Here is a 72,089-nt window from a genome sequence, read left to right as displayed (position 1 = left end):
GGGAGTTCCTTCTCGCTCCGATCAAGAGTTAGATTCCTCAGTAGACTTTGGGCTTGGTTTCATTTTCGTTTGACAACCACACAGTTCATGAACTCTGTGTACAACTTCCTGTGGGTCAAAATTGGACCCATCAATCATTTGTTTCTCCTCCTCTGTAACGTTGCATCTGCTGGTAAGATCACATCCAACATATGGCGGCAGTTGCAGTTTCGCTTAACTTCTGTGCAGGTTGACAACTTCATAAGTGGTGATGATTTTTTTTTTCTTTATTTATTCGCATTTTGTCCATTTGCAAGTTGCTGTGCTTACAGAGTGTAGACCAGTTTTGTGGTACTTGTACTGTAGTTGAGTATCTCCACGTTACTTTATACTCTATACTTTTACTCCACTGCATTTATCATACTTGTTACTCAACAGATTAAATGGTTTCTTACAAATCATATGGTCGTCTTATAGCTATATGATGTATTGGATGTACTATTATAGATGAAACTGTCGAGCACCAAGTTGCAAGTTAATGTGTCAATAATAATAATGATATGCTGTAATAATTGTTAATATTATATAGGATGTTGTGGTTCACAGTGTGTCTTTACTTATGTTACCACTAGAGAGCGACATAACCCTGAGATTCATCATCTGTGAGCGAAGTCACCACAGACAAACGAAGTTCCAGAGCATTCTCACCCCTCCAGTTTTTTCTGGGGGCTTCTTTGCTTTAAATTTTCCGTTGCTAAAGCAAGATTGCTTTCAAAGCCTATTTTCCGGCAGATCGGACTAATACGCCGAGTTTAAAAGTAAAACAACGCTTGCACCAAATGTTTAAAAAAAAAAAAAAAAACTTCACCAATTTTTATTTTAAGGCATTTATTTTATCTCCCAGAGTAAAAACAGCCTCAGTGACTCAGAATTATATTAATGGTATGGCACATAGCTATTTGATGTTAAATGAAGATGGGAGATCCTTCATAACACACAATGTGTTATGCAAATAAAATTCGCCAATGGGTTTAGGCAAATATTACTCAGAGGGGAAAAAGTACATGAAGTAAATCTGAATGCTGAACGTTTCCACCGCAGAAAACAGCTAAACTACCTGATACGAAACTGGGGATTGTCTCAGCCGGTTGTAGCTGGTTGAGGTTGTAGCTCCTACACGCTTTTCTGCTGAATCTGTGGTTTGTTTTAAAAGGCTGCTGAAAACTCATTTTTCTATAGGTTAGCCTTTATGTGAATACTCTATGTTTGCCCTTAGTTATGGTTTATTTTGGTCCTGTGCTTTAATTAATGTGTGTGTGTGTATGGGTGTATGTGTGTGTGTAGGTATGTATGGGTATGTGTGTATGCTTGTATTTGGAATGTGTGCATTTTATCCTATATGTGAAGCACTTTATAGCTGTTTGCTTTCAAACGTGCCACATAAATAAATTATTATTATTATCGTTATTATTATTATTAATAACCGGACAACCTACTTTACAGGAGGAGCAGAGGTGTCAAGACAAAAACTACAGCCCCCAAAATTACCTCAAAAATAGCGCACAAACTAATTCAGCCCCTTTTTAAAAGTCATTTCCATGTGTCTTTCAAAATTTCAAATAAAACTTAAGATTTCTGTATTTTCCATTTGCACTCTGCTTTTCTGGAGTCTTCATTCCAGCTCTAAGGTTCCCAGCATCTTAATCTGAGTTGGCTGCTCTCTGAAAAAGCCTGTGTTTGTGTAACCTCTGTCTGCTCGAAGGTCAAGCTGTCTCTGGAGCCTCAGTTCCTGACGTGGCTGCTCAAGGAACTGATTCAGGAGCAAGAAAAGTTAGGAAATCCCGCTGGATGTACACTGCTGCAAAACTGGAAATCCTCTCTACCCTCTCTATACCAGACTGGATACAATTCCCAAAACATACCGCAAACCTTTCCATGACCCTGGTGAGCCGACTGTAGCTGATTGTTCCAACTACTGTTCAACCCACTATGGCTTTCATTTGTTGTGAAATGGATGATAGGACATTGTTTAACATGTTAATGCCTGAAGGTTAAACTGAATACAAAAAACTGAGGACTCTGTATTTGAAGACCAAATTTTAAAGCTTGGCCCTGTCCTGGCTTTGAGGAACAGTTTTTCATAGTGTTTTTAATGTCTGTGGTGGCATGAAAGACTTAAATCCGAAACTATTACACTTTTGGTGAGGAATTATTTTGCATAATGGTACGTCAGTCAGGACGGTAACGGTGGCGGCGTGTGGCCGCTCGTTTAGGTTTTTTGAGCAAAACACTGAACCTGTTCCATCACTCGAGTAAAGTCCGAACGCTAAAAAACAATAAATGTTTTTTCCATTTCATACTTTGAGAAACAAGGTCTTCACGGGAAAAACAGATGCCAGACGCACTCCCAGACAGACAGACAGAAATTTGAATCAATCAATATCCTTGTCACTGAGTAGAGTCTACTTCAAGTTCACACGTTCTCTGGGGCGTCTGCAGCCGGCTGCTCATTTTGTCCAGGGGAACTCCACTGACCCCTGAGCCACTGCCAGGGATTGTCCTGATGCAAATCAGGGGGGGGGGGCAATTCATCGTCGTACAATTCGATTAGACATCTGCATATTGAGCATCTGCACCCCAAGAAAATCTGCCAATACCTACCCTCCCTCCCCCCTTGCTGCCCCCACATTCTCTGGCCCCCCACGGGGGTAGCGCCCCACGACCCCAGGGGCGGCCTCTGTCCCTGCTCTCCACCCGCCTCTCCCTGTCTCCCCCTCTTGTCCCCTCCTGACCCTGTCAGGCCCAGCCACAATACGTGACCCCGCCCCCGAGACGGGACGATTGGAGTTCAAGGTAAATGTCCCTTTCTCTGTGTCCGTCTGCAGGCTGCCCTGCCTGGCCCCCGCCCGGCCCTTGTCCGATAATCACATGCACCGCTCTTTTTTTTTAAATACTTTCTCACACACACAGACAAACACATACTTTTTTTTCTTTTTAGAAGACATGACTTTGCCTCGAAAATGAAGGCTTCCCTTTCTCTGGAGCTTTTCCATTCTAATCAATTCTGACCACTCAGACGTCTCTTCCACTCAGACGATTTCCCTCCTTTTTTATCGCCCTTATTGATTCATCAGGATCTCTTTCAGCGTTGGGAAGAGAGAGCGAGCATGTCAAGAAGTTTAAAGCAACATGTGTCGAGCCTTACCACACACAACGCAGAGCTGAGGAATCTACCAGACCTTCGCCGCTTATACAGCTCAAGTTTATTTTGTGGTAAAACAGCATGTCGCTAAGTGTGAAATTCACCATTTGAGAAAACTTCTGTCTTGGAGGTAAAACAAATAAAAACAGTGACATTTGGTGGCCGTTTTCTTATAATATTCATCTAAATGAATATTTGAAGACACCTCTCATGCATCGGTATAATAGGGAGACATATTTGAAATATGTCTAACATCTGAAAGAAACCTCAAAATGAATGCGATCCAAAATACAGCGTTTTTTAAAATCTGCTTTTTGTATCATTTTAACCCCTAAAACTCCTCCGAATGCCTTTGAAAGATCATCAGTCAACTAAAGAAAAAAAAAAAATCCACTGATCAACTTTTCGCACAGAAAACGATAGTTCCACCTCGCAGCTCTCAGGTGTGAGGAATGAGAGTGACGGCACGATGGGACACTGCATGCCGGGGGCTGCTCCGCCAACAACATTTGCCAGGTAAATGATGGGCTTGCAAATGTATAATCATTCGAAATCAGCTCTGCGAAAGAGCAAGGACTAAATCAAAGCATGCTGAAGTCTTGTGATTGGACTGCTGGTCCGAAGAGGAACCCATAGAAGTGTGCAGTCGGCAAGCCTGTCCAGTGCTGGGGAGAAAAGGTGTGGGTGCAGTGGTTTTTATGCCAAGACTCTAAAGTGTTTTAATACTTTGGTAAAAACGGTATATCTTGCTGAATGATGTCTGTGGTCTGTGATGTGTGCCCCTACAAGTAAGTGAAATGTGACTATTGTAGTGACAGTTCTTCTTCAGATCTTCAGATCAGAATTTCCGATCCTGAAACAAATACGGTGTTTTCTGACCGGTCCCAACAGCAAAGAGCTGTTGCCGCTGCCGATCTGGATAAGTGACACAGGACTGAAACCCACTGTATGCAGCCAACATGTGCCTCTGAATGCTTAGGATGGAATTTGCCAGCGACATGACACCCAGTAAATCTTACGTAATCTACCCGAGACAATCAAGGTTTTGCGGGTGTTTCATGAATCTCCCGGCAACCACGGCAGTCTCCGTCGGCTTAAGAGAGAACTTGTTCTCTGGCTGAATATAACAACCAGGCTCAACGGAAAGAGACATCAGAGGGGGTTCATCACAGCGCAAAGTGTGGGTCAGAGCACCAAGTTTGAGATAAAGATGCACCGAGGTATTTATGTTTCTGTAACTAAGTTTCCGTGACAGCTGCTGTCACGACAAAACAGCAGTTCCTCATTTTGAGACGTACGCCTGCTTATGTCCTACCAAAAACGAGATTTGACTTTTTTTTGTCAGTTCCCTCTCGGTGTGTTTAATACAGCCTTACACTCAGGTGGCGGTTTATTAGGCCAAGCTAAAACTAACGCAGTCCAATACAACAGCCCTGCAATAAACTGTATCTTCATGAAGGATATGGTTTTCAGTTTTTTGCCTACAGCTTGTTTTAGAGGTGTTGATTCAACTTTATCATCACTCCGGAGGCTGTAGTTTGTGATGCTGCTGAGCTGCATTGTGTTACACGGAGAGGTGTTTCTGTCATTTAGCCAGATGTAAATGGGGTGGACAAAAAAAACCCAGAAAGACCCATTCATCAGTTAGTCCTCATTCTTGAAGGCTTCTCTCGTAAACATAAATTATTTTGTTCAAAAATGCATCCAATGAAGCATAAACCTTCCTCTGTTATTCAGCCTACACTTGTACACTCCTTAAAATAATAAAAAACAAACACAAAAGAAACACCTGTCACTAAAATAGAATACAGTTCAACAGCACCACAATCGACATCCTCCGAAATGACCTTAAAGTCGAATAAACACCTCTCTGCAACTGTTTCCACAAACACTGGGAGTTATAAGCTTCATGAGGGAGGATTTAATGCAGGACTGTTGTATTAGACTGCATTAGTTTTAATGCTAAGTGTTCCTAAGTGTGAGCCTAGGTCAGCAGAAAGACTGGAGGCAGAGGGAGGCTGCCTCCGGTCTTCATCATCATACTTTAACCGAGCACAGCATTTTCCAGGCAGAGCAATGAAGTCACACTTGCATTAGGTGATTGGCATCAGCTGCTTCATTTGTGTTTCACAGTCGGTGGCTCACAAACACACAGCTGTTTGGCAACCAGTCGACTGGTGAGGGCCAATCATATTCATGCAGGTGCACGGCGTGGCCATAACCTGACACCTGCTACTCTTAAGGTACAGTAACATTAAATTTCCATCCGACGGAATTGCCCTTCGCTCGTCCTTGAAAAAAGGACATGATGTCAGGTTCCTGATACGGGCTATAAATAACTACTCATCAGGGAGATTACAAATTGCAAACAGTGTGCGAGAGCGACGCCGCAGTTCGTAGTCTTTAGTAGTGTGCTAATGCGCTAAATAAGGCGATGAAACGCACCAGATTGGTAACTTCTCCATTTGCAACCGGGCATATCTGCTCGAAACACGTTGAACAATGGAAACGCACACTTGAATTCCTCCGTCATCAAGGCTTCGATAGAAGTGAGTTGGAAATATTCCTATAGATATTCCTCCAGGTATTAATAGGAAGTGCAGTGTGACCATGCTTTTGCTTTGCCGAAACATTCATGACAATGTTGTCTGCCGCCGCAGCAACTGCCTTTGTCATGTGCTAACCTTTGGTGTCGCTGATTCAACCAAGATTTAACGTGTTCGCGTTTGTCAGAGCGGGATTAGTTCTCCGGGCAGAATCCTCGCTGCTGCTCAGACTGCTGGAGAGTCTCCTGAAGGAGCAGAGCCCTCTCCACCAAATCTAACTGTATAACCATTTGCTATAAACGGTTAAATGCCTTAATGCAAGTGTTTGAATTTAAAAGCATTTGAGGAAACCGATATATCAAAAAAAAAAAAGGAACCAAGACAATGTGTGGTTTCGGGGGCATTAATTAAGCTTCTTTGACACAGAGCAGCTGGCGCGAGTGACTTCATGCAGCCACTCAAATATCCTGTTTTGCGTTCTATTGTAACTGATAGGCTTGCAGCTTTCCTATTGTCTTTATGCTACGTGAGGCCTTCACACATCCGCAGACCGTGTTTGCACTCGATGCACAGATACTGAACTATCTTCTCGCCTGTGTCCGGGTTTGACAGCAAACAAATGAATTTCCTTAAGCATCACTTTGTCCCTCTTAAAGGAAAACTCACTCGCTTCGCCGTAGGTCTTAATGCTCCTCACAAGTCATTTTGTGATCAGGTGCGGTAATCGCCCCCTCCGCTGTGTTTCCCAGGATGCCTCTGGACGGCACCAAAAGAACAGGCACGGACTCGATGCATCCACCTGTTGGCTGCACTTCAGTGAAATGTCTCCAAACAACCATCATCTGAATTGTGCGAGATCAGGGGTTGTAGAAAAGAGGACAATGTTCAGCAGTTCATGTTTGAGCATGAAACCTGACGACGTTAACACATCCAAAACTACATCTTAAAAAAACGCGTGCCAGGGTGTTTTTTTGTGTGTCTATGTGTTTGTGTGTTTTCCCCATTGCACGTGTGTCGGTACGTGTGCGACTGATCACTTTGAAGCCGGTCTCTCTGATTCTTGGCAGGAAGCGAGTGTCAGAAGCTCTCGGTCATAAAACTGCTTTTGGTCACTCTCCCAGAGTGCACTGGGAGGGGGGAGAGGACAGAGAAATCTCTGTGTCATCGCCCCATGGCACGGGATGTGAGGAGATCGCCGGGAATGTCAATAATCGCTTGAACCGGGGGCGAGCTGCCGCCTGCTCCCAGTGCTACAGAACCACCTGAATATCCATTCAAGAGAAAATAAAATACAAATCATGGCTTTTTCGTTTTTCAAAATAAAGCAATGACACCTACTTTATAAAGACTATGGCCTTTTGTCTCTCTAACATGAGTAATAAAGGGCTTCATTCCAAAATGGTTCCAATTGAACTTTATACGACCGTAAAATGGTTATAAAACAAGGCATATGTGAGAAAACTGCCAAAATGAAAAACACATGAGAGTAAACTAATAGGTAAAATGAGGATAAAACCACTGTCACCTATGGAGTAATTACCTGTTTTATGACTACATTCAATTTTGAAAATTCTGAATTCAAAGGTGTGTTTCGTTTTGTTTTTTCCGCACAGGTGTCCACCATGTGAAAACCAGGGCTGGATTGGTACCTCACACAAGAAGTGGGACCACCGTAGGTCTAGATTTATCATTAAGTGTTGGATTTCCCCTGTCGATAGCACCACTGTAACAACAGACGGATGGTCTGGCCCTGTCGCGCTGTAATTACACACGCTTGACAACGTAGATTGACAACGAGCTGGTTACAAGGTTACGTGCTGGTCATTTCTATTTCTCCTTGTCTTGTTACTGACACTAAACACTCTGCTTATGTTGTTTTACTTTTACCTTTCTCAAGCTTCGATCACAGTGAGGTTTGCAGTGGACGCGGGCCAGATGTGTGTTGCACCAAAAAACTGTAGGAGAAAACGCCAGCAGACCGCGCTGACCGGTCCCCATGTGGTACGGCGTGAGCGTAACCCCTCACGGCACAACTGTATAGCCAGCTTTAATTTGACATTAAAAACCAAAAGCACATGCCTCTTCATGTGTGATCGTATTTTTTGATCCTACCTGTCAGCGGTTTAAATTACACACTTTTGCTAGAACATACAACCAGTTGATATCAACCAATTTTTCAATTTCTTACAAGTCAAAAGAAAAAAAAACTTTTATTAAATTGGAAAATATATATATAATTCACAAAAACTGTATCAAGACAATTAATATAATAAAGTGAATTATGAAAAGTGGCGTCGGGCCTAAGGCGTGTGACATTTTCATAGACTCACTTTAGGTGAGGAGTGCGGATCCAAGAACATTTCCTTCAATAAAATTTACAAATAAACACAGTATCAGAATTAAGCCTTCACTGGTAAAGTCACAAGACAACATTTTATTGATTTACAAGGAGAAAAGACTTTTTCTTTAACACTTGATCCATCTTAAAAATTGATTGAGTTGTCAAAATCGCTGTCTGTTCATTTTATCTGCTGTGGAACTTGCGGCTCAGCGTTCTCCCATTGGGGTATATTTGTAGCTACAACACAATGTTCAAAGGCCTTTGTCCCTCATCCTATTGCTGCGGTCTGCGTCTCAGGGCTTGTGGACAAAAGGTGTCAAACGGAGTGTTGGACTTGGCCTGCCACGTCCTCCCGAGGCTGCTCCTAATCCTATTACCGTGGCCTGTGGAGGAGTATGGATCCCGGACTCTCCTTCATCCCAGCAACTATTAATTTCTATGGGGGCCCTGTGTGTTTACTCTCTGTATGTGTGCCTTTCTGTGTGTGTGTGTGTTCTTGTGTGTGTAATTGCATTGTAAGCGACTTCTTATCCACGTTGTCATAACGTGTTATCCAGTGATGCGGCTCAAGGTTTGCCGTCTTTTCGGGTTTGCCACGGGGCAGGTGGACATTTCAATCTCTCACTGCTGCCACAGTCGAGCACGACTGCAGCCACTTGATCCGTCTGTGGCGGATATCATATTGAAGAGTACGTGATGATCTAATGTGTGTGTGTGTGTGTGTGGGTGGGCGTTGTTAGGTACAGATGCAATATCTTACAGGATAAGGACATAAAGTAAATATGATATCTTCCCAAAATGTGGTAAACACTCACTTTATGCTTTTGCAGGTCAAATTGCTTGGATTCGATCATAATTTTGCATTTTATCATATCGTACAAGGTTCACATCACAATACACTTGGTAAATTGAACAATTCAAAAAGCCTTTTTTCAAAATCTGTTGTCGTCACACTCGTATGAAAACTGTTTTCGCAACAGTAGTAGAGTAAGATTGTGTCGCAAGTCTTAAATATTATAGTTTTATAAAGGTGAATGGTAGAAACCAAACTGAAAATGTACACATGAGGCAGATCATCCATGTAATTGAATATTGACACCACTGCGACGTATGAAGTCGAATCAGCCCCCCTTTCAAGAGAATCAGCTCTATCATAGGAGACAAACTTGTGATGTTGTGGAGAAAAGCCAATTCTAACTCAGCATTCATGAAATGGGGAGTGGTGGACAAAGCTGAACGTAAAAGGGAGAGCAAAACTTAAACCTGTGTAGTCAGTTTATGAATACCTGTAGATTAAATGCTAAAACGATATCTAATATTCATATATATTGAATTTAGCAGATTCTTACCTAAACTCGACCGGCAATAAGTGCACTCATGTTCAACTTGCAGCACTGCAAATTGAGGAATAATGATATAAATGCCAACAGAGGTTTGATTTGATTCCGTTCTTTCCGCAAAGACTCAGTTCATCGTCATCAATTCTGTAACAGCTCTATCGATGGAAATTCTAAAAAGCAATCATCAGATTTGGTCAATAATACATGAGCTCAAATAAAAATGTACCAAGGCAGAAGTTGCGAGAGCGGCATTTACTGTCAAAGATAAAACTGGGCCCTTACATGTCAGCATCTCACTGTGATCTATGTAACACCAACTGCAGACATACTAATCAAGGATTCTTTCTTTCCGTCTTTCTTAGCTCTGCAGACTCTCATCCTCCCACAAATTTTGCCAATGCAACAGGACTTTTACAGTGTGTCTTAGCTGTGTAAACGGTCAGTCAGTACGTAGTGGATCAGTGGAAAAAAGAAAAAAAAAAAAAGCACCTCAAGTGAAGTTGAATCAATATTTCAAACTTCTAAAATTGCTGATGTTGGCTCTCAAGTCTCGAATCCATTCATCACAGTACATCAGCGTCTAACGGCAAACGACAAAAGTGAAAGTTGACAAGGTCCAAAGCCACAGTGCCTAAACAGCAGACGAAACAGGATATATGATATAAAAGTTCTATAGTAAAGACATAAGGTGCAAGAACATTTAGAAAACGTGTTTTATACGTGTTGAGCAAAATATTGATCCGTTGCCCCTCTTCAGTCTGTCTGATTGTCTATGTGCAGTTTTGAGCTTAAAACGACTGGAATGAAATGTGGTCGAACGGCCTTTTGTTTTCGCTGGGTGTCGCTTATCTGGCTGAAGCGCAGGCCGCGGCCACACAGACAGACGCACACGCACACACAGCCGTCCACATCCTCTCAATGGCCGCATTTGCGTGTACATTGACCAGAGTCAATTGCCTGTCAAATGCTATGTGCGATTAGGCACCAGTGGGTATAAGGCCTAATGCAGGGGAGCCTCGCAAAGCCAGGACATTGAGGGGGCCCCACTGTGTGAGCCCTTCTCACTCCCCTTCACCCTATACGACCCCCCCTCCCTTTTTCATCTCACCGCCCCAGTTCAATGTTAATGTCCAGTGGTGTCCACTCTGCGGACGTCTCCCTCCCGGGCAGAAACCCGGAGAAGAAAGGGCGAAAAAGAGAAAGAAAACCAAACCTTCCCTCCTTCTTTTCTCACCCTGGCCTCCTCTTGTGTGCTGTCCAGCTGGCTGTGACCCTTGACCCCCTGACCCTCACTCCTGACCCCTGGACCCGTTCCCACGCCACGCCTTTTTGTGTCCACCTCGCCATGGCAACACCTTGGTCGCTGCTGCTGCCACGGTAACAGATGGACAGGGGCCTGGAAATAACTTCATTCAGCCCCGCCCAGAGGGTTGAGCGCCGTGGACAATCTGCCTGACCCCCCCCCCACCACCACATACATACACATACTTGGACACACACACACACACACACACCCAACCCAACTTTGACACCTCCTGTGCCAAATTCTAACACCCCAATCCTCTTGGATCCGTTCCCTCAGCAGGGGCCTGGGTATCAGGGCCTGATAGAGTCATTAACACAGAGATCCCAGATTCATCCTGGCATGTACACAGGACATACATGGGAATAAGAATAAGTTGCTGCTGTTGGCGGAGAAAAGCACAAAAAAAAAAACCACACACACACACACACACACACACACACACACACCCCAAAGTCACCCACATATCCCATTTCACACTGCTGGTATTTACGGTTCGGGGCGTAGGAGCGCTAACTTCATCACTGTGCTGTAATTATCTCCCTACTTCTTTTATCATCCCCATTGTTTTCTCACATCCTCCAATGAGAAAAGGGGCTGGGGGGAGAGTTGTAAAGACACAGAGCTGAGCAGCAGGGGATCTGTTTGCTAACTCGGAGACAAATGACGAACTGAATAGCATTGCTGAGGAGCTCAATAAGGTACAGCAGGAAAATGAACTGCAACAGTTTTGGTGCTAATCAGTAACTAACCTCCAAACAAGGTTGTGTGTGTTTTGTCCCCTTCTGTGGGGAACACCTCTCGGACAGAGACAGTGAATAGATTAAAGAGGAGTAGTGTAATTACTTGTGCTGAATGGGGTCCGCGCAGTGCAGAGGAAGAGAGGGTTTTAAGCTGTCGAAAACACACTTGTCTTTGTAAAGAGAACTCTGATCCTCTGGGGCTCATCTTGCACTCCCCGACGAGAGCAAACAAACAAGTAAACAAACAAAATGGCGGCCGCTGACAAAGAGCTTTCCTATCTAGTGGTTTTCAGGATGGTCTTCAAATTTGTCTCGGGTAATTTTGAGAAAAAAAAAAAAAAAAATTTATCCATGAACGAAATTTTTTTTTCAGGTTTCATGAAAATTTTTATTTGAAATGCCTCGAATGAATATTCGTGTGTTTTTTAGTTAGACCAACTGGGCTCACTGGGGAGCAGGTGTGGGGGGGGGGCAAAACCAGAAACCGCCAAAAGACTGACCATTGAGGCGAAATCACACAAGCGAAGCCACTTATTCAATTTTTGGGATTTCGTATCCCCCTTCCATCCCTGAATCCCACTATCTTTCTCTCTACTTTCACTCACCCCCTCACCCCTCCTGTGTCCAACACCCCCTCATCCTACCCTGCCCCCCCCCCCCTCCACTCTGCCTCTCGCCCAGTTCATTGTACCAAAGGAGATTTTCTCCATTGAGGCCCAGTCTCTTAGGTAACCCCAGCGCTGCATGAAATGAGGAGAGGGAGAGAGTGAGAGACAGGGAATGAGAGAAAGAGGGGAAGAGAGAGAGAGAGAGAGAGAGAGAGAGAGAGAGAGAGAGAGAGAGAGAGGGCGGGGAAATTGAGAGAGAGAGACAGGGCGAAGGAAATGTAAAGGCAGAGGGAGGGCCGGGCAGAAAGGGTTGAAGAAGGAGAGGGAGAAGGACGCAGGATCAGAGGAGGCAGAGGCGGAGAGAGTGAAAGATGGAGAAGTAGGACAAGTGCGGTCAGACGTCGACAGCGATGCAGCGAAAACTCGACCCAGAACTGAGGGAGGAAGAATGAGAGGCGAGGATGTCTACCGCACATGTAAGGATGAATCCTCTGTGGCTGAGAGGGACTGTATCACGTGCTTTTTTTCTGTAATTCTTGATCCAGATTTTAGGCCCCAAAGGGTCCAAATGCTGGGCACCTTTTGTCTTCTTGTCTTTTTCTTGGTTTTCTTTTTTTTCGCTTTGAGCTGATATTAACTGATGTAAATTTAGGTACTACACCATTTTTTCCACTTTTCAACAGGACAAGTCCTTGAAACGGGGTCCATTAGCCTGGGTGGAAGCAGTACCTAAAGAGAGGTGTATACCAGATGAGTTTAGGCCTTCAGGGATCAGGGATCCAGTCTAGAGTTTTTGTCAGGAAAACGGATTATACTGTTTTTGTTTGAATTAGATAATAGAATACACTTTTTTTTTTGTTTTTAACTAATGCGTATTAAACAGGGCTAGAAAACTTTATTGCAAAGTTTTTATCTATTACTGGAAAAAAAGTTTCAGCCATTGTGTCTTATTGGCATTCGTGGCATAAAGTATTTACTTCCATGTTCCTAAGAGAAGATAAAGAAGAGCAAAGTCAAATGTTCTCCAGTTTACTGACTATTAGGATATAAACACATACTTTTATTTCAGCAGTCAGACAACATGTAAGAGCTGTTTTTCTTTTCACTTTTTAAACTATGTGGTGGATTTTCTGGCTCCGTGATTTAACTGTAAACTTCGTTCTGAACTGAGACTTTAACTCTAAGGAAAGGACTCTCTGAATTGCTGCCATCCTTTGTGGCCATGCTGCTCTGCACCTCAATGGTGGGCACACAGCACATGGGGTTCCCATGAATAGGACAGGCCTCACCAAAGACCACATCATTTGGATACAGACGGGCTCCCACAGAAAGAGAAAACACCTCACGGAGCGAACCAGATAAAGAGAAAATGTTGCGTACACCAAATCAGATTAGGGCGAGTCAGAGCTTTACCTTTTTATTTTCAGGTTTTTTTTCCCCCCACCGCTACTCTGCCTCCAGCTCTGTTAAATTTACTACTGCTGCTGCTCATGAGTCTGATAATAATGCGCTCCACTGCTGCGCTGAGTTATCATCTCAGGCTTTTGTCTTCTTTGATCCGTGTGACCGTTGGGGGACCCACTTCTCCTTTTGTAGGGGGTCACATCGCTGGCTCCTTATGGACTGGCCTGCCCCCGGGTGGTGACCCCTTCGTTCATCATGGTGTCACCCACACAGAGAACAAGCATGAGTTAGAGCTTTCTCTCGCGCTCTCTCTCTCTCTTCTTTCTTTCTCTTTGCCTTCCCGCCCATTACTCTGTTCTACTCCGACCATCCTTTCCTTCTTGTCCATCCATACGCGCTAAGCTTAGGCAAGCTGGGGGCCAAATTCCATTATGAAGCTGAGTTTCAGCGAGTGGAGGAAATGATATTTGGACGGAAACTCACCATTCACTCTCTGATGTTTGTGAATTGAAGACAGACAGCAAACCTGTGCATCCGCCTGACCGTCCAAGTGTGTGTGAGTGTGTGACCGTACCTATGCCCGTAAGGAGGGTGGAGGTCCGGAGCTGATTGTCCAAACGCAATTCTTGCGTCTGCCTTTGTGAAACCAGGAGTTGTGGATGGACATCACGCCCCTGACCTCTGAAAATCAGCGAGGGACAGACCACCATGGATGGGCTAAAACTTGGTGGCTTTGTGGCTGGATGAGCAAGGAACTGTGAAAGACAAACAGTGAGGGAGGTATTGAATAGGGGAGAGTGTGTGTTTATGTAAATGTGAACCTGTAAGAACTTCTCTTGACATTTTTGGAAGTCAGCTCAACCTTTTCCCAAACAAGGCTACAATAGTTTCAAGTAGGGCCTGTAAGAGCTTTCTGTTCAAAGCTTTTGCCTTTAACGGAAAAACTTGATGTAAAACTGAACCTTATTTCTGCTCTTCCGGTCAATATTTAAAATAGTCTTCCTTTTACAGTCCAGTCACGGTTTACAAGACAGGCTGGTGGGTAATTAACATCCTCACTGGTTTGAAAACTAATGGCACCAAACAGAGACAACAGGTGGACAGCAGCCAAACTGGAAGCGAGGGGGATGTCAATCAATTTATTAGGTTATTCACACAACACAAATGAGTCGATGTCAAATTCTGAAACAGAACCCCAAACCCCAAAACAAAAAAAACCTCGTAAACCTGATCTTTCACAATGATGTTAACGTTCAGGAAGACAAAGGAACAAACAACCCAAATTCCAATGCCACTTAGTTTTGTACTTTTTTGTACATTTTTTTCTGCTCAGGTGCAAAGCCCAATGCTCATACAGGCCTGGCCCTGCAGATCAGGGATGTCCCACTTTGGAAAGGGGGTTAGAGTCTGTCTGTGGAGCAGAAAGGACTGAATAGCTCTCACCATGTTAAGTACAGTTGAATGTGTCCGGTTCGCACTTCAGCACCGGTGTCTAGCGAGGGTCTTGCTAAATTTGCACTGGAAGGGGTGAGAGTGACAGAAAAGGAAAATGAATGAGGGGAGGGAGGTTTGTGTGTGTGTGTGTGTGTGTGTGTGTGTGTGTGTGTGTGTGTGTGTACTCACCCTCTCCGTGTTTGCCCCTGTGAATTTGCCTCTGTGTGTGTTTTCCTGTGTTTGACAAAGTTCAGGGGGCCAGACTTGGAGAAAGGAAAAGGAAAATGAGAGAAAGTAAAGGACTTGAATGCGACGGAGAAAGAGGGAGAGAGACGGTGAGCGGGATGAAAAAGAAGGCAAAGATCTGACACAGAGAGAGGACGGAGAGGTGGCGTAAATTGGTGAGATTTATAGATTGAAGCTGCAGGAAGCGACAACTAAGTCTGGGAAATATGTATAGAGAAAGAGAAAGAGAGAGGGAGAGCGGGAGAGAGAGGGTGGGAGGGAGATCAAGAGCGAGGCTGCATTAATATGCTAATGGCCTGAGTGAATGCACAACAGGCCCACTGACCGGGCTAATCACTGGTGGACACACACTGAGGCTAATCCCTCACGCAGCACTCACACACACATGCAGGAACACATGCACATGCGGTGCAGGCTGAGATGTTTGGACAGTGACATATTTTGTGTTGATTTGCCTCCGTATTTCAGCACATTGGATTATAAACGAGACGCTGAGTATGACGTTAAACTGCTTACTTTCTGGTTTAACATGAGGATGTTTTTGTCCACATGGGCTGGTTAGTGTAAACTCATATCCCCTTTTATACACAGACCCCCAATTTCATGACAAGGAAAACGAATCCCAAACGGGCAGAGCAAATGAAACAATTTTTCAGGGTCAAACGGTAGAATGCCCTTTGGCTGCCCAAGTCTGGCAAGGAACCAGGATCAAACTGAGCATGTTTCACCTGCTGAGCACCAGATCAAATGCAGGGGGAAGAAATACACCAAAAAAAGGCAAAAAGTGACGGTGTCTTGTACAGCAGCATCACCAGGGAAGCTGCAAAAAGTGTCTGCTGATGTCTGCGTGTTGCAGACTTCAGGCAGAAACTGACGCCCTAAGGATTTGCAGCTGCAATATCAAAAATGATGACTTAATTTACATTCATGTAACATTTTCAATTACCTTTTCCCCCTATAAGTTTGAGGCAAAAGGAATAATAGGGCAAACGATTCAGAAACGTTTAGTTTGATGTGGATGGGAAATATCTCATCTTATAATATTTTAAATCCAGTGTGCAGGAATACACTGAAACACATGAGAGAGAAGACAAAAAGACATTTTTGAAATGACAAATATACCTACTACCGAATTCACTCTAATGCAGGATTTCAGTTGCTTTTCTGTGTCTCTTCTACTTACTGTGTAATGTAATGTGTGTAATCATTGACATTTTTGTCATATCATGGTTAACATTCGTGCAAAATGCAAAATAATAAAAACAAACTTTCAAAAGCAGTGTTGGTGTTTTGCTGTGCTTCTTCCTCTGGAGCTTTTGTGTGGCATCTGAACCGTAGAGAATTAAAAACCTGGAACATCTGAACCCTGCTGTATTTTTATGTGACAGTTAAGTCTGCAGGTCCATTTTTGAGATAGTGAGAATAATGTAATGTTTGCTCTTGAAATCATGAATTACAAACACCAATAAATAAGTGCAGTAAGTGTTGTATTTTTTTCTATCTAAGTTGTCAGAGTCCTTTTTAAAATACATTCATAAAGTAGTTTAGTTATCTAATAAATTCCACCCGCAATTTTCAACTTCAACACTCTAATGATCATAATGTAAAAGAGAAAAACCTTAAGAGGAAAATTTCACAAAATTTGATCAGTAAAACAAAATCAATCAATCAATTAACTTAAACAATAATGTAACTAATAATTTAGCAAAGTAAAAATAAAAGTGGATATGATTAATGACCTGTCTCTGCTAACTTTATCTCTCTGTAGTGAAATAAATGGAGAACAGTAGCTGCCTGGAGCGCCAGAAAAATGTATATAAATGTTTATGTTTGGAAAAGTAGTTGGCAGTACATAAGGGTAATTATCTTCAATTAAAATAAAAATAGTATGGTTATTTAAATGAATTGGTGCGTTTACACTAAAAAAAACACATTTTAAAAATTCCAGAAAAATGAGGGTCCACTAGTTTTGTGTAATGCAACTTTAGCCCCCTTGAGGGTGATAAAGCATCAAAAACAATGTGCTGGAAACACCCGGCATTCAGCCACAGTAGGTGGAAGGAAACAGGTTATGGTCAAAAGATTTTTTCTTTTTTTCCCCTACAAGCCATCTTTGAAACGAGGCAGGTGTTTAAACTGTGACTCTCGTATTTTTGATCATTATTATAATCGTCATTAGTCACGCAACAAATTACATGTGTACCACACACATCCTCTGTCTAACCTTCCCGTCAACTGACAGAGGAAGCAACAGAAGCAGAATTCATATAAACTAGCAAAGTAACTGTGAAAATAATAATAATAAATGTTTAAATAAACAAAACAGTGTTATAAAACTCCCTTAAAGGGAGACTTGATAGCGAGAAGGGCGAGATGGAGAACATGTTGTCGAGTCTTTGATAAAAACTTATCAACCGTGGCTTTTCTTTTGCCCTTTTCCGTGGCTCTGAGGAATCTTTTGTTTTGCAACCTCTCTCACGGCAACTAGGGCATTTTCTGTCTGAACACCTCGTGCTACACTATCAGTGTCCTTTACTGATTACATCTCAGCTCAGCTGTGCTAATATATTTTCGTTAAACATGCGGATACTTTTCAGGGTAACGCAGCATTATAAATACATAAACTGTGAGCCATCTCCTGGATTACTTACCATGGTACAGGAGGAAAAAACAAAACAAAAAAACCTCCATATTTTGGCTAGAACAAATAACCCAACTGAATTTATAACATTTATAGATTTTGCCTCTATAATAATGTAATGTGGCTGCTGAGGGTATAAATTGTTAAATAATGTTGAGGAGAAACATGTATTGCATAACCAGTGTATTTTCCATGTGTGGCTTTTGCTTGATGTTGCCACAAAGAAATATTAGGCTCTTACCATCGCAGTTACAAAAGATCCCTTAACATGCTTCTTCCACGCATCAGTCTGTACTGCACATGTCCCGGGTCCTGCAAGCACAGAAAAATTTGAAAGGAAGAGATCACATCTATCTATCTAACTATGCATCTATCTATCTATCTATCTATCTATCTATGCATCTATCTATCTATCTCTTTTCTATCTATCTATCTATCTTTCTATCTTTCTATCTATCTATCTATGCATCTATCTATCTGTGTATCTATCTATCGTTCTATCTATCCATCTATCTATCTGTCTATCTTTCTATCTTTTCTATCCATCCATCCATCCATCCATCTTGGTTTTGCCTTCCAGCGCAGCGGGTCCACCGGAGCCCCAGTGTCCGCCAATAACCTCTTCAGCAACTGACACACGGAGCTGAACTTGTCTTGACCTCTTGACCTCTTACACGGGATGTGTCTCCCTCACTCAGTGACATGTGAGGCGCAACGTGACCACACAACCTGCCCTGAGGAGCCAGGCTGTAGTGTTTCGCGGTGGTTCGGAGCCAATGTTCAACTGTAAGCGAGCACTAAGCCAAATCCTCCACCATCATCATGTTTTCATCCTTGCAGGGGGAGGGAGGGTTGACTACGAGGCAAAGTGGGGGGAGAGACAGACACACACGGGGCCTAGTCGCCACATCTTTTCATGCGAAGAAGCTGTGCCGCTAAATCGTCAGTAATCCGTATTTATTTGCACTAGATATGTATTACAACATTTAGCTAGTTTTTGACTAGAAGGATGAGATAGAGGGGGACCACGCACTGCTAATCGGGTTTGTTTTTGGGTCTCTAGCTCGCCTCCGATGCATTCGGGCTAACAGGCTTGCTAGCTAGGTTAGGTGGCTAAACGTAGCTGTAGCGCTTAGCTTGTTTCGCCAGTTTACACCAAACGTAGCTTAATTTTAGACAACATGAAACGTCGAATACCTGTTTGCTTGAAATGCCATGTTGAGATATATATGAACACTGCAATTTATATTCGAGGAGGGCTGCCAGGACAAGCTACTTAGCTTCAGGGGCTGGCACAGACGTTTTAAGTGTTGGCTAGCGGCTAACGTTAGCTTGCAAGAACGGTGGTTTGTTGCCATCTGTCTGGGCTCCATCTATACACTGGAATCGGATGTTTTTTTTTTGGGTTTTTTTTTTTACTGCATTGAACCAAGGTAACATAGTCAGTGATGGGTGTAAATGTACTGTTTCGTATTTATTAAATGACACAGCGTCTTCGCCCTGTGCTGCAACGGAACAAGACAATCCTGGCATCAGCTGAGCAGCTGGCTGTTGTGCAGAGTCCTGCTGAAATGCTACATCAGATGCCAAAAATCCATCAGATACATAAATATTTCTATTTACAGCCAGGCAGACAGGCCTTGTAAAGGACTGCGTTTTGTTCGTTCTGCTTTACATGGTCATGACCAAATCGACACTTTCTGTGCCACACCATTACCTCATGCAGAGCTCTTTCTTGTATTGGAATTTCAGACCCGTTTTTGGTTTCCCAAATCGACTCCGGCCCGGGCCTCAGTCCGCGGTCTAGAGTTTGATAGCGGGCTGTTTGAGGCGGAAGCACGTCGCTGTAAAGCTGCCAGCCGGCCGGCCCCTGTGCGCCAACCACCATCATGGGAGACAGCAGAGGTGAGAAAATAAATGTACTGATTTTGTTATCAGCAGTGCAACGACATGACTGTCAAGTAATTGCAACTGGAAACTATTGTTCATATTACACATTTGTTGTCATGCCGGCTGTAGAATGAGGCCTACGAAAGATGTGGAAATAATGAATGATGAGCATATCCAAAACTTGCTTAAATGATGCTTTTTAAAATACGTAGTGACAGCTGGCACAGTTGACCTATAGCCCTCTGCCTTCGAGAGCATACAGTCATTTGAAATAAGTCAGTCAGGGTTGATCATCCAAATTACCGTTCCACCGTTTGTCTAAAGCAAAGTGGGGTTTAATGCAATTTTGATTATTTGAAATTAAGTTTTGCATGTGTTTGAACATTGTCTCGTTTCAGCATGACAGTTGTATTGTAATACAGCATTTACCGTGATAGATTTAAATGCTCCACCATAAAAAGCCCAGACTCCTTGATGTTTCAAAACTTATGCAAAGGCGAGCAACACCTCAATTCTAAATTTTATTCAAAACACAGTAATCACAGCACAACACAAACGTCTTAATGATAATGTCTGTTACTGTGACTGTCTTACTGTTTATTGCCAAAATCTTGCCGTGTTCTAAGGATAGTATAGAGTTCACTGTCGGGCCCGATGTTTAACAGTAACATGAGAGCAGGATATCAGTGTCGCAGCACTTTGCTTTGAACCTCTGCTACTACACCAGGAAATGAATAGCAAACCATGCCAGGCTTGGTGCCAAGCTCAACTTGTTTACCTACATAGGACTCTCCACTCCCTCACTATGCACCTTGAAGTCAGTATTCCTTACAAGTGGTTATGCACAGTGCTGTGTCAGAAATTGATGGAAACTGGTGATGAAACAATACCTTAAATTAAAGAAAAGAAGAAAATAAATGTTCTCAGTAATTATAAGAATGATTTCTTCTGTTTGCTGAACTGATAACTATTCACATGGTAGTGCAAGCACTGGCCTCCAGAGGCCACAGTAGATGATTTGTGTGGGCATATGATTGGCTTATTTCCTTTCCAGTGTGTTTGAGACAAGAAAAAATAGATTCGATCAGATGACAACCAAGCACACAGCCTTAAGCAGTGAAAATGCAGTACGCAGCCAGCTGCAGAAGAAAGCACCAAATAAATGCAAACCACAACATAAGCAAAAATAAATAAAACAACTGGCATAATAAAAATCTCAAGCAGTGGAGGGATGGCAGAAGATTTATTTAATCAGCACCATTTTCATTTGCATGGTTTGCTGTTAGTTGCCAGCACTGGGAAAAAAATATAGTAAAAAAAAGTTCAAATCAGATTTTTATTTTCCAGCATGAAGTTAAATCTCTTATTTCATGTTTCAATAAATCTTGTTAGAATTAATTCTTACTCTTGATTGCACACCAGTCAGATAGAGCAAATACACATTCAAATATCTCAGGTGCTCTGTGAAAACTGATGATAAGCCTGAGAAATGCAGGGAATAACTACCAAATGCCAAATGTTGCTGTTAGTTGTCCACTGCAGTTTCATTAGGCACCAAACCCTGGGATGATAAAACCAAAGGCAAATTTGACTGGAAATGAAAATCAGCTTTGTATACTTTACATTGTGCTGTGAGGATGTTTGACATATCATCGTCATTGTCCTTTTTAGAGGTTACAATCAAGACAGCGCTACAGTTCAGTTTACAGTAATTACTAGCATTCCATTTTAGTTGTTTTCATCTAAAAGGCATTAAAAAATAGTGTAAGCCTGTAACATTTGGTTGACCCCACTATTAAAGACCCCATGACCCTAGATGGGGATAAAGAACCCAGGGTTTTTCTTAAAAAAAAAAAGAAATATATAGATGCAAATATAATAGGAAAGCAGTCAGACTGCTTAGTAGTTGTGGAAATAGTTTAACTAGTTATAGACCAATAAATTTGCAAGTCATTGGTTGTATATCAAATTTAATCTGTGCCAGCCCATATTTAATATTTTTCGAACTGGTATTTGGTTGATAATTGAACTAGCTTATTTGTGTTTGAGTATGCCACTTATTACAACTGTTAAATAAATTTCAATTGTCTTGATTAAAAAAAAACAAAACAAAAAAAAACACACCAATCACCTCTATTAAGAAGTTTTAAGCCTTTTTCTGCGCAACACTATATTTAATTAACGATTACATCAACTATATGTATATTGTCCATTCTCCTGTCTCTTATCAGATTCCCGCAGCCCGGACAGTTCGTCTGTGTCCTCCCCTCCATCAGGCCAACGCTCGCCCCCGCTGGTTCCCTCAGCGGCAGCTTCCATGACCTCGCTTCCTCCCATTACCTCCGCCGGGGTCAACAGCCCCATCAGTAGCATCGGCTCCCCCTTTTCCGTCATCAGCTCTTCACTGGGCTCGCCCTGCCTCCCTGGCACGCCATCGGTGGGCTATGGCCCCATTAGCAGCCCGCAGGTAAGGGGGACTGTTGTACGTCAGCGATATTTTTTGAACATCTAGCCACTGTGTAGTATTTACAGTTTGAATAAGATTTTTCTGATTTCTAAATATTTTTAGGCCAGAGAATTTATACAGTTCAAGAACATGTAGAAATTTGCAAGAGCGCTTCTACAGGCAAATGTTTAGTAAAGAATTCTCATTTCAATTGCAGTGGAAAGTAGAAATGTACCCCTTGAAAGATATCAGGCTATATCTTGAAGATACCAAATAATAACATATCACAGTTGAGTTTTTGACAGTTTCTAAGATTGTCTTGATCGCTGCTTGCTACGACCAAAGTGACAGTTAATCCAGCTCCTTCTACAATACAATAATATCAAGTAAAATGATATATTTTTTGTTTAACATTACAGCATAATTACATAAAATTACTGTTTTGAATTCAATATTTTGTCCTTCATCACAGAATGGTTGACAGAATGGCTGTCTTTCTAAGTCTTTCTTTTCCATACATATTTTGCTTCCCATCTTTCTCACTTTGGTTTTGCCAAGACTCCTTTTTGTCTCATCTATCTGCCGCCTGTGTTGCTCTCAAGACCTTATCCTCTCAGTTTTTCAGAGAGCTATAAAAGGCAGGGCATGCCTTAGAGAGGAATAACAGGACAAGCAGTAAAAACAAGTGGTACACACTTTTCTCATTGCGGTCTTATGTTTATTGCGCTGTCATGCTGATGATGTTTTGACTGTAGCGCACATCCTTATGGAGGCAAATTGAGAATCATGAAATGCATCAAAAAAATCCTCCTTGTTGTCACGCTGTTCACGTTAGTTTCTGTCGTTCTTTCAGATCAACTCAACAGTGTCCATGTCAGGGCTCCATGCAGTCAGCAGCTCTGATGATGTGAAACCTCCATTGGGCTTGAAGCAGCTGTCGTCCCACAACCCAGGGCCAATGCTTTCCCAGAAACGCCTTTGTTCCATCTGCGGAGACAGATCCTCTGGTGATTATACACCTTAAATCCATTTTTTTTCTGCCTTGTCTTTCAGTTACAACTGTGAAGTGTAGATGGTTAAATAGTTGGTCGGAGGCCCCATGAGATCCCTTAAATTTCAGCATTGAAAGAATTTTTCATTTCATGTTTCCCTTTGTCTTAGTTATTTTGTTCTTTTCCCCCCACCTTCCCACCACCTCCAGGAAAGCACTATGGCGTCTACAGCTGTGAGGGCTGCAAAGGCTTCTTCAAGCGAACAGTGCGCAAAGACCTGACCTACACCTGTCGGGACAATAAAGACTGTATGGTGGATAAGAGACAGAGGAACCGCTGCCAGTACTGCCGCTACCAGAAGTGCCTGGCGATGGGCATGAAGAGAGAAGGTGAGCAAGCAGGGAACTTCAGCATACCTTGTGTACCACTTGTTCTCAACCCTTTCTGCCGGTGACCCCTAAAAACAAGGACACTTATGACACCAAGGGTTTAAATGCACAAAATTTTCTCACAAATTATGATTTTCAAAAATGGGTTATTTACTGGTAGCTGAAAAAAGCTGTGGTGTATTTGTTCAGGATAGACAAGGCTTACATTTGATTCAGCCTTGCAGCAGCACTCTGTCATGTTATGCGCTGTCCACTTCAAATCTGATTTCAAGAGTATCCAATAGTAGTTGGGGCAAAAAAACCAGATGTTGGACGCGTACTATTGTGACACTCAAGAGTAGCAGCTCTTGAGTGTCACAAGCGGCTCATCTTGTGATGATGATGAGTGATTGGCTAAGTTCTGCGTTTCCAGTGCTGGAAGAAACTCGTTTTTCCTTTAACAGTGGCATATTTGGTCTGTGGGAATGACACTGCTAATAAAAAGCCAACTGCTAATATTGATCATAAATAAATCTAAAGTTTAGCCAACTTCACTAACAGGGGCTAACAAGCTCCTGCAAACGCGCTGGCTGTTTCACAGCTCGGGGGCCTGTCTCGTTCAAAGTCAGAATTTCAATTCGGGACACGTTGTTACATGTCATCAAGGGTTTCCCTTTCCAAAGGTCCTTCCTGATCTGTTTGAGAAATTGCAGCCTTCTTTTACCCCAAAGTAGGGGACACAACTGTGTATGCTTTGCACCCCACAGCATCCTAAAATCCATCGCCAGTCACTTGTATAGTGCCTAAAAGGTATTCACTGCCCTTTTACATTTTTTTTTTTCATGCTTTCACTTTGACGTTTAAGAGTATTTTTGCTGTTGATCTTCATCAAAATCTTTATTACATCCACTGTGATTCAGTATTGTAAAACGATAAACCATGAAAAAGTACAAGGGGTTGAGTACTTTCAATAGGCATAACAGTGTGGTGTGGCAGTCCTAGTCTAGTCATAGTCTGGAGGTATTCTATAACCATGTCATATTTACCAGGTGTTGAGTCTTCAGGTGGCCATCAGTCACTGGTAAATACATCCCTTGATTTGGACCACTGAAAAAGCAAATGCAGCAGCAAAGCATACATTTTTTGTCTCGTCAGCTGCTATTAAACTGTAACACTGTTAAAAAGATTCCCGTCATGTTTGAAACAAAACGTTCGACTCCAGGTGAAATTCCTATCGTCATTATTATACTGGTAACAATTATAGCACCAAAGGACTGAAATAGCTCATTTTATTCAGAAACAGACAAAACCTGAAGAAACTACAGCTGATCTGTATGATCTGCTTCGTACAAGTGTCTTAACACTGAAAATCCCCTTAGATCCGTTTTAAGACGGCCAGTCTGCTGCTAAATCTCTTAGAGTTGAGCAGTGTAGGTAAGAGCTGAATGTACTATACCTTCTCATATTAGATTGTTAGATTGGGGCTGAATTCCCTGGCATGTTACGACGCCACATTTATTTTATTTTATCGTAGGCTAATCATAACTCAGTTCATGTTGGATAGGTTGCTGAGATGTGTGGTCACTGTTTCTATAATGATCACTGTAGCCATCGAGTGTTATGTTCAAGTAGATGAAAGGAACTTTGCAGGGACTTCCTATGTAATCTGCAATGCTAAATCCTGAGCCTAACTTTTTAAATTCACCCATAACCTTTTAATGAGATTTTTTTTTCCTCTCGTTTAAGGTTATGGGTGAAGTTAAGCCTCAGTAATATTTGCACAATAGGGAACAGGAAGAACGAGTGCAGAGTTGTAGAGGGGGAGATGGGGGTGGGTAAGCCTTGTAAACACTAACCCCCTTTCCCCCTCTCTTCCTCTTTTTGTTTCCTCTCGTTCTCTCTCTCCCCCCCTCCCTCCTTCTGTAGTGGCCAAGATGAACGACAGATGTAAGGAGAAGAGGGAGGGAGGGGTGTATGTCTGTGCCTGTATGAGTGAGCAAGAAGCAGAGAGATGTTATATTGCATATCAGTTAGGAGGCACTAGTTTAAAGTGTTTACCCTAGTTTCTTGCAATTGCTCAGAGGTGCCAGGACCTTTACATCCAGGGAAAGTTTGCTGAGTGTGCACATTACTTTTAATCATCATCCTACGTTAATTTAAAGTTACTTATTGTTTATTCTCACCTGGGTGCCGCCCAGTAAGATCACAGCTACTACAGTCAGCCACAGAGCAGTTCCACTTCTGTTGAGGAACATTAAGTTCCTTGTTTGAGAATACTTTGATGTTTGTAGTAGTAGAGAAGGGAAAGGTGTTCACTGAATTTCCCACACAGACTTTTCAAGCCTTTTCATGACTTCCAAAGTGGCAGCTTTCCATCACATGCCCACCTTTCAAAGTTGCCAGCGACTACCAAAGCCTTTTCTTTTTCTGTATCAAATACAGACACAGTGACATTTGCAGGTTAACAGTGATATCAAGTAGATTAAAATCAAGAGTTTTTCAAAGAATTTGCTTTGCGTCATATTAAGTACACATACTAGGTTTCAGACTTTAAGCGACTTCTTTAATCTGTTGTCAGACGTTAATAATCAATAATTTATTAAATCAAAAGAATACAAAATACTTTTTTCCTTGACAGAGGCTTGTTTGAACATTTGATACATGCTGTTTACAAGGCACAGTCCAAGAAAATTTGATATTTGAATCATAGATTAAACTAAGTAATGACAGTACGTACAATTACTACTCCTTGTCAGACTTGTCACTATTGAACAAATACCCAAAAATTGTTTCAAAAGATAAACATAACAATTTACAAACTTTTTGGGAGTCAATTTGACGAGACTGTTAGCTAACACAGTGCCGTTCATATGTATTTGGACGATGACATTATCTGTTGTATGACACAGCTGTCAGCTTAGAAGTTGGATGAGCAGTATAGGCACTTTTTTAGTCAAAACCCCCCAAATTTCGGGGCAAAGGAGCAGAGCGGTGATCCTAAACATACAACCAAATTTGTAGGACCCAACAGTGGGATGTTCCTGACTGACCAAGCCAGTCGCGTAACCTCAGCCTGTGTCTACTGATGTCTCCGGGTGGCAGACTTTTGACACTGAAGACTGTCAACACCTTTGACTGCAAAGGTTTTGCAACAAAACATTAGATTATAATGACCTGACTAACTTGATTTCTCGAACATCATGAAAATGAGAAACCCAATTTCCCTAATCTGGGCAAGGGATTAAGAGAAACCTTGTTATTGTAGTTATCCGCTGAAAAAAACTTGATGTCATGACGATGAAACATTAAGTCTGGACAAAATGCCTACTTTCAGAAAACCAGTGTCACATTTCATTCTCATTCCCACCTGAATGTCACTTTAAAAGAAATAATAATAATAATAATAATAATAATAAATAGTCATAATATATGGTCCATTTCTGCCTTGGTAGTGGGCCTGAAAGAAGTGTGAAAGACAGTATGAGAGACTTTGAATTGTACATCTGTGTCTCTCTTTCCCACTGTTTTGCACATTTTTTTTCACATTAATTTGGTCTTACTCTGTTATCTTTCTCCATTCTTTTTGCTTCTCTAAACCATTAATTTTCTCTCATTTATTATCTTCCTTGTCCACACATTTTCACCAATTCTCCTCATCTCACTTTATCCATCCTGTTGTCTGTTGGCACATCCGTCCTACTCATCTTTCTTCCACTACCTTTCATTCGCTTTCTTTGCTGTGTTCCTCTTTTTGTCTTTAATTGTGTCTTATGTTCTCTACCACTGTCTACCTGCCCAAACCCTTTGCTTCCCTATCTTTGACCATTCCTTTGCTTTTGCACCTTTCCTGCTTCTCTGTTCTTTCATTTTGACCTTCTTTCACCCATCCTTCCCATCCACATTTTCTCCTGTCTACTCTCCCTACTCTTTCACCCTTTCTCCTCTTTCTTGTCCTTTATTGTTTTCTTCTTTTCCTCTCTGCCCAATCCCCCGTCCTGCAGCTGTCCAAGAGGAGCGACAGAGGAACAAGGATCGAGACGGCGAGGTGGAGTCGACTAGTGCAGTGAACGAGGAGATGCCCGTGGAGAAGATTTTGGAAGCAGAGATGGCTGTAGAGCAGAAAACAGAGCTCCATGCAGATGGAAGTTCAGGTGGCAGCTCTGTGAGTAGTCTGGGTGGTGGAAATCAACCACTAACAGTCTTCGAGTCATCGAGGTGCTTTGTGTAACATTTGAAATTATTTTCAAATAAAGTTTGAGATGTAAATATTGAACGTATGAGATGATTGCCTGTTGGTGTGAATGATACAGTGCCTCATAGTCAAGTTATTTGATAAAAATAATAATTAATAATCCTCCATCCTAAATCTGCTTTATTCAGCCCAACGATCCTGTCACCAACATCTGTCAGGCAGCAGACAAGCAGCTCTTCACCCTGGTGGAGTGGGCCAAGAGGATCCCTCACTTCTCTGAGCTGCCCCTGGATGACCAGGTCATCCTGCTACGTGCGGGTGAGCTCCCGGTCTGACTTGAGAAGGTTTAATGAATCAGCAGTCATTCTGCCGATAGGTTTTTTTCCTCGCCTGACCTTTTGTCTTCTTTGTGTCATACAAATGCATTGTGGTATGTCAATGCTAAATGAGAATAATTTTGGCCCTTACACAATCAGACCTTATAGGGCTTTGTGCCGTTCCTTCATGCTCTACTACAGCACCAACATACTACGTCCAATACAGCGTTTGGTTACTCTCATTATATAAATGAGGGTGCAAAAAACATTAGATGATTTTATACATTAGACACTATTAGACAAACACAGTTTGTACTGCTTCCCGACACATCCACCGCCGCCAGACAGACCAGCAATGTTGGCGATTTGTTTCCACACGCCGTTATTCCTTTTTATATCCTGGTAATTCGTTAAGGACACATCGTAGAGAATTGCGAATCCAGAGAACAGGAAAATCGGCTTTTCCTCTGTTTTGTTTAAAGTTTAAAAAGCTTCCTTTTTGTAGTGGAGTATAGTAGTAAGCAAATTCCGATCGCGATTGAGTGTCACTTGCACTGTGTCCGATGATATTTGCATAAGGTTGAGCCTTTCTTAACTTTCCCATGTAGTGTAGCTGGGCGCTTTCTGAATCTGTTGAGCTCAGTAGGGGGCGCAGGACTGCAAAGCCAGGTCTCATTCGCAGTGAATAGCAGCTGTCTCTTTTTCAGCTTCTTGAATCAGTATGTGTGACTGGCCCATAGGGGCTAATATTTACAAAATAATGACAGTAGATGTGTAATGAGAGATCTTCAGTTTGCAGAATTAGGTCCAGGAACATTCAGTCATATCAGGTATTAAGAATTAAATAGCTGCGCAACAAATACAATATTTAGACATTTTAATTGACTAGAAATACTGAGACACCAACTTTTCAACAGGCTGGAATGAACTCCTGATTGCATCGTTCTCCCATCGCTCCATCTCAGTGAAGGACGGGATTTTACTTGCCACTGGCCTGCATGTCCACAGGAACAGTGCTCACAGTGCAGGTGTTGGAGCCATCTTTGACAGGTAATACACAGATGCTCATACGTACAAACAGTATAACTCTGGCAGACATAGTACATTACTGATTTCCCCAGCATTCAGGAGTTAGGTTGGGTGACCTAATTGGAGAGAACATGCCACCATAAAATTAGTCTGTTCACTGGAGAGTTTTAGCATTATGTGATTTAAGTGCTTTTTCAGAAGCCCTTTTACTCCACTTTGAAATCCAAACTGTGTAGGATCCCTGCTTACAGTAGATCCGCTTCTAGACAGTATTAGGACCATCTACTCTTAGCTTAGAATAGACTCCCCCTGAAAGGCCAGGTAAAATCCACAATCCCCTCTTTAAATCACCTGGTAATTCCACAACAGTCCTGAAAGCTAGATGAATAAGGAAAAAACGCTTCTCCTTATTTATCCACATGAACTTCTCTGTCTCTGATGGTTTCGTACTCACTGTTTCTATAAACTAAACACACGTTGATCTGGTACAGCTGGATTAGTGACTGGGGTTTAGGGTACTCTGTCTTCATCTTTGGTTGGCTGCAGCTGCTGTGTTTCTGCGTTGGCTGTGATTGGCTGAGAGACTTTGCTGCTTTAGTACTGCCTGTAGGGTGACAGCGCATGCCGGGGAGGCTGGTGACTAATGCTTACCCATAGACATGCATGCGCGCACACACGCATATACACACTCGGTGGCATAGCACCTACTGCAGCATTTGATAATGTTATCATGGCTGGCTAATGTACATCACTAACTTGTGACTATATAGTAGGAATGTCCCTCAAAATACTTTAAAATATGTTCATATAATAGTTTACATCCCATACTTGTAGAGGACACTGTAGAGGCCATGGGTATATATTTTGGGGTTACATTTTCACCACAGCATAACTGTCCAATGATGCTATCTTGACATAAAGACCTTTGTTGTCTTCGGATCACCAGCCTGTCTTGTCATGATCATTAGATCCAAATGCAAAAGTTTCTGATAATCATCTGAACTTAATAATCGCTGCCAGTCTTTATATCTGATCTAAGGTCACAACAGTGTAAAAGAAGTTAACTGCCCGTGACACACTAAAAGTAATATTGTAGAAATTGAGCCATATGTGTTTTCTGTAGGCTACGGCATGATTGGTTTCCACTGTCAGTCCAGAGTCATGTACATTTCTATCTAAGACAAGCTTGTTAGTTTGAGATCCTGACATACCAACTCCATGATCACTGGAAAACAAAGCATAAATATGATTAAAGCCATGGCCTCTCCAGCCTTCTGCGTTATTGCATCAACCATCAGCTACTACTTAAAAAGTGAAGTTACATGTTTCTGACATGTCACTACAAACCAGTAATGAGAGAATTCAAAATATACCATTCTTTTGTTGCTGTTAGGAGTAGTTTCAGCATGTTAGTAATTAAGATCTGTAACTTAACGCCGTAATAAAAGCTGGTTCATGTCATAATGGGATGTTAATGCATTATCCAGGTATTTTACATCAGGTTTTAATGCACTTGCAGTGCTTTTATTGAGACATTTTGTTGTTCATTACATCATCAACCGCATTAGTTTAAAAACAAAACAAAAACAAAACACAAAATACTGCAAATCTCGATTACTTCCATGTAAAACCCCAATTACATCTCAACGTGTCAATTCACTGTTAATTACACAGTAATTACATTGTTATAATAGGTTCATTTTGCTGACAAGTCAAGTCAGGTTTAAAGCAAGCTAACTGGGCTCATGGCGAATGGCTCAATGTTTTTCCTCTGATACTTATTCATTTTTTCTCATAGCACTGCTTCTAGCAGCAGGCTTCTGTTTCAGCTTGGCATCAGCACCTGTTTGAGGCTATTGAATCATATTTTATCAAGGAGGATGTAAATAATAAAATATCCCAATATCATTTCTCTACAAAGCATTACTTGAATTAATTTTTTTAACGAGGGGGGGGCGACTGAAGTGCAAAACAGCTGCCTTTTAAAAAAAAAACAAAAACAACTGAACAAAGCAGAAAACAAGAAAACAGAACTACAGAGTGGAAAACTTGATATTTCACAACACAAATTGACAAAACAAACACGCATTTCAGAAATCTCAACACTTTACAAACTGAAAAAGGGCTGGTACCTACTATTTTTGTCATTCTAAGAAGGATGGGTTCTTGCTGACCCAAGTAACCCCAAATCTGTCAGGGAGGGATGTGCAACAATCTCTAACAGGTGCACACAGAAAAAGCCTGGCGTACCGTGCCCTTTTGTCCGCGTACTCTTTGGATTTTAGTCACATTGTAGCCATCCAGTCAGTGACGAGAATGCCAAAGACCGTGGGCACCGTTCTTTTCCATTTTGTTGTGTTTTCTGAAATGTTGTGTTTTCTGTTTTGTTGATTTACGAGTTGTGGATTTCTGTTTTATTGGTTGGCTTTGTGTGCTGTTAATTTGTTTTCTTAAATGTTGTATTTTGCACTTTGAGCTTCTATTTTTTCACAAAGTGAAAGCCACAGCTCAGTGAAACTTTCTTAAGTTACTGCTCCTGATGTATTGACATCTAGCTAAAAACACCTATTAAAAGTCCAGGGGTAATACTTTTTTAATTATTAGTTTCATGTTTACTAATGGTTTTCTGCTGTTATACATCTGGCTCATAAGATTTATCGTAACCTCCTTTCTGCTTATTTTAATACATGTGACTATAGTGGTGCCTTATGTAAGACTACAGTTTATGATGTCATAAAACTGATCAAATGTTTATCAGAGGTCCACATTTAGCATTGTCGGTGTTTGGGTGCAGGGGCAAGATATAGTGAAGTTTGAGCCCAGGCACGAAAAAATGTTAACAATCCCCATGCATACTGTTTTACAACAGTTTGTAACACCAAGGATTTTCACCATGTGAAATCTCATGTAAGCACTATCGCTCTGGGCTCAGAAAACAAACAGAATACTGCAATAATAATGTAACTGTGTAATGACATTGTAATAACACATTGTGATTGAATACACAGGGCGCACAATGCCGAGGTTGGGGCCATATTTGACAGGTAATTACTCCACTACACAAACACTTTTCTTAAACCCCTCCTCTTGAGTCAACACTGAAACAAACAGAACCAAAGCTAAAAGGTTGATGCTTTGAGGCATTTCCGCAGCTTTGCAGAAGCCAGCCGGTTTTGGCTAAAAGATATTCTTCTGTACAACATACACAGAGAATTGTTTGACCGAATCACTCAGTGAACTATAGGGTGTGGGGTAGATGGTGATGTGCTGCGTTTTGAATTTGATTTCAGCACCATATTTGTTTTGTGACTTTGACTGCTGGAAGCCTCGTCCAGTCGCCTGCAGAAAGCCTTTCATCTTTTGCCCATTAACAATGCCTCTTCTTACCAAACCAAATACTTGTTGAGCCTTGCCAGACCATAATGAGCAATTCAAAATGTGTGGGCTGGCTTTGCGAAGCTAAACTAGCTTTCCCAGGGCATTAAAGGTGGGATGTGATTGTATGACAAAATACTGTATTACTCCAGTTTGGGATACTATTTATCACAGTCAGGTCAGTTAGTCTCGAGAGGACGCAGTTTACTGTTGAGCCTTTTGGAGGTGGTGTCGGCCCTCCTCGGTCCAAGAGCAGGGCTACTTTCCACCACTTTCTCCACTAAATATTTACACTAAAACATTTGTCCTTTGTGCTGGGTGTCTATAACAACTTCATCCTCTGTATTGTGGGCTTGGGCGGGGTGGGTTAAAACGAGTCCACGTCATTAGAAGCAGATGTCAGTTTCTGATGATGGAAGAGCAAATAAAGTGTTCCTAATGGCCATCCCTTTCCCCCCCTCCCTCCCTGGTCTGTAATGAGCCCTCCTCTTTCATCTAAGTCATATTCCTGGCAGGAGACCAGAAGTAGTTTTAAAAGTGTTGCATTTGCGGCCCACGCTAATCCTTTTAAGTACAAACTGACATTCTGAATATTATTGCAGTACACATCTAATGAAGCACGGTTACTTATTTGATTGAAAATGTATTGGTTAGTTTTTATTTCTACTGGTTGCATGCATTTTTCTTTAATAACAGGACACCTATCTTACTCCCGTAGGTAAAGATTTGTGAAGTATTTTTTTTAAGAATTACTGGATGGAATTTAAAAAGTATAGATTATAGCACCCAAAGTCATCATAAAACCTCACTGTGGCCCTCTCTTCGTTGCATCAATACTTTACATCTCAAAATAAAACGACATGTTCGAGATGTGTTTGGAGACACTACCAGTTTTAAAATTGAGGATTTTGACCAAACCCATGGCCCACCCGAAAATGAGCAGTTTTTGAATCCTTGAATTTAAAAAGGCAGTAAATGTTATAAAAAAAAAATATGAAAATGAATTTGGTGTGTTCATTCCTTTCTGCGAGTTAAAACATTTGTCTAAAATATGAGTGTGTGTTAAGGCTTGGAGAATTAAAATATGTGTTTAGCCCCTGAGCCCTGACTGCCATATTCTCTTGTGTCATTTGAATCATTGGTTGAGGGAAAGATGGTGTAAAAAAATTTAGTTAGGTTTTTACTCTCCAGCCATGATAGATTTCACTGTTTTGCAGTTACTTTCACAACACTTCACAAAAACCACCACATATTTTCTAGCACAACTAATTATAAATACAACAAAAACCATTGAATTATTAAGCATGAAAAAACGGAAAAGAAGAATCAGCCACAGCCAGAACTTACCACCCTTTGGTGGCTGCAGTTTGCCACCCTGGCCAGTTTTAATCAATGTTTGTTTGTTGGGGTTGTTCTTCCTGCTGAAGCAGCAGTTCAGCCATGCCCTTAATGGTTTGGACGTAAAGTTATTACTGTGAACAGTAACCATAAATAACAAAGTGATCATGGAGTCAGGTCCCTCTCTGTTTTTCTTACTCTCTTCTCCCCCCCTTTCTACCTCTTGTTTTTATCGCTTTCCCACTCTCTCTTTTTCCTTATGTTCTTTCTTCTTCTCCGTCCTTTCCTTTGCTTCTTCTCCCTTCCCTAATCCGGCATTGTCCTCCTGTCTCCATCTGGGATTTCCCCCTGCAAACCCCCCCCCCCCCCCCCACAGGGTTTTGACAGAGCTTGTAAGCAAGATGAGAGACATGCAAATGGACAAGACAGAGCTGGGCTGCCTTCGAGCCATCATCCTCTTCAACCCAGGTAGACAGAAAGTTGGAATGTTGAATATCATTTGGGACACCAAACAAAAAGCGGACAAATTAATGTCTGAAAATTTTAAGAAATTTTAAAATGGGAAACGTAAAATGTATTTCATTCCCATATCAGGATAATGTTAATGTTCTCCGTTTTCACCCGAAGATGCCAAGGGTTTGTCCAACCCCAGTGAGGTGGAGCTCCTGAGAGAGAGGGTGTACGCATCGCTAGAGGCTTACTGCAAACAGAAATACCCCGATCAGCAGGGCAGGTAAGCTGTAGCGCACACGCGTACTGACAAGTAAGAGGTGAGGTCGTTGGTTGTGACAGGTCACGCTGCTGCCCAAACACAGTCACAAAACATTCAACTCAGCCGCTGTAACATGCAACTGCAGCACAGAGCAGCTGGTCGGAGGCTGGATGTAATGCTTTGGTTTCAGCCAGGACCCTTGGCAGGAGAGATCTATCAAAAAAGAAACTCGGAAGGTCTTTTTTGTTCGGGCACCTACCTTTAGGACCTCTTACCTAATGGTTGGTCACTCGACAAACTGGACGGTTGTCTCTTGATAGAAATGACGTGTTTCTGACGCACTATTACAGACCGTAACTGCAGCTGTTGCATACCTGCAGAGTTTTGTAATGTCATGGGCAACACGAATGAATGCCACAAAGTGCGTGAGGTGATTGATCGATTGTTGCCACACTAGTTATTGTATAATTATACATTTAATTTTGTCTTCCTATTTATAGGAAGGAATAAATGCTGGGCAAGGTGTGACATACCATTTGACAGCTTCTGAGAGTGTCGACACACTGAGCATAAATGAAGCTTTACACTGTTGATATTTTTATTATTGATGTTTAGGAATGTATTTTGCGATGTGTCCCGACCAACTTGACTCCACAGCCTGCAGCCATTAGTTCTAATCTAGTAAATTAAATTTCTTCCTTTTTCCAGAATGCCCCCTGACAACAGTTTGAAGAATACTATTTTTTTTAACTTGTTTTTCTTGCTTCGTGCATCTTCAGAATTCTTGTTTTCAGTTTATATGATTGATAGATCTATGGTCATTTCTCACTCTACTCTCCTTCTCATCCTTCCCTCCTTCATCCAGGTTTGCAAAGCTCCTACTCCGGCTCCCAGCACTACGCTCCATTGGTCTCAAGTGCCTGGAGCACCTGTTCTTCTTTAAACTGATTGGTGACACGCCCATCGACACCTTCCTGATGGAGATGCTAGAGGCGCCACACCAGCTCACCTAGAGGAGCCAGGTTCCGGTCCGGTCAGGATTCAGTGCACACCAAGATTACCGGCACGTCGCCCCGTGCTGCGTCGTCGGCTCTTCTCGTTGGGCCTCACTTAACTGCAGCACCTGCTGGTTTAAATGTACTGGCTCTAACACTTATACACGTATACACACACAAACACACACACACACACACACACACACATACTCATACTGTCACCGGCTAATTATCTCACACATGCACATGCTGGTCTTTAATCCTTGTAGGTCAGTTCAGGCATGCAGCCTGAACTGACATACAACATAACTAATAGACAGATAATATGTCTCTGAATGGACAGTATGCTAATACACAAGCATACTTACACACACACACACACACATATTCACCATCTTTTGCCATACTCAGTTTTCCACCATTGGGGTTACGATTCAAGGAATATATGCCCTTTTTATCACACATATACAGTAAATGTCTTAATTTCAAGTTAGCCTTCGGTTTTCACATCTTCACCACAGTGGGTTTTTGCTTCTGCGTAGCTGGTGTACTTCCCCTGTTTTTACTTGGGTTACTAAGTTACACTGCTACCTACACTTCTGTATGTTATATCCATCACTAGTCGGTTAGTTATTCATGTACGGTTTTAGCTTGAAATCAGGTGCATAGCATTTCAATCAACTGTCCAATAATCAATCAAAGTCACTTCTTATTCGTCAGGAGGTGTCCAGTAATGGACAGGCAGACACACCCTCCCAGTGAATTCATCCAATCTCGTAAACATTTGAAATATGTTATGCTTTTTTTTTTTTTTGAATAATTCATGCTGAAACTTGATTGAGTTTCTATTTTGAAGTACTGTACTCATGAAATGAGAGCTTTTTCCAAGGCATTGAAATCCAGGAAAAGGGGGCTGGGAGCACTTTGTTGAGCAGACAGACTTAGTCCCTCCCACCCTGTTGCGCACAGCGGGCTTTGTAAGACAAGAAGAATGACTTGAATTTTTTTTTTTTTTTTTCTCGTTTTGATTTTATCTTTTCCTCTACTTTGGCAGTTGGTTTGCATTTTAAACAGTTTGAGACTCCCAGGAAGTACAGCTTCATGCAAGACAAAATAGTATTTGTTTCTCTTTTACCTCCTGTTCCCCCAAATCCTAACTTTTGCTGGTGGTCATTTATGCACTTTTGTGAGCTGTAACTGTGTAAATGTTCCTGTTTCCTAGAAATGACCATCCTCTCTCAGACACCTAAGACGACCTTGAAGGTACTACGTGTAGGGTTTTCTCATCATTGCGTCATTGTCAACTCAGATCTGATGATTTGTTTTAGAACTTGCTAGATAATTGGCCACTTCCTATGAAAAAAATAACCAGCTTTTGGAAATTAACACTAACTACCAGACAAATGGTTAACAATTTAGGCTCTTGGCAGGTATGTTACTCTGTCCTAACACCCAGTGAAAGCCTATTATTCTTGATAGGTTGCTCTGTATTCCAAAAAAATCTTCTTTGTATCTCCTATCCATTGGCCATGGGAGAGGAAAATAATTTTCTCTGCTCTCTGAACAATGCCTCTTAACTGGTCAGCCTGTATCTAAGTTGTGTGACCAAGTAAATAAATAAGTCTGGTGTTTGACCCCCCCGTATCAAGCAGCTATTGAAGTGTCCTTGTACAAAACACATAATCAGTTTGAGAGGCATTGCTTTGTATTCAAGATCCCGCGCTCTTTCCTCTCTGTAAAATTAGGTGGAAAAGCAGGATTTTTGTGCAACACAATCTGGCAGTGGAGATAATGCAACATTTCATTTCACCTGGTAGTTAATTGCCTTATCTGCAATATAGTACTTGTCCAGCCCGTCACTCATGGATTCATCACTGGCCGTGGATATGAATTGGTAAACAATGCACCAATGTTTGAACACACAGTGGACTTTTTGTGTGTTGTTTTATTGTAACAATGAAATTAATTATCGCTACGTAATGGAAATCCTACACGTACTACCTGCGGCTTTGAAAACTTTATTCAGTGTGTATTGGCTCAATGCTTGCGACTTTTGTACAGTAAATGTAAATAATAATAATAAAAAACAAAAAAACAAAACGCCACCACCACAGGAGTCATGCAGAAACAAAGGCCTGTTCACACTGGTGAAGGTGAAATATGTGGCTCCGACAAACAAATTTAAAACCTCTGTTTTCTGCTGTTGAATCAACCTCCCGTTTGTGGACATCACCATGAAATTGTTCTCGAGCCCAGGGCCAAACCACACCTCACTGCTGCTTTTGCACCAACCTCTGCCAATGTTTCCTGTTGTTCTTGGCAACTGATCGGCCGGATTTCATGGACAATGGCACTTGACATTTACTGTGATTGAAATTTGTGGGCAACTGAATCTGAGCATTGCAGTGAGAAGTCAAATGCAGCTACTACATGATCAGGAGATATAAAGCAAACTATGAATTAAACCGTCTGCACGCTCGAAGATGAGCAATACTGGGGTACACATAAAGATTTACTACCATTTTTGTTAGTAAAGTATTTAAAGGAGTGTTGACATTCTGAGGTGTACTTAGCTTTATTGTTAGTCACAACATTTAATAGAAACGAGAAACGTACATTTTGCAGTATCATTCTACAGGGAAGAGGTACAGCTGTCCTCTACCAGGTGCTAAATAACTAATGGTCTTTTAGTTTAAGACTTGCACATTTACATCAATGCAAACACAGTATGCAAGTACACAGACAAATCAGACAGCCATTGTCCACTCTTTGAACAGGTCTGCTCAAGATGTAGAATTCCCTCTTAGATTTTTTTTCTTTCTGTTATTTTATGACCCCCTAACTTTATTGCAGACTCCCAACGATGGAAAGTGAATACCAGCTAAGCGCTTGTACATTTTGGCTGTGGCTGATGAGTCTTAGTTGCAGACACAGCCAGAACCTTTTGTATTGTAGAGAGCAGTCAGGCTGGTGGAAGCAATGGAAGTGGCTGTTGAATTTGGGGATCCACCAGCTAGTTTGACTAGAATGAGCGATGAGCTTCCTGCGCGGCAGATAGTCCAAACGGTTCTTCTCAGAGAGGATCCTTGGCCTCCCCCATGTGATGTGGACTTGGAGGCCGGCAGTTAGATGACCTGTAAAACAGGTGGTTTTGTTTAACATGTCACTAAGTTGGTCTAACCTTAGAGTTTGGTGTTGTTTCAGTTTTTTTTCTCCATCCATGCATACATACAGCCAACTCAACAAAGTTGTCTCCAGATGTCCATTAGTTTCCTACCTGCAGAGAAAAGTCAGCCCCTCGTGCATCAATGCCGCCTCGTTTCGGCGTTTGCTGGCAAAGAAAAGCAAGGCGGTGGCGAGCTTGTGATCTAGTTGACAAGCACCAACATCTGCTAGCCCTCTAGTCCCGTATATACTGTGATGTGGTCTCAGTGCTTTATGGCTTGAGTTGGTTCCCATGAACTAATACCTGGAGTCCGAGCTTTGGGACTTCAGTGAAACGGATTTTTTGTGGCCGTCAGGATTTGCGATCTGCGACCTGGACTGGAGCTCAGCTATCCTGAGACAACTGGGCCATGGAATGGAGTTGTGAGCGCAGCCCAAAATGCGCTTTTTTTTTTTCTCTGCAGGATTTTGTTTTTGGAGCTTCCTCTGTTGAATGTTCAAGCCTGCTGCTACAGCATCATGTTTATAGCTGTGGAAGGGAATGATAACACAATCAGTCAAGTGCTGGAAGATCCGCTAGTTGACATTAAAATACCAGTCACATGCACGGCGGACTGAGCAAATGCCATCTTTGTTGATAATTCATCAAAAAGTCAAAATATGCAACTTGTATATTCATATTGTGGTAACACGGTTAAACAGTTGTAATGCAATATGTGCATTGTGTTTCTGGCATTTGTAAATTCAGCTTAGTCTGTTACATAAGTTAATATTAATTGGCAGTGAAAGTATTTATAATTCTTATCCCTCCATGTTACAGCAATGCATTTAGGTTTTGCTATACCCTTTCTATATTTCTTTATATTTTGCTATGAGCTTAGGTCGTTTAGAGAAATATAAACAGATACAGTAAAAAAAAAAGAGATAAAAAAGAAGCAGCTATACAGTCCTTGCGGGTTCTGTATGCTAAGCCACTTTAAGCTTTGCTGATCAGGCAGACTTTTAGCAGGAGCTGGTGGTTAGGTGTTTCAGTTCTTTTAGCATTTGTTATACGGTGTGTGTGGCCACATGTGTATGCTTTCATGCACATGTGTACGGAATCTGTCTGCAGCTGCGCCTTTTGACTGGCAGATCCTGTAGCTTTGGCTGTGATGTGCCGAGCGCTGTTAAATTGACGCGTTGAGCAAAGCGATGAAAGGGTGCACAGAGGAAAAGGAGCCGGGCTAGAGGAGTGATTAACTTGCCTGTTGACCTGATGCTTAATCAACACAACCCAGCCTCCTCCCTTCCTTCACTTTGCCTCGTTTCCACTGCTTTACTTTAAACTTAACAAATGCTTGTTCACGCACCCATGTGTGGGCTGAAAACTACTGGCTTTGCGTTGGAATGGACTTGTAAAATAAAACTATGATTCTTGGACTGTTTGAAAAGGATGTGAAGCTTTTAGTGGAATAGGCGTTGGAGAGCTGTAAGGAAGGGATTCAGTGCTGTGTCCCCCTCTTAGCTTACTTTACTTGACGGCAGAGCAGCGACGATCTGCGGTCGCCACGGGAGACCGCCGGATCGCACCGCACCGCCCACAGATGTTTGTCGTTGCAACCGTGTGCACTCAAGGCAGACGCAAGCTGTGACCTTTTGACTGTGTAGCAGTATTGTTGTCGCCATCTTTGTTACATTTTGAAAATTACTCGCTTTTTGAAGATAAAGACATTGATTAAAAATGCTTTTCTTTTTTCTTTTTTTTTAAAATGGATCGCAGGCTTTGACTGAAGAGTTGATCATCGTGTATAGATCAGATATCAGGATGGCATTTTTACCTATTGACGCAGGCCCCCTGGAGCCCAGGCCCGGCGTAGGCTATGCAGCCTCGAAAACCACCACCGTCACGGGTTTGTTTATCACTGCCGAGCTGTTTGCGGATGTGGCTGTTTTTTAAAATGCAGGGCAACTCGGTCCCCAGTGCTTGTTCGTCATGTATGTTGTGATTATTGTGCCAGGGCACCAAACAGTTTGCGCCAGCATACTAAAGAGAGGGGCCCTGCTAGGAATGGAATGACAGCTTGCGTGAAGAGGGGAGGACCGGTCACGGGAGAGTGAAGTAGACCAGTGTGTGGCCCCCTCTGGCCGCTCGAGCTCTGCTTTGGGACTTTTTAGAAGGTTCCCCAGGTGGAAGACATCTGCTTTGGTTTCCAAGACACAAGGAAATGCATATGTGAGTGAAATGGAAATGAGGAATGATTTAACAGGGCTACCCTAGCCTAGCCGTAGACCTGCTCTACTACAGCGGGATAAGTGGGGGTTAGGTGTTTCTGCAACTGGGTCCACGGCAACCTGACATGCGTTTACTGTGTTAGAGTCATATGTGGCTGTAGCTGGATGCTACCAGCAGGAAAAACCAAACCTTCGGAGTCTGTTTCAGATTATGAGGGAGAAACTGCGTGTCTGGTTGTTAACACACACAGTTAAAAGACCACCAGAAAACACAGGTCTGGTTTGCACCTCTGCGCAGGATCTGGTCACACTAGATTAACTTGATGGGAGGGATCAACTGCTTATGATTGCTCTCCTTGAGGAGGAGGAGGTTGTTGGTTTTTAAGGTTGGAGGAATTGTGAAGGGTAGGTCAGAGAGCGAAGGAGGGAAGAAAGGAAGGCCAGGGACTTACAGAACTGGGATCAGGTGTTCATTTGTCGATTTGAGAAGTAAAACAAAAAACAATTTTCCAGTAGATCTAGAATCTTCCTTTATTGTTTACTCTTCATCTTTAAAATTCGCACACTGTTTCTTTGTCTTTTTTCCTGTCTCCCTCTTCTCCAACTACGCTATTCATCTCTTGTTTATTACAAAGTATTAAACAAATACAAGAACTGTAAAATCAGAATGCAATCTGTCACTTATTTTTTGATTTTTCTCTCTTTCTCTTGTGTCTGTTCTTTGTCCTGTTTGTATCCTACTCCATCATACATGTGGAGCTGATTGACTATTGTGTGCTTTGGGGATTGAAAGAGGAAAAAAAAATATGAATAATTTTTTCAGTCATTAATTCTGAATCTTGTTTCTGTTTGTTGTATCATGTCTGAGTAAAGATTTTAATACTGTATGTCAAGTGTTCTTCGTTTATTTTAAAAGCTCACATTTGAGACTACATAACATTTAATGAATAAACAAATTTGTAAAGTTGTTCCAAACAACTTCAAATATTGCAAGATGTAAATGAAAATTACGGTTAATTACAGTAGTTACACGCGTTGAACCATTGTAGGCTGCAAACTACCAGAGTGCACTCATTTCCTTCAGGCTCCACACAAAACACCCACTCTCTTTCCATGACATGGAATGTCCCGACTGGGCTCCCACTGCGTCCTGGAGAGAGGATGGTACGCTCCTCAGTCCAGCAGGACCCCAGGGCCCTGGGTGACTGCTGGCGCCGCACTCCCACCTCTCAACCTCTAGAGGGAGCACTGACCTCTTGTCCTTGTCCAACTCTCCGCAGCCACCGTCGGCTGGCGCTCCACCTACCCCCTCTTACCCTCCCTCGATTAGAGCTCCTCGGTGGCGAAATGGCTCTGTATTGCCTCCCCACCTACTTCTTGTACTCGGCCTATAAGGGAGCAGCAGAACTGAGATCAGAACATTTTTTTTATAGGTAAATTTCACCCTGCACCGGTGGTTCCAATCCCTCTGCCACATATTTAAATGTTTGGAGAGACAGGAATAGGGGTCTAAGTTTGTATCTGTGCGGCCATGTAGTCAGGGGCTGCTCTCTCTCTCTCTCTCGTCCCACCTCCATCAGCCTGTCTCCTCCCTTGACTGTGACAATCTGTCCAGAGCACGATCCAGAGTAGCTCTTCTTCTTCCTCCTGGCTTAGACTGTAAAAGACTGTAAAGCTCTGGCACAGCTCAGCTCACTGCTCCTTAGAAGATGCACAAAACTTAAGTTCCTTTTGGGGGAAAAAAAAAACCCTTCAGTCTTCACTGTTATCTAAGTCATACTTCTATCTAGGTTATACTTAAAGCCTGTCAGGCCAGTATTACATTTTCTTCTAAACCAGTATATTTAAAGGATTCAACAGCAGTTGTAGAAGTTGTATAGGATTGGGTGGATCTTATTTTCATGCCTGTTTATGACAGTGACAAATTCTATGGTAGCATTAATTAAGCTATGGTTATGGGCCAGAAAAATTGATCGTCAGCCTGTTTTCAGTAAGCTCGTATATAGAATGGCCAAGCAGTAATTATTTGGTGGCTAATTTACATTTTCATGCCTCAATATTTTACTATGGTTTTGCTAAATCCAGTTTTGGCACAAACCAGGAGTGGAAAACGTAGAAATTAATTTAGACGTAGCAGTAGTTGCAGTGTTGCTATGATTTTCCTCTTTGGGTGATGTGTGGTTGGCCTTGTTATATATCCACCAGAGTGGCCTCTTTTATTTTTGTGCTTTACTGAGCGGGCCAGCTCCACTGAGTTTAGGATTATTCATACTCTCCATTCCACCCCAGCGCAGAGTTGTGGTAAATATACTATAAAACACGGACCTGGTTACCCTGAGTCGAAAAAGTCGACCAAGACAAATGAGAAAGGAGGCTAGGCGTCACTTTCCAGGTTGCAGATGCCTGATTCAAGTGTGCCACAGTGGAAGGTGCTCCTGTAGCCCCGACAGCTGCCAGCAGAGGGAGCAGGCACAATGAGTTCTCTGTTCAGGGCCACATTGCAGCCATGTCAGCAGCATCGTATTTAGAGAGGACGCTACAAGCTCTCAGCCTGAAGTGGTGGACAGTAAAGTTGGCCCTTTTGATTCAGGATCAATAGCGTGATGAGTTTGTACGTTTGATTGGAGCGAGTGCAGAAAGTGCTGGATTCCATAATAAGATTTGCACCAGCTGGAAGGTCTACATTCTGTGCGGCTCCTTAACCTTCCCCGGGCCCTTTAGCATCTCGCCAGTTTGCTGTCCCCGTTCCTTTTCCCATCTTTCCTTTCCTGCCTCACTTTTTCCTCATCACAGTCTTGTCTCACCTTCCTGTCCTTGCACTCTCCTCACCTTTACTCCCCCCCGTCTCTCATTTGTTCTGTCAACCTTTCGGTTTCTTTCCCAGTATCCTTCCTGCCCTCCCCTCTCCCCAGTCTCCTTCTGGCTCTCCTTCCCTTCCTCCCTCACCCCCTGTTTCTCACCCCTTTCCCTCTCCTCCAGCCAACGAGGGTGAGCACTGCAGAAAGACACCTTTATACCAGGGGTCAAATTCCTCTTCATTTCTGCCTCACAAATGTCGATTTTCACCGGGTGAATGTTATTGCCGTGCACTAAATAAACAAGCCGTGTTTGAAGTCACACGCCAGCAGCAATGCGGGTGGACCCTGTGTGGTAGAAGTACCCCACACATCGCCTTCATGCGCACACACACACACACACACACGAGGAAGACAGAGCTTTATTGAGCTTGTGTACTCTCCAGACAGCAGGGCAAGATGTCAGGTGTGTTTGCTGCTTATTTTCTCTTCGCTCAGGTAGCCCGCCACAGTAAAATAAATACTATAATCCCCATCTGAACTTCAGTGTTGCATAATTTTCCGTGAGTGGGCAAAAGGGAACTTTTATTTATTCCAACATTTAAACTCACTCCCAAACACACAGCTTCAAAGTTGTAGGTTGTTTTGCACATTATCTGCTAACGAATGCAGATAGATTTTAAAAGTTCCCTTTTTTCTTCCTTATGGCCTGTTGTGCGATATCTTTTTCAGACAGAGCGTAACATTTATTATGCTTTAAAAAGTTGTCTGCGTCAAAAGCATGATACGGCCTATTGGGACTAATGTATTTGGTCAGGATTTGTTAAAAAAAAAAAAAGAATAAAAATGGCAGATAAATTAAAAATTTAGACTGTGGCCAGACAATTTACGTAAAAACAAACAAAAAAACAAAACATTTAGCTCGCTGATTAAAGCCATCCACTGTTGGCACCCTTGAGTGTTTATGACCATAGATTAAAAACATTTCCGTGTTTGCTTGGATTCCAGATCAAAGTGTCATGTCTACTGAGTGACAGTAAATGGTGAAAAGAGCCATTAGTGTGGACTTTTTGCCAAATGTTTGTCAACTTTATGCACGGCCGTATGTCTATTGTGTAAAAAACGCAAACTCTTGCTACATATTACAGTTTGTTGCCTCTGTAAGGTCCAGACAGTTGGGATGGGAAGAAACCTTGGAATGACGAGTGACAACATTTAGCAAAGCCAAATTGCTGGTGAGCCGCCGTCCCCGTGTCCCTTGAGCGGTAATGACATGCTAGGTTTGTGGGTACATGCAGACCGAGTCTGAACCAGGGTACACTTAGACGACTCGAGAGTCCCTCCTGAGCAGAGCTAAATCCGGGTGAAACTGAGAATGGGTCCCACATAAATGTATGTAATTCTACATCTGAGCGCGGTTGGTCTTGCTTTCTAATCAGGGGAACACGGCAGATAAAAATATGCCAGACTTGAGAGATTTGCTGAAAGAAACGTTTCGGAGAGATATCATCGTGGTGCCCCAGCGCCACTGGGGACAAAATCGAGAATGTGTTCCAAAACTTAATACAAAACGTGAAAACACCTCAACTTAACTTGCATCTTGTGATGAATTCTGCATTTTGCATTAATCGTAAATTGTAAATCATGAGCCGAATTCAAACCTGAGCACATCATCTAGTCGACCTGTCTGTTCCAGTTGAAGTACCTGATTGTACTTGCTGCTGCCTCTTTGTGTAATTATATTTTTAAAAAATGTCGTATACCTTGACACCTTTTAATTTGCCCCCAAACACTAAATCCCGTGAATCCGCCTAATAACTACACCGACAGCGAGGAACACAAAGTCTGTGGGGCAACAAGTATTGAAATTAATCAGGTCAAATATGCAGGAACTCCTTCAGTTACATCTTTTGGGCAGTGCGCATAGAAGGGGTGGAATATTTTTACGGGGAAGGATGCAAAATGCCACCTCTTAATTACACTGTCATGACAAGGAGGAGACCGCTCGGTCCGTTTGAGGGAGGGTTAATGAGCCCTTGTCTGTGTGCCAGGGGGGAAGGTGTGAGGGACGGAATGCGTCGGCAAGGGGAAAGCTGGCGGCACAGAAAAAGGAAGAGGGAGGGCGGTGTTTTCATTCTGCAGCATCATAGTTAGTAATCCCGCTGCCGAGGCATGCGCATGTTTTGTTCGTGCATTAATGGCCCGGATGGGACTGCACTTGAGGGCCGAGACGAAAAGCTCTTTGATGGCTCTTCAGAGGACAGACGGGCAGGAATGAGCTCGTGGTCATAACAGCTCAGATTGTTTTATTGCTGGTCTTCCCTGACCTCCTTAACCGGCTGCTGTGTCTGTGCACAAGTTTTAGCCTCTTGTTTTTGGAAATCAGTCGTTTGTTTTCCCTTTTTTTGATCTTTTGTGCCTTCATCCTCACGCCCAAGTCTCACAACCACGCTGGGTTCCTGAGTCTGTTCTCATCCTCCTCCTCACTCCCTCCACCACTTTCCTGTCCTTTGAGTCACCGTCTTCTCATCTCCTCCGCTCCTCCTGAATGTATACGGTACAGTTTCCGCTGTTATATTTTGTCCACAAATGATATGTTTCTTACTTTTTGATATTCCCCTCTTGAATTTTTATTTAAAAATATGCCCTAATTTACCTAGGAACATTTCAGGAACGCCCTGTTCACACACAAACAGTTACAAACGTTCACACATGGGAGCCGCCCAGTGCAACCGCAGCAAGATCAGCTGGTCGCTCCACTGGAGCAGACCGGGGCTAAGGGCCTTGCTCAAGGGCATCTCAGTGGTGGGGGTAATGGCCACTGCTGATCTTGAACTTTCTCCACCCAGATTTATCCTCCGCCTGCAAGTCCAGGGAACAAACCGGCGACTTTTCAGTCACGTGCCCTTTTCCTCTGTAACCTTTTGGGCCGCTAGTGCTCAAATTAAATTTCACTGATTATTTCCCTGGCTCCGCCTGAGTAAAGGTGTCCCGTGCGGAATTTACAAACTTTGTTACCTCCTCATCAGCTGACTTAAGCTTGACATCATTTCTCAGTCCAGTCTTCATTTGACTTTGGTTCTGTGTGTTTGATCTACAAGTGGCCCGAGTAAAACTCCCACATTTCCACGAGCTCATGAGCATACACGATCCTTGCCGAACTGAACCAAATTTTGATTTAAAAACTTTCAGATTGCAGAATTTATCCGACCAGCTCTTAAAAAGTCCACCCTCTGAACTTCACGAACACCATTAATAGTGTAGGCAAAGAAAGTTTTAAGCTTGGTGATTCTTTGTTTTGATGGCAGTGCTATTTGGGGCACAGAGTTGACTATATATCTGAAGCTGGTACACACAGACTTAGACTTTTTTTTCAGTGGACCACAAGTTTTAAACAGAGTTGCTACACTAATAAATATACCAGGAGAATATTTAGCCCATCCAAGTGTCGCCGTTGGTCAAATGCCCAATCATCTAGCACGGTCTATGGAAAGAATATTGTGTTAACTTCTAGCCACCCAACATAACCTTTCCCACTTGTACACCGTTCATCGTTCATATCCTTCAGCTTGCGTCTTGTCCCATCACTCAGCCCTCTTTCTGCCGCCTCCGAGGTGTCTTCTACCGCTTCACGTCCCTCAGGAGCTCCCTTCCCTCCTCGGCGCACTTCGTCTTCATCCCTTCCCAGCTTTCTCTCCGCTCCGCTACTGTACCCAGAGAGAGGGCCCTGGTCTCAGCAGCTTCCTGTATCACAAAAGACCCCTCTGTTCCACCACCCCCCCCGGGTTTCCTCCGCTGCCACCCAGCCCCCTTCCTCAACACCCCTGTGGTACATTCCCTCCCTCTCCCCTGGTGCATTCCTCATTGACCTCGGCCGGCTGAGGAGTCCCTCTGTCAGCGGGCTCCGTGAGAGTGGGACTGAGCCTGCACTGACCGGTGGAAGCAGTTGGTAGGTTTTCTGTTCATGACAAGTCGGTCCAGAGAGGGGGCCTTCAAATATAAGCTGAGTTAACTTTAGGGCCATTACAACACGAGCTGTGAGCAACTTGCGTGGTGAGTTCATAGTGCAACGGGACAGATAGGACAGCATTCAACAAAGTATAGTAAAAATAAAATCATATGGGATATTCATTAAATACACAATGCGTGACATTAGAAAGGCCACTGTGGAGGTCTGTTGGAGAACTGTCTTGGCTGAAAATTAACGTGAAGAAACTAGGCGTGAAGAAAAAGCTAAACAAATACAGTTGGTGGAGGCCGATCCAGTGTCAGAGCGCACGTCTCTACTCCAACGCACAAGTGGGTCGCAGCACTTAATCTGAACGGACCGCTGATGGCCGTTGTTCGACAGAACAATCAGTGTTAATGTGCAGCGTCTTGCCGCCGCTTAGACCCGCCTCGCAGATCTTTTCGCTGTTGTGTCGGAGTAACAGCACCGAGAGGTAGCCTCGCTGATGTCAGCCAGCTGACACATGGCAAAGGCGAATTTATCAGTCCCCAGTTGGAAACCGCACGTAGATGGACCTCGTCTGGATGGCGTCTGCTGAGGTGCCCGGTTATAATGAAACGGATGAGGTGGAAGCGAGCAACCTTTCCTCCGCCAAATCCATTATTTTCTTTGATGGGGTGCCTCCGAATGCATTCCCACGTGACCACTTACCAAATGATATGAAGGAGTGAGGCTTAACTGGTGACGTAGCGTGAGGAATCATTATTGTCGCTAGGGGTTAGCTGCAGTTTAACGTACCTGATGGCGGTCTGTCGTTTGAGGGCTTAGAAGATAAGATTTTGACCCGCAAGCCGATCAGAAACGAGTGTTTTCGAGATGCCAACTGTTGTTCTCAGTCACTGCATACTGGCACACATACAAATGTATGTCTATACGAACATGTGTATAAAAAAGCATCCACCTGTTAAAATTAGGCACGGATGTATTTTAAGCAAATTATCAGGAGTACGTGCTTTTTTATTCGTTTTTTTTTTTATTCGTGTTTTTCTGCTCATTCCACATTATACAGAGGTAAGAATTTGTTGGTTCAGCTAAAATGTTAATCAAAAATGCTACATATAAAGTGGTATAAATCAGATGATACATAACCGTATAGACTGTTGGTTCCAAGAACAAATAGCTTCTCTGTGTGTGCTGGCATTATATTCATTTTAAATGGAGCATTTTGTTACTTAAGGCAGAGCACTGACGTCCTGCCTGCATCAGGCGATCGGCTGACTACTAACACCTGATCACACAGGTGTTAGTAGTCATAATAATCTCAATTACTCTCAGTCTTCTTCATTTTTCCTAATGGTGGACATCTCATTTTGTATTGAAGCACTTTCCCTTCTTTGTATTGCTACTATATGACCAGTTGTTCACGATCATCGGACGAGTGCAGCACTGAGACCGCAGCTCATCGTAGTTTGGAGAGGAGCAGTTCAGCAGCTGGTGTGAAAATAGCCCCGGAGCTCCTGGCCGCTACTCCGGTTCCTCCACAGTTCTTTGTGACGGTCAGCCGGGCCGGGTATAGCCAGGTGTCGGTCTAATGGGAAGATGACCCACCTGACCTTCGCCTCGACCTCGCGGTGTCCATCTGACTAGTCTGGGTTACAGCCCAACCTGTCCTTTCACCAACTGAATACTTCTAATGCTTCACATTCTCGCTGCTTCTCCTCTTTCATCCCGTACAATTAGGAAAACCCACAAGACAGGCTTGTTTTTTTTCATTCAGAACGATCTCCTTCCAAAACCGCTGTCCCGGTAGAGTCGATGAGCAGCTCTTTCTGAACCCAAACAAAACATGTTTTTTTTTTTCACGGGCAACTGCGGCTTGTAATGGGGGAAGTGTTAAACCTCGCCAAGCTGTGTTTCTGGTGACGTTCCTCCTGATTCATTTGAGCCATTGATTCTTCATGATTTTCGGAATATAATTGGAGCATTGCAGGTGCTGACGTCTTTGATTTGAGATTTTTCGCTGAAGCACCCAGGATTAGGGAAGTGCATTGTGCTTATCGCTCTTTCCCCTGTCTTTTCATTTTCTCTCCGTGTTTGACCGGGTCTGTCCAGAACGTTTTCCCTCCCTTCAGCCTGATGTATGCTGACCCAAGCTGACCAGTGACTGTGAGTCGAAAGGAACGACAATTAGGCCAACGGGTTACTAGACAGCGCCGTTCTGTTCATCCAGAGACTAGCATGGTGGTGTACGGTCGTACCTCCTCACAAGATATTTCCGTCAAATCTCTACTTAAAAAACTTAATGAGACAGTTACGTTATTGTGCACTGGGATTCTCAAAGGGTTCCTCCCAATAGACGACCCGTCTGGGCTCTTCGGGTCTCGGAGGCACTCGCCAGAAAACACACCTGGCCGCATGCGCGATTAGTGCACAGACATGTGAACCCACGATTGGACTGTCTTTTCCTAACCGCCTGTCTCAACTGCCCTCTCCAGAGAGCGCACTGATGGGGTCTGAGGAGGGCAATTCCACCCGTTAGTTGTGCCACAGTGTCAGCGGAGTTGTCCTCAAATGGGAGACCCGGCCTAAGTGTTTTTTAAAGGTCCGGTGAAAAGGTGTTGAGATTGCAATTTCGTTCCCTGGTTTGGTGTTGAATGATTTGAATTAAAAAGGTTAATAAGGCAGGACTTAACATTCGTGAGGGACTTGTTGAGAGATGTGAAAAGAAATTTGGACAAAAAGCAGAACACGGTAACCGACCTGAGCTGCTGTTTTCTCATCCAAGCTCTCATCCCCTTTAATAGAGCTGGCGCTGTCTGGTGTTTGGGTTTTTTCTTTCTTCTCAGATGTCAGATTATATGTCTTTAAGACTTTCATAAAAGAGTCAGCTGCCGCGGTCGATGTTGCAGACCTACCGCAAAGTCCACCTCTGAGGGACTGTCTAGCTTGTCCCAACGTTTATGATCACATTATCTCAAAACCTTTGAAACATGAAAGGAAGCGAAAAACACAAAAAGACAAGTTAGTTCAATAACACACACACACACACACATTAGAACAGTATAATCAGGGATATTATCCAGTATATCGATCATTGGATGGGACCTGCTGTGCCCTCTTGAAGCTGCTGTAACCTTTGCAGAGTCATTCTAAGGGAAAACCTGGCTCTAAACTTTACTGTAGGCGACCGTGTATCGCACTGTGACAGCCACAGTCACCGCGGAGGTGACTTCATTGGTGGAAAAGCCCGCGGCTCTAAAGACACAAATATGTTGCTGCGTCCAAGTCGCCAAGATCCCACCCTGTGTTTTAGTCAGTAGGTCAGTTAGAGATGCATCTGTCAATCCTTCCATCCATCCATGTGTCCACCTTTTCCCTCCCCACCTCCGTTTTACTTTTTTTTTTTCTTTCTGGAATCTCCACGTGTAAATACCTTTTGATCCCTCCTCCCTCCCTCTTGCTCTCTCCCACTCATTCTCCCTCCCCTTACCTCCGTCCGCTCTCTCTCTTTCTTTATCAATGGCCCTCATTCATTCCCTCTCACCCTCTGCATGCCTATGTGCCCCCCACCACCAGCTCTCTGCCCAGCCATCCTCCCTCCTCCTCTCCCCTCTCTCGCTCTCTCTCTCTCTATTCATTCCTGTGATTTTTTTCTTTTTTCGGCCTGTACCTTTCCACGGCCCTCACGTCCCCTCCCAGGCAGCAGTTTCCTCAAACCTTCACGCGAGTCCTATCTCTGTCCTCCATCTTTGACTATGTTTCATTTTGGGAATTTTGGCATTTAGATGCAGATCTAGATGTGGTTATTTCAGGCTCAGGTAATATTTACCAGCATTTATGAGAAAAAAAAATGAATTACCCTCACTCGACAGCACACTTCTTACAATTCCAGGTATTTCAGTGTTGTTTAGATATGGATCTTTGTAGCACAATGAGGTTTTCAGTGCGGTGAATTTAATATTTTTGAAAATTTGATCTACTGTAAATGAAATCTGCTCCTCAAAACATGTATGTGCTGAAATTAGTTGCTCTGTGGCTCCGTATAGCCTACTTTCCTCTTTCAGGTTCACGCTTTATCACCAGTCCTTTCTAATTGCCTTTTATTATTACAGCCATTAGGTACCATCTGGGCAAATTACCTTCTAACGGTGAGTAATTGTGCTAAATTGAGCAAATCTTGGAGCTCACCTATTGCTATATTTAACGTCAAAAGATAAGGAGGCTGCCTTCAAACAAAGAATTGCTAAGCGTCGAAAGCCAGTAGTGAAACACGTGTGCACAAGAGAAATGCTGAGAGTGAGAGCGAAGGAAGACACACACTGCATTTCCTTTGTACTTAGTTCAGTTTATCGAATATCGAAAGACTAGTATATTTTGGCAAAACAGAGTGTATGCTCATATGTAAACTCCGTGTCTCTGTTGCGCAAACACGCGCTGTTATACATCAGTTGGCACGCAAACTTGAGAGCTCTTGAACACTCACCCCACACAGAAGAAAACACCCACTTCTGTGTACCATTGCTGTACCTGCCCCCTCCCAGGCTCTGCCCCTTCGTCACCCCTTGTCCTCCCTCCTCTCCTGCCTATTTCGAGATATGTGGTTAGCTGGGTGTGTTCGGTGGCCAGATTCAAAATCGCCAAGCCATTCTCTAAATTCCCTTTTTCTTTTTCTTTTTCTTTTTTTTTTACTAACCTGGCTTTGCACACCTCCAGCACCAGGCCAAGCAGAGCGTGTATTCCTCACACATGGATACACACACTCTTTGACCCCACTGTTAGTACTGCGAGTATCAGTCCACTCCCTTTCTCCGTTTCCTCCCAGGCAAGCCCCTGCTCTGATCTATTTCAGTGTGTTGTGGCTAGCAGGGTGTGTGTGCATATGCAGCCCTGCCCAGTAAAATACAGACTTTTCAAGGAAGTCAGCAGTATAATATGGCCGCTTTATTGTAATTACAAGGTTCTCCTTTTGGAAATAGCACACAGAGAGAGCTGCCCGCAGGCACTTGCTGAGTCCGTCTCTAAGAGCTAATGCAATTTCTTGCTATCCATCTGCAGACACCCTTGTCTTGGACTCCCTTGCTTGCACTGACCCGCTCTGTCAGCTGGATGCTGGTCATCCTTTGACACTACAGCCAGTTAAGACTCCAGCGCTGCCTGACTGGATGGAGTGGCAGAAATCCGTTTGGTGGGGGGGCATGTCTGATGGAACCTCCCCACAGGGAAACCTTGTGGTCTCTGGGTTCTTATAACCCTTAAATTACTGCTCAGTAAATTATAAGGTTTTATTAATCCAACTATGGCTGACATTGAAACTTAATTGTGTAGTTGGGGGGTTCGCATCGACCTGTTACACAGACTTTCTTCTGGCCTAGACAAGTGGAAGCACCTGCCTCATGGTGTCAGTTTATTTTCACGCCGTCGCAACGTTTAAGCGGCCTCACCTCTCGGTGGAGTGGTCACTGGGATGTGCCATGAGTCGGTTTCAGGATGATGAAGTCACGCTGCTGGTGTGGGGCACGCGTGCGATTCCCATTCTTTGGAATTTGCGGTACCTCTATAATGTGGATGCTCAGCAGATTGTGTGGGTTAAACTGTTGCTAAGGCAGGGTTGTTTTATGCTGCGTTTGGTTGAGGGTGTGGGCACTCGGGATGAAACGCTGAAAACTGCGCGAGGCAAGATTTTAAAGCTAAATTCTTCCACCTTACATGCTGCAACAGCAGAATAATAATGAGATGCCACGGAGTCGCCATATTAAACCAAACCACACGACATGGTAGCTGAGTATGTGTGTGTCGTTATGTTGTAACAGTTTTTGCCATTTCTACATCCCACCACGTAAAGTTGTCTAGCATAAATTGAATGTACTATAATTACTTTTATTCTGCCCAGCAAGTAGAAATTAACAGACGCTCGGGATCTGAGGCAACAACCTTTTGGTTGCTGGCAGAAGTAAAACTAGGCAGCGTATGACGCCACCCAGGTGCTGCTTGTGGATGACCGAAAGTCTGTGGATACAGGTCTCACTGTCACCCTGTGGTTCACGCGACGCTACTTGGTAACTTTACACCACACAACTCTGTGGCTGTGATGATCGGTGTTTGAAATGTCCAGCAGACACTGGTTCTCCCTCCACAGCTCCAGGTTCCGACTGCACTGGTACTTTGTCAAACACCGTAGCTTCTTGGTTTATTTAGTACAAAAACAAAAAGCGCGTTTCTTTTATTTAACAGTTGGTTCAAGAACAACCATAACCACATTATATTGGCTATGGTAGAGCTTACTAAGGGGATTACTGTATGTCCCTTTTGTTGCTGCTGTTGTCTGTGTTTCTATGTGTTTCCTCCAGTTTGCTCTCAAAAATTCAAGCGTCGAGTCGCTGACTGGATCCACATCAAGTCAAAGCAAACGGAACGCGAGCCACAGAATCAGTTTTGGTAACGAGGAGGTACCCGCCAAAGCACCTGTCGTGAGCCTGTTTCGAGTCAGAGACACGAGCAGCTTTGGTTTGGACGTCAGGAGAAAGTGTGTGGACGAGAAGCAGAGCAGATTAGGAGGTTACATAGAACAATTAAAGCAAAACTGATGTGCAGTACCTGCACATTCATGAATAATATTAACCTTTCACATTTTTGGCATACAAAGCAGTTGAATGACAGCGTTCTTTTCAAGGGATCTACATAAAAGCAGTCGATCGTGACGTATGATAAAACAAGGACAATACAATAAAATAAGACGATAAGACAAGATGAAATAGGTAGAACTACTTTAAGGAGAAGGCATTGATGAAAAGATTTGGAATAAAAGTGTGGATAGATTTACATTACTACCTTTAAATGAAAAATCTATTTACCAGAGACATTAATGAATCATTGAAAGACTGAATCAGATTGATATGTGATAAGTCTGTCACATCAGTAAGAGCATTCAGATACATTCAAGCCAGAAAACCACAGTCTGTGGAAAAGAAAAGCAGTGATTACAATCCTGGAATACTGATCCTTGACTTTCCTGTAATAAACAAACAACAGACCAGACCAGCAGCTTCTGTCATGTCCCAGATGAAACCGTGGATACGACAAAAGTGAATGTGAGCGCTTGAGCTCCAGTGAATAAAAATCGTAGACACACACACACACACATGCAAAGTCTAACGCCAACACATACCACAAATGTCTCTGGGGGTGTCTCTTTTTACAGCCTGTGGCATCTACTTTCAGAGCGCAAGGAGGCTTGAACCAAACGGCCTGTCCTCAAAAAACACTCGACCCACTGTGTCCAGGAAGCCAAAGATAAAAACCCAGGGCTGCCACACTGAGGGAGCGTTTCCTGGACCTTCTGATTTAGTACGAATACCCTCGCGGCGAAAATAACAGCTCTGTGAAGCTACAGTTTATACAAATGGAGAAAAATAACTCCCAGCTAGATCCCAGGCCTTCAGACAAACGACAAATTCTGGGTTTATAGGGTTTATACTCCATTTTATTGCATTAGTTGCACCAATGTTTTGGTTGCAGCTCTCTGCTTTCTGATCTTTGCAGCTTTCCTGCTGTTCTGTTGACCTTCCTTTTTTTTTAGTCCAACAAAAAGATCTTTCATGGTTGTTACTTCTACGTCCAAGATCATGAAATCCTATATTTTCCTTTTGGTTTTCATATGAAAATATATGGCTGTAAAATCTGCCCTAGCCCCATTTTCCCTATGATTCCTGAGGGGTAATTGCTGGATGCAGCAACTTAGTTGACGGTTTCATAGAATGATCACACAACGGCCGCTCCTTCTCATTCTATATACATTAAAGCTCACCCCTCAAGTTTCTTACGAGAGAGCAGTACAGTTTTCGCCTTTTGGCAGCCTCGCACGCAAACTCGTAGAATGCTAGCGCTGAACACAACCTAAAACATGGCCGTCGTACTTGAAGCGTGTCCCTTAACGCTTTGCCTTGAATTCAGCATCCGCTTGAAATGTATTTTGGGGATCACGTAATGTATCAAAAGAAAAGTCGCCGGCTCTGGCCGAAACCCCGGGAAGCATCCATGCTGGGACTTAGGGTGTATACGGTACAATGGTTCAACCAATGTAAAAGACTTTAAACCGTCAGTGGGCCAGATACTATGCCGATATCCTTAAATTTGGCCATCTTCATGTCAACAGGTTATAAAGGTTTAATGTGTCTCTCAAAACTTTCCTGTAATCGGGGGTTGAAAATCCTTCCCCACAGCACGCAGACACCAAAGCTCACCGTTGAAAGTCTCTACCGTTAGCTGCCTTTAGGCGATGACTGAATTCAGCATAATGGTGATTTAACGGTTGAATGAGTATAATTAAAACAAAACTTCTCTACCGTTGTTTTCACAACGGGTCTGAATCTGTTCGTATAGATTAAAGCTACTGTAAGGAGCCCGTCAGTCTGTTCCTTATGTCACATTTATGGATATTTTATTAACCTGGATTTACTGACCTGATGGATGCTTATCACTTTATTTTTACAATAATGGTTTATAGTGTTCAGGCTGCAGATAATTCCTGGTGAATGTCCGACCTACCGGACGCTGACTGTTCCGATTCTTCTCCTAGTGGTTCCGACTTGTGGTGTGTTCAGAATACGTAACCCAAATACATTGTTCCATTGATCAGTTTTGGCCATGACACCCATGACGCATTTAAAAGAAAATGTTTCAGTTTTCAAACCACAGCTCACGTTCATAAAAGTTCCTTTCAACTTTTCAACTTTTCGTTTCAGCATTGTTGTTGTTATTAGTGACAGTAATCGAACCTGATGGTCCCTCACCTCGTGTTTGGAGACCCCCAACTCGTTAGATCCGCGTAATGACTGTGTGTCCTGTTAGAGTGCTCTTGTGCAAGGCACTAGAACCTATAAAACAGCAGTTGAGTGTAGATAAGAGCGCTGACTGAATACTCACATGTAAACTGAAAGAAACATTCTGCCAGTTACAAGAAGACTGTTACTCGCATTTCTCTTAATTTCCACAAAATTAATTCACTTCTGTGACCCAACTTATGCATTTAGATCCATTTCACACACACACACACACACACACAAGTTAAGCCGATCGTGTTGCGCGTCCATTTCCCCCAAACCTTAAGGAAGTCGCCTGAGCTCTGAATGCTGCCTCATCCAAAACCGAAGGATACCCAACCTTCGGAATATAGCCAGTTAATTCTAAATAATTTCCCCGATTTTTTGGAGTGACGTTGGCAAAACTGCAAAGGAAGATTGCAGCATGGCGGTGCTGAAACAGATCTCTGAGCTTGTTGCTTTCACCTGCAAAGTACCAGGTAAATAATTACCTGTCTGTAATGTGGCTGTTGTCACGGTAAGAGGGGGGTTATCATGGAAATACCACAGAATGCAACGGCCTCCCTCAATTTCCCTTCAGAGAATCGCACAGAAATTGAGGGGGGAGATGAAAGGTAGCGGGGAAGAGTGAGAGGTGTAGGGCACCAAGGGGTGATTACGTTTAATTACTGCTTTCTGTTGGATGTGAAGTCTGCATTCAAAGAGAGGGACTAACCATGGGCTGCGTGAGCGCAGGAACATTAACAAGGCAGACGGCTGGGCCCAGGGGATAGCTTTGAAACAAACATGGGAGACGCTGTTGAGTGTTTATGACAGGTTGGGGGTATGAAAGCGGCTTTGAAACGATGAAAGGAATTGTTACTAAAGTTGGTTTAAAGTTTTGTCTGGTTTTTCAGCTATTGTGGACTCAGCTCTGGTCGTAGTTTGTGTTGGTATCGGAATAGAGTTTATCATCTCGTAAGGCAGCATTTCTCGGCCCGAAAGGATGCCTGGTGATTTTGTACGTTTCGTTTATTGTCGATAAAAACTCCCGTGACAAGTTCAAAAGCGAATGAACTGATCTGACTAACGAGCTGCATCTTATTCTTTTGGGCCCAACGGCTCCAGTGTCGTCCAAGACACTATTAAAAACATATCAGTGAGCCACAGCGTTGCACTGGGTGAAGTTTTCCTTGATTAGGAAACACAAGGACACCGTAGTTTATTCTGGCTCAATCCCACATACACCTGCTGCCGTAAACACTTACTGGCCAACCGAGCGAATTTTAATAGTCCCCAACAAATGCACCATCTCCTCCTGTGTGAGTAACGTTTGCTACAGAGTGCAGTGGCCACCTGTTGCCGGAAAGTGTGTAGCCATTTCTGAAATTCGCACAGTATATATTCGGGAACGGTTTTATACCACTTCAGCGGGAACAAACGGGCTTGGGGCTGAGTGCCACAGACGGGAAAGGGAAGTGCGAAATTACTGAGAGACAGTCTCAGACTTTGCTGGTTCAGGTTTTTTAATGGACTTTGTTGACGCCGAGAAAAATATGGACGAGTCTTATCACTACATTGAGGTCAGGACACCTTGTATGGTCTGATACATTTACAAATATGAAATAGGTTTTAAATATATTGTAACCTGTGGCTACCAGGAAAAGCAGGCCCCCTCCTTTTGTCGGATACAACATTTTAATTTCCACATATCAAACTTCCAGAGGGGGGGGTAGTTGACCTATGGGGGGGTTGACTTGGCAGGCACAAGTTCTTTAAACACTACACAGAGATTCACAAGTCATTTGCACACACACCCCCCCCCCTTTCTCCGTGCGCACCTGGGCTGACGCTGCAAAACAAGGCCACGTGGTACTGACCAATCAGAGCCGGGGGAGAGCGCCGAGGCTTGGGTGAGAGGGGCGCGGCGGGTAGCGCGGACAGAAGCCCGATTGGCTGGCCGAACGCTCACTCTCCGCCGCTGCACAGCTCGGTGCGTGGCCCTGCTGCGTGATCCAACGTTTACCTGAGCGCTTCTCAATGGTTTATGAATCCGGCCTCTACACGCCGCAGATGCAGAGACAAGAAAGTAGGAAGTAGAAAAGGTAAAGAGAAATACTCTGCCAGCCCTTTAGGCCGGGTCGTTGGGGTCGTTGGGAGAGAATCAGAGACGGACAGAAAACGGGTGAATCGCTGACTGCATTGGCCCAGTGGGCAACGTCGAACCACTTGCTCGTGGTCGAAAGGAAAGACGTCTCGTGTGCGTGAGCTGCGATATTTGCGCGGGCCCGTCATTAAAAACGGTCTCAGACGCTCCTCCGTACAGCGTAGATCTGCGTGCGCCGGGGGCGCAATTACGCACGCCCTCTCTCTCTCTCTCCCTTTGCCATTCACTCTCTCTCTCTCTCTCTCTCTCTCTCTCTCTCTCTCTCTCTCTCTCTCTCTCTCTCTCTCTCCACACACACACACATACACACACGCTGTCACTCTTCGTGGGAGAAAGTAAAGAAGGGGAGAGGGAAAGATAGAGAAGGGAGAGAGAGCGTGATTCCAGGTCTCTCTCTGCTGCTCTCTCCACTTCGGGTACTCGTACCCAATCTGACTCAATGGGGCTTTAGCACTAAGGGGTTAAACCTTAAAATAAAAGATATTTATTCACCCCAAACCCCCTTTTAGTGTCTAGGCTTTGTGCATTAACATAGACAGACATAGGTAAGTCCATAAGGGAAGTCTCCGGGAGAGCGGTAGAGACGTCTCCAGAGGCGTGCCTTTTTGTCCCTCGCCTCGCAGAGGGTTCAGTCGGGTCCCTCTCGTCGGCTGGCTTTTCTGTAAGAGGATAACTTCCACCGTGTCCCACATTCACAGCTCAACCAGGCCGGCGACCTACGCGCAGCACTATGGATATTGGAGATTGTCCCTTCCGGAAGAAACGGAGACCACGGCGCATGGACTTCACGTCCCTCGCCTTGGTGACCGTGGCGCTCGCTGTGTGCCAAACGGCCGTGGTTCGGGCAGGTAAGAAGGTTTCTCTTATTAATAGTTTTCAAGTTTATTGTGTTTTTTTTTAAGGGGACTTGGACAGATTATTGAGTCACATTTGGCGTTTTCCTGTCTCAGACGTCTTCATTCTTCGCTGTCTACGCGGATCAACCTTGTGCTTAATGAATAACGCGCTTCATCCATTATCGGACACCTGCGCACCTGACATGCTTCTTCTAGGTTTTCCCCCCGAGAAACGTGGTCTGCAGTGCCCCGACAACAGTTGCTCCACGTTATCCAAACATGTGATTGGTATTTTAGCGTATTTAGAAATGTATCTCTGCTTTCTACACTTTAAGTCAAATTCCCAAAAGCATCCTTGGGCGACTTTTGTTTTTTTTTTTTTTTTTTTCTTCCCCCCCTGGTAATTTTGACAGAAGTTATTCGGGAAATGTGAAAAAGTGATGCGGGGGGAAAGCTGACAGTCCTTCCCCTAAAAGTACAACCGAAGAAAAATAATGGCACCGCTGCTGTTTCCAGCTTTTACTTTGTGACTCTGTTGGAAACGCTGCGTGTCTGGATGCGAGGCGCGGTCCCCGTCGATCCGTGATCACAGAGGAGATACGTCCCGAAAGCCCTCTGTTCGCTTCTTGCTGCCGGGAAACGTACAAACACGTTGCTACGTTTTCTAATAAGAGTTGTTTTTTTTTTTTTTTCCTCGCCTCTCTCGCTCGCTCAGCCCGCGTGCAGCGCGCGGACAGGTGTCACCTGGGCGAACGTTGTCGAGGTCAGTCCCTCGAGCTCAGATACCTCAGACATCCAGATGCTTTCTCGGTCATTTTTGAACAGTTTTCCTAATGTAGACTTTTATCCTCCAATAAATTTTATTTCATTATTAAGAAATCAGTTTAGTTTTACGCACGTCTGCTGCCCCCCCCCCTTCATCATCCGGAGGGGGGCATGGGGTAAGATGGTGCAAAGAGCTGCTCCAGTCGCTTTTGAGGTTTGTCATATAAACATCCCGTTTATGAAGTTCGTCCTATAATCCCCCCCCCCCCCTGTATTTCAGTGTGAGTGTTGGCCTGGGACGGGGGGCTGTGTGAGGCTGGCTGGGTGTGCACCAGCGCAGCCCGTGCGCCAGTCCAGCCGTCCCGGCCTCTGGTGGCCCAGGGAGGAGGGTGTGATAGCAGGTCTCCGGGAAGTCGGTTCTGCGGTCGCCCTGTGTAGAACAACGGGCCACGTTTGTATTATTTGCAGTGGCGACAACGCAGACAGTGACGCTCCTGCTGAGAAGCCTGGCGTTCACGTTAGGGTTTAGGAGATTTGGACTTTCTTGTGAAGTTTAATAAACCTCTCATCTCCCCTCACTCTCCACTTTTATAGAGTAGGTGGCTTTAACAGTTCCCTGACGGACTGCTGGTTGTCTTGAGTTACCTTTAACACAGAGAATCCATTGATTCGCCCGAGTCCATATCAGTTCACATCTGACTCAAGACTTTCGAAAAGCCATGAAGAGAAATAAGATTAAAGATGAAACTTCTTTTTCTTTTTTTAAGTGCAGCAACGCGACTAAAACTGTAATGTAACGTTTGAATATGTGATCTGTTCAGATTTCAATCAATCAAGATTTCAAACGATGAACTTGTGACTTTCTCTGGACTCCAGTAGACCCGAAGCTGGTTGGAGATATACTTTCCTCTTTTGCACTGCCGTGCACTTATTGCTATTTCAGCTCGACTGCTTTGGCTGAGACACGTCGTGCGGGTTTGAAACAAACACGGGTTTAGTTTACACCAACTTTTTTTGGGGGGGGTCAGTTTGCTTTGGGAAGTGTCTCTGGCTAAATGCGTCAATGGCTCTCTAGTCTTCGTTTGGATACCTTGCAGGGACAGTTGCTGCGGCTTAAGGGCCAAGGGGGCTTTTGTATCATAAACTGCCCCCCCCCCCTCCACTGTATTCTTTGGCCCCGTTTCCAATTTCAGATTGCAAGAGGCGATTGCACCTTCCCGTCGTCTCCTGTGTGTATTTTGGAGGCGGAAGCCAGAGACATTTTTCGCTCTTTATGAATAGGTTATTATGCGTCGGAGCACCTCGGCCGCGGGGACTCGGGGGTGAAAGCGTTTAGTGTCTCCGTGTCTATGTGTGCTTTGTACAGTCCTGTTTGTGTATATGCGTCTGTAGGCTATGGATGTTTTTTTTTTTTTTTTTTTTCCCAGTTCAGGGTGTGGAAATGTATTCCACGTCCATGTGAATGTGCCTCTGTGCGCCTCGGGCAGAGGATGCTTATAGAGACGCTGTGCGCGCCGAGGTGTTCATTTGCTTGTAGAAAGTTGTTTTTTTTTTTCTCCCTGCGATCACGCCAGAGCGGCGGCAAATAAAACACCCCTTTTACCTGGAAGCGCGTGCCCTGCGTTCGCGCGCCCGTGCGCGTCCCCGTGCGCGCGGCGCGGTGCGGCGGCAGACGGTAGCGCAGATCAGAGCAGCGCCCCGCCCAGGCTGCGAAGGACCGATTTAGAGAAGAAAGTGGTCGGAATCTCTGGCGTTTGTTCTGTCTTCCCTGGGAGAATGAAGACCAGAGAGGGAGGAGGAGGAGGGATGGATAGGGCACAACCACCAGCCGGGGAACAGTGGAGCTAGAAAGGCATGAAAGACGAGTTTTGTTCACAGGAGGAGAAAATCAGAGGGCAATATTTTCTTGACATGGACCTTCCCCAACCCTCATTTCAAAGCAGAGCGCTCCTCAAAGGGCAGTCTGTCTCGGTCGGGCTAAACATAACATAACCCTGCTCTCTCGCTCTCCCTCTCTGCTGGTGAATAGAGCTACTATATGTGGGGGCAGAGTCAGGGTTTTGACAGCTCATTCCTGCGACTGTATGGAAGTGTGTGGTATTTCAGGGCTCTGCCGGTCACGTGCCTGGCAGCTTTAACCTCGTCCCCCTTGATTTTCCCCTGCATTGGCATCGTTTTCCCCTGGGCCCTCGTGGCTCTGGTGATCCACATCCATCCTCCCTAGACCTTCTTTTTCAAACGTTATACTTTTTGTACAAAACCCCTACCTGGTCGTCCAGTTTAATCATGTCTTTTACTGGCTAGCCTCGGCTGGTGGGACGCCTGTCCCCCGTAGGATGTCAGCATTGCACATCTCTCAACGGTCATCATCGTAAGATGAGGAGTTATGAGCATTCACCAATAAGATCTTACTTTTCAGCCAGCCATCCATTAGCTATACCACTGGGTCACTGGGAGCTGGGGCCAATTCCCTCTGACACCGGGCAAGGGACAGGGTACACCCCGGGCAGGTCGGCAGTCTATCACAGGGCTGACTTTTCGACTGTGCAGTCCATAATTTGCTGGGTTGGAAAAAGCAGTTGAATTTTTTAACTGGCCGTCTGGCTGCGTGTCCTCTGCAAAATTGGGTTCAGTTAATGCAGAAAGACCTTGTACAGCACCAGACTGACACACACACACACACAAGTGCATCAGGTGCTTTCAGCTAGTGGCGGGACTCTTTCGCCCTGAGCTGAGCCTCCCAGGCAGAACCTACTCTCGTTCTGCGTTCAAATTCCGCCTCCTTTGCCAGGATTACCAAACCTCAGCCATAGCTCATCCCTAAACTTAGCCACGTGTAATGTAAGATTGCTACTTTGGTGGCCAGATACAGCCTGGGGGGATGCGCCGTCTGGGACGCTTAACCCGCGGCAAAAAAATAATCTGAAACAGACTAGTTGGAATGGGAACTTCCATTACCTGCATTAATGCAGGACTTCCTTTTCAAATTCAACACGTCTCCGTGTAACTCCGTCTCTCGCATGGAGGCTGGTTTTGAAGCCCACAAAGACGGGCTTTTCCTTTCCAGAGCCACTACCCGGGAGAGTTGAGATCCCTAGGCGTCTTTTTGGGGCACGGAGACCGTGACTGTATGCTAGACACCCTCACCGTCTCTCTCAGTCTGTCAGTGGCCTCGGGCACAGATGCAGAATCTCATCGTTTGCGTGGACAGATAAGGCTCAAACCGTAAGTTGTAAAAACAAAGCAAAACACAGAAGTTCAAAGCTGACATACACATGCAATAAGCACGCCGGCCTCAGTTATAAACCGTGACATCCCCTCAAACTGTGAACATGTAAGAGCCTTTCTCAGGCAGAACCCCGTTAGCACTGCAGACTTAAGGGGACAGAGTGAGCAGAGGATAGTTCTTCCTTCTTTCTCGGTATCGTAGGTGATGATTTTGTGGTGTATGTGTGCGGAGGGTTAGGCGTCGATCCTCGGAGGCCTCCCGTTTCAGCAGAAGATGTACGAGGAGGGCAGGAGATCGTGCCAACTTTCTAATGACAGGCCGTCTGCATAGGATGCTATTCCTGGTCACTGTTATTTTGCAGCTTCTAGGAAATCAGCGTAGGAGGATGGGGAGACCAGCTGTGTGCCTCTTACATGTAATGTTAATGTACATCTCTTTTCCAGACGTCGGTACAGCCTGTCCATTTGAAAACAGTTTGAAATGTTGGTGTGCGCTGGTTTGTGTGCTCGGACTGGGATGGGCGGGAAAGGTTGCCCTCTGGTCCGCTGTATGTGAGAAGACGGAGCAGGGTCTGAGATATAACTTATCTGGGACCAGTTGAGGTGGCCTGATGCAATTATCTCCAATTTTCTAATGATGTAAGTAGCATTTAACATCACAAGGAAAAAAAAGGGAAAATGCATTTTCCGGCGCATTTTCATGAAGAGGAAACGACTCAATCATTGCATCTAGTGATAAAAAAGTAACTCCAGCCTGACTGTGTACACTGCTCGTGTTAAACTGCGTGGCCTTCACCGTTCGAACCACCAAATGCAATGGAAGTCAGTGCGTTCAATGTGGCGGCGGCATGAGTGCAGGAACAAACACTGATATGCAACATAAGGACAACAGCATTTCTAGTATTCAGTGCTTCCGTTTTTTTCAGTTCATTTACACAACATAGTTTTCAGACATCCACACTGCCCGGACACATGCAGGGCTTTTCTAAGTGATTGAAGGTCTGCAGTGTTTCAGTTCTGGGGGAGCAATACCCCCGAGGGAGTGTATTAGTAAGATCCAGACACTCGAAGTCTTCCTGCGCCCTCTCAGCAGTGCTCTTTACCCGCCATCTCCTCATACTAGTTTTTGCGGGTAAATTACAGCTATAAAGATCCCCAGAATGTAGGGTAGGTTTCTGTTGTGGGTATTTCCACGGTGAAAAGGTGCTGCCATAAACAGCGATGATGATTATTATGTAATCCTGGCCCCCCTGCTGTTCCTCTTCTCTTTATTATAAGTCAGGACTTGTCAACTCCTCGGCTAGACTCTGACGTAAATGGAGGCAGTCAGATACCCCTGGTCATTCTTGTTGAAGATGTTTGATTTAACATAAATGTATTGGCTATGCACTGCTCAGTATCTAAGCTCATTTAACTGTTAGGATTGGATCGATATGTTGGTGTAATTGAGGTTGAGGGTATGATTTCGTCAAAATGAGTTTATAAACCTGTAGTAAAAATATTTTCTGTGAGTTTTAGGCCACAAATGATGTGTTATCTGCATCAGAACTGACCAGTTTTCAGAGGGAGTTTTTTTGTTTGTTTTATTGCAAAATGCTCCAGTTTAAATGCGGAATCTGAGCTAAGAGTAGCTTTGAACCAATTTTATCGTCAGCAGTGAATTCTTTATATCATCGAACTCAAGTAAATGGCATCAACACTTAACACTAATCACGAGAGCTTATTCTTTAAAGTAGCATACGGAGACTTTGTTCAGCTAAATGCAGACTGTGCTGAATGGTGACACATCTGTGCCCCTCTGCTCACTGCCCGTCCCATGCGGTAGCGTGGTCCAGGGAGCCACCGACTGTCTGTTGCGGTGTCAGTATCCACCCTCGGATCCAAACTAAGACTGTGGCCTCCAGCCCCGAAAACCACACGAAACTCCAGCATGAAACACGTTGGCAGCGTCAGCGCAGCACACACAGACTGGCACGGACCACATAATGGTACACAGGGGACAGTAGAGGACTTGGGCACATGCTGGCAGCGGCCCCTCAATAGCAGGGAATGGGACTCAGGAAACCACGTGAGGTTGGCACTGACTTGCAGTGGCAAAATAAACTGCACGGATTGTGAAATCCATTGGTACTGATGCTTTAAAATTAGTGCTGATAGAGGCAGGAATAAAAAGCTAAAAACAAAGGATAACGAGCGCAAGTCAAACATCGCCAGTGGCAGGTGATAGAACACTTGTTTTTCCTTGTTTGCTGCAGGGATAATAACCATTATATGAAGATTGTTTGGTGACTTTAATGTTAGTTAGGTTCACCGTTCTGGTAGAATGCACACCTGCAGCCGGTCTTTCCGATTGCTGTCTGATGTGAGGGTGACAGACGGATTCAAATCGAATATTTGACAGGCCCAAAGGCAGCCCGTAAATTGATCGGGAACCCTGCTGCCTGCGTGTTGTGCTCACACTCGGATCGTTTTACTCAGTGTGTCAGACTTTCTGGCACGGCAGACACTGCACTTCCCATCATTCATCCGACTCCCTCATCAGTTCTTTTGTTTAGTAAGAGAGCAGTCGCAGCACAGCCTGCGTTTGAATTGCATAAGTTGATATTGAATTTGTTGACTGAGTTTAACCATCAGTTATGTTATCAATTCTCATTATGCCATTCGAGTTCTTCGGTACCGCTGCTCTGCCGCTGTCATCATCTTCGTCCCGTTCTTGAACTCTGACCTACAAAGTTTTATATAAATCTGCTTTCCGTCTTGCTGCTGAGTCTCTGATGCTGTTTGATGCTAATTCAGTGGAACATCTGTAAAGGCAGGATCGTCTCGCTGTCATTAAAAAGCATCCACGCCCCCACCCCTTTCACACCCAGGTCAGGATTTACTGAGATTCATGTAGCACAAAGGATAATTCCGTGCTGGTCCCTTTCCTTTGGGAGCAGCCAGCCAGACGTGGTCGCATAGTGTGACGTCTACATGATAATTAATCTGAACACACACACACACACACACACACAAATGATTTTATGCTGAATAAAAAAATGTAAATTCTGCTAACCCGCTTTTTACAGCATGGGTACCCATAACGGATTTTCTCTCTGCTTACGCAAAGCAATATAAATAAATCGTAACTATATAGCTCCACGTTGGAAATTATAACCTGCAGTCTGAATCATGCTCATGCTCCCAGTCATCATGGTCAGCTGGGTGGACGGGGAAACAGCTGGTGATTGAGGAACAGCTGGAGTTTTGAAATTAGTTTTATATTTGACTTTTTGTAATTTAGGATGCTTTTGGAAAGCAAAAAAAAGAAGAAAAAAAAAGAAAATGTCAGGAGACTGAAATAATGAGACAAAGCGTGGGTGTACACATGAGTCTGTGTGCATGTGTGTGTGTTGATCTGTGGTCAACATTGCGTATCCCTCTCGCTCTGTGTGTGTGTGTAACAATGTGGTCGTTGTGTAAAGGTGAGAGGTGAGGGGTCAACGTGTCAGCTGGAGTGTGTGTCTGGTATTTGGCACAGCTGTACCAGAAGAGTAAAGGGCCCACACACACACACACACACAGACACACACACATGCACACGCAGAAATTGTTACGGAGAGCGTCTAAGGCAGAAAAAGCCCGGGAGAAGAATTAAAGGTTTTCCTCTGAAGTGAACTGAGAATCAGTTGTCACAGTTGTCACCTCACAAGTCTGCAGTGATAGTATGACCCAGGGCTCAGATGGCTGACTAGTGTGTGTGTGTGTGTGTGTGTGTGTGTGAGTGTGTGTGTCTATGCGTGCCAAATACTCAGGTTTCAACACAGAAACGTGTGTAATATTTAAATATAAACCTTAGGATTGTCTGCTTTTTTTTTAACTTACACCTGGGCTACCCGTGGTGTCCCCTGCCTCTCACTCAATGCAGGCTGGGGTAGGCTCCTGCCCAAAGAATAAGTGGGCATAGAAAATGGATGGAATATATACGGAAAACACTAATACATACACTAATTGCATGCTACCCTTCGTGGGACCCCCTTATTCCTACTTAGAGCTGCAACGGATGGTCAATGAATCAATTAGTCGATCAAAAGAATTCTGTGATTCTGTGAAGAATTTTGTGATTCATTTAATAATTTCAGTCATTTTTCAAGCAAAGGATCAAGCAAGGAGTTTAAGGATCACTTTGGGCTCTGGGAAGTCATGATGGGGTTGTTTTTTTTTTTTACTGCTTCATAGACTGAACGATTAATCAAACTCCTTTACTGGAACTTTCTTGAATGATAACTCCGTCTCTGATGTGTCGTGTGCGTGCGGGGGTCTAATCTGTGTGTCCAGCTCCTTTGTGTTCAGACAGAAGAGCAGTGTGTGTGTGTGTGTGTGTGTGTGTTCTGTTGTTCCCCCCCCCCGTTAGTTGACAGAATGTAGACCCTGCTTAACAGTTAGTTGTTCGGTCAGCATAAGCACCGTTTATCTTTCGCCCCTGTGAGAGTGTGTCTGTTTGCACAGTGTGTGTACATGTAAGAACCGTGTGTGTGTGTGTGTGTAACATCATGTGGCTCCAGCCCTTCGACAGAATTTGACTGTACTCTGTTGACAGTGACAACTGTCACCAAGCTAATTGAATCTGCTGTAGCTCCATCTGGCGGCGGCTCGGGTGAACCTAAGAATAAATCAAACCCTATCGGAACGCACTGCAGTTTTAGCGGCACACCTCATTTTACAGTTTGACCGCCAACCCGAGGATCACACATGTTTTCTGTCAGGTTGTGGGTTAGAGCATAACAGCGACAGGATTGTTTCGGTCTCTGGGGCACCTGTTGAAAAAAAAAATTGCATCCACACCGTGGTACAGTGCTTCCATTATACACCACAGCATTTCGTTATTTTGTGTGGTTTTAACCCCAGTTTTTAGTGGTCATATCTGTTACATCAATTGGAGGATTAAACAACTTGGCTGAGGAGAATCAGAACAGATGAACTGAGAAATGATTTGGGTTTTAGTAAATCAAGTCTGTTTGCCTAAAGTTCTGAATTTACCGGTATCGTAGAGATATTTACATTGCGACATTCTTCAGCTTCCCTGTTCACTGCTCTTAAGCACTGCTGAGACTTCTTACTGACACGATTTCAAGCTTGGATATGGCTGCACATCTGATCCCGCAACCGCCGTCTCCAGTATTAAAGAGTTCTGTACGGTTTTAGCTGTTTATGCTTTTAAATTAGATACTTACAATTCAAATCCGCCGAAGTTACGTCAACATCCGGTGGACGAGTTTTGGCCATTAATGTTCCAGTGTCAGTGTCACATGTCACCGAGGAAAATTGTCTTCTACGTTGGACTTCAGCCAGCGCAGCTGTCGGCAGGTATAACTGTCTGGGCTAATGTAATCTTTGCCCACAGCACCGGTCGCAACTTCCCTCACGTGCCTGGGAGCCCTGCTTCCTGTCTTAATGGCGGTAGCTCCATTGGGCAGCGTTTGTACATCAAAAGGCCGCAGCCATCTGTGAGCGCTTATGGTAAGAAAGACTGATGGGGCGGGAAGAGGAAAAAGAAAGAAGGTAAAGAAAGCGTTTCGGCCCCACAGCAGTCTGTTTTCCTACCTTGTCTAGATTCATATTTGCCAGTCCTCGTCTTGCGAGGTGTGTCGGTGCACTTTTTCCCTGCCTGGGCTGCGCGAGTGTATACCTCTGTGGCCCTGCGTGTTAGTTTTGTGGGTGTGTTTTTTGTCGTGATTGTGGTCCTGCAGGCAGGAAGGGCCCCGGCTGCAGATGTGAGCCGGTCAGGCAGCGGAGAACAGAGCGGCACATTGTACTGGGCGTACTGGGGGAGCTCGGGCTGCAATCTGATCCAGTGTCCTGCCATCGCAGAACCACGCTGTCTACTGTCACTGCCCGACCCCCCAAAACACACACACTCCACCTTTGCCTGAACCACTCTCTCCCTCTTCTGCTTCTCATCGCCCTCCCTCCTTTCCTCACTCTCCATCTGTCTCTTTCTCATTCCCAGGATTCCTGTGCAGATCTACAGAAGTCTTGAAAAGTACGGACAACAAAATTCAATGCTTGTCAGGACTCGGAAAGTCTGAAATGTCTGGAAATATGCACTCGAATCTGGAAAAAGCAGAAAACCTTGTTATTGTTCTGTCCATTTATGATGGCTTTGAATATTATAACATCTCATGTGATGGACTAACTTGCTTATGAATGCTCATGGCTCTCTGTTTTTGTTCTTTTCTTCCATACATGTCTTTTAATTTCTGTTTTGACCCGTCTCACTTCTCTGCTTTCACCAACTAATTTTCCCTAATTTTTCATTTCCGCCCTCAAGCAGTTGTTTTTAAGGGAAGTTCCTGTTTTGGATGGTTAATGTAGCATCACAATACCACTCAATCAGTCTCACTTTCCCTCCTCCTTAGAGTACGTATTGCTTATGCATCCTCCTTCTCCCCTCTTTATTCACTCCATCTCTCCCTCCTCTTCCTCTTTCTCTCTCTGGTGTGGAGTGACGTTAATGGACTACGGTCTAGACACCCTGAGGCAACATTAACGCGCCATTTGCTCTGTCCGAATAAATATTACCATCTGTGGGCCTTTTTGAGTAACTGGTAATTCTGGGACACTGGGTGTCACCTAAACACGAGCACCACTGATGGGATCATTGTGAGGAAACTTCACGCTAGAGGCCGATATAAAACATCATAAGTGGCCGATAAGCACATTGAGATGGCTTTTTATGATGCAGTGTTACATTGTGAGACAGACTCACAGTACAATCAAGCAATCCAGTTGAGGCTTTTATTATAAAGTGATATAAGTCTTTGACTGTGGATCTGCATGTGTGACAAGCGCCAGCGGAGGATGGCGTGCGCCAGATTGCGGTCACTTCTGGTGGACAGCTGTGCCTCAAGTCAGGAGCCGATGCCCTTTTTGATTTTGTCAAACAGCTGAAAATTTAATTAACATCAGCATTACCCATAGTGCACCTTCGGTGGCGTTGTACTTTACAGCTCCTTCACTGTTCCAGTAGGGCACATATTTAGCAATAGTGGCTAAAAGTGGCAAAGGGATTCCTCATACACTGATCTGGTTAGTGCCATGCTGTTTACGTGCTTTGTTGTGCTTTTCAAACATGCTGCGGTGGGAATAATTATATCATTTCTTCGTAAATATGCCGCTTTTTAAAGCACCTGGAGGATGATTAATGAGGCTTTTAAATGAAAAATGAAAACAAACGCGTAACTTCATAGACTGCATCAAAGGAGGGCTTGGTTTTAATCTTTTCATCGGTGCTGTAGTTTTTACCCGAGCGATGCATCGCTGCCACCCTAAGTTTATTATGAGAAGTGACATAGCAGGGCCGGCTGTAAATGAATTTAATTGGCTGTTACCAGCAAAGTTAGCTCTCTGGTGCACCTCAAACACAGGAAGGCTCGCCAAGATTGAGGGAGGATAACCGAGTTTGGGGAAAAAGTGAATACTGGGTGCTTGTTGAAAACTTTATAGCTGCCTCACTTCAAACCCAGGGACCCATCAAGTTGTCGCAACTGTCTGAGGTGGACTTTTTAATTACATCTGATTTGGGTTCTCAGACTGTAAAAAATGTTTATGCGAGCCCTCTGTTTTGAAACCTCGGCCGAATTTGCATCAGACATATTTGTCATTCCATCTCGAATTAGACAGCAGGGTAGAAAACATCTCGGCGCCTTGGGAGAGGTTACAACGAAAAAAAGCTCAAAATTCGTGGCCTGCAGAGTTGTTTTCCCGGTGAACTAACAAAAATTAGCATTTTGTTAGTGACACACTGAACAACCAATTCTTGAATAACCAGTGATCTCAATAAGCAGGACTTGGACGTGCGTAACGCAACATACAGCAAGACTTAGCCTAACCTCGGACCTTGGTCAAGTCTTCCTATAGGAATCAACGGTGTGCCGCTATTTTAACAGGCATCCCACACCCTAACCACTGCATTTTACCAAAAATCTCTTCTGTAAAAAGACAGTACAGGTCAACTCATGTGAGCGATTACACATTTAGAGAACGTCTACTGTGGTAAAATAAGTGCTGACATGAATGTCAGACTAACTGTAGTTTATGTTTAAAATGCTCTGTCATTCAAATCATTTGTTTACAAGACGGTGAGATTTCAGAGGACCCTGAGCAAACACTGAGCCGTGAACATCAGCGCGTCTCTTTTCTTAACACCAGATGGCTGTGACTCGGATTTTCTTTCTCCCTCTGCCTCGGTGGCGCTGCTGCTCTTCATTTCCATAAGCTGTTCAGTGGCTCGTTTGGGGAAATTAATTATGAAACGAGAGACCCGGTCACTTTTATCCTCATCGTTTTACAGTACAGTATTTATTGCGGCATGGCAGGTCGTGAAGGGAATCAGACCCTGAGGTCGGGAGCGTAGAGCCATGCCTGTTAAACTGAAAACAGGCAGACTGACACAGTGCCTTTGAGCAATGTGAGAAGGCAAACAAGGTAAACCACAGTGCAGACTGAGGGTGGAGAAACAGACTGGTTGACCTCAGCATGTGAAACTGGAGACAGGATGTGAGACTGTGTATATTTGCGTATGTGATGTTAGGCTGTGTACTGTATATCTGGAGTGTGTGTGTGTGTGTGTGTGTGTGTGCATTCCTGCAGTTTTGTGTGTTTGTGCGTGTCAGGTTAAACTGTGAAATGATTGCGTGTCCTCAAACATTCATTCGACTCAACACTATGGCTTCAACAGCCACTTGTTTCAGTC

General features: G+C 43.8%; 2 protein-coding genes and 1 long non-coding RNA gene across 7 annotated transcripts in view; all 3 read left to right on the top strand.

Moving 5' to 3' along the window:
- Positions 1-5,317: 5,317 nt before the first annotated feature.
- LOC120786713 lies at positions 5,318-7,953 on the top strand. Of its 2 annotated transcripts, none has more exons than XR_005706750.1 (3): positions 5,318-5,424; positions 7,341-7,536; positions 7,625-7,953. It is a non-coding gene; the product is annotated as an uncharacterized LOC120786713 (long non-coding RNA). The 2 variants fall into 2 exon arrangements; XR_005706749.1 differs by having other exon boundaries at positions 5,320-5,424; positions 7,341-7,487.
- Positions 7,954-19,578: 11,625 nt separating this feature from the next.
- On the top strand, positions 19,579-40,620 carry rxrba (retinoid x receptor, beta a). 4 transcript variants are annotated; one of them, XM_040121218.1, is made up of 12 exons: positions 19,579-19,692; positions 21,909-22,144; positions 22,977-23,130; positions 23,325-23,504; positions 25,410-25,430; positions 27,485-27,645; positions 27,864-27,993; positions 28,910-29,042; positions 32,030-32,065; positions 34,111-34,202; positions 34,362-34,467; positions 35,312-40,620. In XM_040121218.1, the coding sequence occupies exons 1-12, from the start codon at positions 19,677-19,679 to the stop codon at positions 35,457-35,459; spliced, it is 1,413 nt and encodes a 470-aa protein (XP_039977152.1). In that variant the 5' UTR covers positions 19,579-19,676; the 3' UTR covers positions 35,460-40,620. The 4 variants fall into 4 exon arrangements, with proteins under 4 accessions (XP_039977152.1, XP_039977153.1, XP_039977154.1 ...); XM_040121219.1 differs by lacking the exon at positions 25,410-25,430; XM_040121220.1 differs by lacking the exon at positions 32,030-32,065.
- A 31,085-nt stretch (positions 40,621-71,705) lies between these two features.
- The window catches only part of col11a2 (collagen, type XI, alpha 2), a 36,393-nt gene continuing 36,009 nt past the window's right edge, over positions 71,706-72,089 (top strand). The window contains exon 1 of the mRNA XM_040121925.1: positions 71,706-71,746. Coding sequence (XP_039977859.1) covers positions 71,706-71,746 — 41 coding nt within the window. The remainder of the gene's footprint in view (positions 71,747-72,089) is intronic.

The sequence above is a fragment of the Xiphias gladius genome, chromosome 24, assembly GCF_016859285.1.
Source record: "Xiphias gladius isolate SHS-SW01 ecotype Sanya breed wild chromosome 24, ASM1685928v1, whole genome shotgun sequence".
NCBI classification, from domain to species: domain Eukaryota; kingdom Metazoa; phylum Chordata; class Actinopteri; order Istiophoriformes; family Xiphiidae; genus Xiphias; species Xiphias gladius.
This window is presented reverse-complemented; position numbering and strand designations above follow the sequence as displayed.

Bases quoted from the DNA above. Each gene is read 5' to 3' on its own strand.
- rxrba (XM_040121218.1), top strand. The intron at 23,505-25,409 runs GTGAGCAAGCAG...CTCCTTCTGTAG, and splicing joins GATGGGCATGAAGAGAGAAG to TGGCCAAGATGAACGACAGA. The intron at 34,203-34,361 runs GTAGACAGAAAG...TTTCACCCGAAG, and splicing joins CATCATCCTCTTCAACCCAG to ATGCCAAGGGTTTGTCCAAC.